The sequence below is a fragment of the Callorhinchus milii genome, unplaced genomic scaffold (genome assembly GCF_018977255.1).
Source record: "Callorhinchus milii isolate IMCB2004 unplaced genomic scaffold, IMCB_Cmil_1.0 Scaffold3, whole genome shotgun sequence".
Taxonomy (NCBI): domain Eukaryota; kingdom Metazoa; phylum Chordata; class Chondrichthyes; order Chimaeriformes; family Callorhinchidae; genus Callorhinchus; species Callorhinchus milii.
The window spans coordinates 58,881,559-58,942,506 of record NW_024704744.1 but is presented as its reverse complement, the minus strand read 5'-3'; the positions used below and the strand labels follow the sequence as shown (position 1 = coordinate 58,942,506).

The following is a 60,948-nucleotide window of genomic DNA, read 5'->3' as shown; positions in this document are numbered from 1 at the left end:
ATTTGGTTGCAATTGAAGTGATATATTGAAGTCACAAATCCTGAACTAGATTTACATTTGTGCAGGTGGTCGACCAAGAGAAAGCAAGAAATTCTCTGGTGGATGTAACGTGACAGCAATCGGTGAATACCAATAAATGAGATCTGAGGATTGAGCGGGTGCACTAACAATGCTTATAATTCTCCAAACACATCTCATACCTACATCTCAAAAGCCCCCAGTGGTGGGTAAAGGCACCTCTCAGTCCAGCGTTAAGTTTGAATCCGGTCTATCCTGAGTTAGCTCATCTCAGCAGATGAGTAAAAGAAATAAAAATCAGGCTAGTCCACTGTACTTGATCAGTAGCCAGTAGACCCTGCATTTATATTTGTGAGGGTGTCAGGTGTGGATACAATTAGGTTTGGCTGTCAATGCCCCCATTGGTGGAATAACCTGTTGACACAACATCAAGGCTCACACATGAATAATTGCAACTTGCATGAGCTACTCTCAATAGTGGACTTGCTCCATGAAAGGACCCAGGATTGTCATGTAAAATGGGGGTGCCAATTTGTGGGAGGAGGGGACAGCAAGAAAAAAATGAGAAAAAAGTATTCCATGCCCCATCCCCTCTTTGTCACCTGCCTTTTGGGAATCGAGAGGATCGTTCACGGCTTCAACTTCTCAGCTGCAAACAATGACTGTAACTGGCTCCACCACAGCAGCTGATCACCCTGCCATTCCTGACGAGTGGGCAGTGGCACCGCTGCCTTTTCAGGAGGTCAAGATTCCCAGCGAGGGAGGAAATTTCCCGATTTCCCGTATATCCAGTCCACCTCTGATTACATGTCTTAACTACAGTTCGATGGATATATTCCATAATGTTTCTGGCCAACAGTCCCCCAGATAAAATTGGTAATTTATGGCTGTTTTGTGGGACATTGCTGTGCGCAAATTAGCTGCTGCATTTGCCCTACAAATTAGTCACAGAACTTTACATTTATATCCCACTTTGAGATGTCCTCCTGATGTGAAAGGAACTAATCAAATGTAAGGATTATCAAATAATGTAGGTTCTCCAGTTGTCAGTGGTTGCTTTTTGGTTGCTGTGTTGATACTAGAAGTAGGGGGAAATTGATTAAACCCCTGTCTATACCTGCGCACCAATATAGAGTCGGTGATTTCCATGTGGCTGTAGGAAATGAGTGGTGCCATCAACAAAGTAGCAAATCTGTGTGAGGTGCAGAAAGAGCAGTAGAGGGCGACAGAAAACACCTTTCTTAACCTTTCATACAAGCAAGGCCTGGGGATGGTGAGAGTGGCCATAACTCCAATGGTATAAATATAAATTGTGAAGACTGGAAAGCATTGTATGTTTCACCCACCAGAGCAGTGAAGCTGCAAATGTCAGTAAGATGTATTTTGTATGACATGGAAGGGGTCTAATATTACAGTGTTAATTTATCTTCAGTTATTTAGCAATCTGCTGCAGCATCATGCACCCAGCCGGGGAGACTTGGTTTATGAATGGATTCCTTTCCAAAGAAGTCACTGCAAGATAGCAGAATACTGAAGTGACTGAATGATCATCACTCATTGAAATCACACATAAACATGACTGATAATAGCCGATAATTACAGCAGTTTATTTTGTTCGATAAAGAGTTTATCTGCAAAAGAATAGTAACATAAAGTGGCTAATTGCTGACAGATTTTGTTGAAATCCAGCTTTTACTGTGAGTTTTCCCAGTTTGACATCATTTGTGCATCTTTTTGAGTTGTAATTTCTCTGTTCTTCCTACCATTCCTTCCCCAATGTTGTGCAGCACGATTATCCAGCCCTGCACCCTCTGCTTCACTTGTGCCAACATTTGTGCCAACTATTACTTCTTTACTATCCTCTCCCGAGAAGCTGGTGCATACAGGTTGAGAGAGGCTGGTGAATATTGAGCTGCAGTTTGTGCAGCAGCATAACTTGCCCCCTCTGGCACAAGATGAGTTGTGGATGCTACATCAACTGCAAACAGGGGAATATATTTACCAATAATAGGAGCCCGGCCTCTGCTGTAATAGATGGTTGGCATTTCCCTGATCATACAAGCCAATGATATTAAATGCAATATTCATTACTGTTTCCTCGTAACAGAGAAGTTATGAAGCCCGACAGGGCACAACCAATCAATTTTCTGCACATAAGAAAGAGATAGCCCTTCTGATTTGATTAGATTAAGAAATGACAGGCTTTATGCATATGTAAAGATGAAGGACTGGCAATCTAAATTGAGCGAACACCATGTACACGTTTGCATTTGGTATAGCACCTTTCACATCGGCAGGATGTCTCAAAGTGCTCTACAGTATTTACTGTGGTGTAATCACTGTTTGTGTATAAATGTTCTCCCTCTCTTCAAAATATTTTGCACAAAGAATTAAGTAGCAATGGTTGGAATGGGATGAAAGAATTGCTAAGTGGATGGGGCGGGGGTAGTGGGGCGAGGTCGGTGAAGGATGTACTCAAGGCCTCAAGAAGGAAACGACAAGTCAGCAATAATATGTGGAATATTCTCATAGCCAGTGATGCAGGAAGTATTCCAAATACACCAAGGTTTAACATCTCTAGAACAATCTCTTTATTGGAGTTTGAAGACGCATTGAAATAAACACAAAATGCATAAATAGAAAAACAACGAACATGAATATGTAGAAATAAAGCAGGATCAAGGTGCAATGCTTTGCATGGTGGCTAAGTTTGGTGCACTTGGGCAATGCAGTTCATTTGGCTACAGTTCATTAGCAGATCAAACATTTGGGATTTCCCACTCTTTGCATTTTGATTACAAAGGACAGATGTCAGAGAAACTTACATCATGCAAGCCAGCAGTGGACAGTGAATTACAAGCTACAAGTTAAGATGCATGCCTGGCTTCAAAGAAGTTATCATTGAGAATGGTATTGAGGGACGGGGTGGGGGGCTAGGGAGGGTCCACATTTGAGTCCATTTGCTGCTTTCCATATCAAATATCATTATATTGACTCCATTGTACATTTACAATAGAATGTCCCATTATTTGAGCTGCCAAGCAAAGTACCACTCCCCTGACTGTTGACATATATCTGACAAACATATGTCATAAGCCAATGCAAGCTCTCGTAACATAATAATAATCATTGTTTAATGTAAAAAAAGAGTCTGGTCATTAATGATAATTGTATTCCCCCATTAACTTTACAGTCTTATTCTCATAATATCATATTTTAGTAAAGTGAGGTTTGTTTTGGAATTTTTAAAAATATTTTACAAAGTGAAGAAAGAATATCAGAATGCAGCAGCTGATATACTTAATTCGACAAAACATTAAGTTCATTAGATATTAGCCGTTGTTCCCAGGATACTCTTGAAGAATTTTCTCTCAGGTTCCTATTCTCCTGAATAATACTTTGCAGTTTGTTTTGTTCCCTCCACCATTGCATTACACAATTATATCTAGAATTGACAACATTCTTCACGAGTAAATAAACAGCAGCACTAAGGTGTTAGCATAATGAATACTGCAGGAATTGCTTTCAAAGGCTGAAGCACTAACATGGGAGAAATCAATGGAATAAAGGATGCAGAGTACGGTGAAATAATCGATCAAAACACTAAGGAAAGTCTGCTCAGGGGTCAAGGTTTAAAAAGGGAGCTCACAGATAGGAACTAAAAGAATGATTTTGTGCACTGAATGTCCATGGTGTTGGTGACCACTCTGCTACCGCCTGGGGCTGAGATGGCTCCAGCTATTTAAAACACATGTCAATGTATTCAATGTAAGAATCAAGGCAGTCAGAAAATCCATGAAAGGAAGATGACAAATTTGCATGAAGTTGGTACAATAGAAGAGTAAAATGCATTGCACCTTTACAACTACATTCCTTCAAGCTAACATAACCTTTGCATTTAATATAGTTAATCATATATAATATATGTAGTTAATATATTTAATCATTAAGTTATCAAGACATCGCAAAGCGATATTTTACAGGATATGCTTTAAAGTGCAGTGACTGTGTCTTATTTCGCGGGCAAACGCTGCAGCCAATTTGCCCACAGCAATGCCCCACAAATAGCCAAGGTGTGAATGACCAATCCTATTTAGGGGATTGTTGGCCAGGACACCAGGATACATTCGCTTTTTAATAAGGATCCATTGACAACGGATGGTGGCCATGGAGAAGCCCACAGCTTGGACCACTCTGCACAGAAAAGGAAGCACAGCAGCGAGTAGAGTTTTATCTACTAACGTTTTTTAAAAAAACAAATGAGAAAGGATTAAATTAAAATGTCAGCAACAGTGCACACAAAAATAAGGTGTAAATTACACCCAACATTATGCCAGATGCTGCAATTTACAGCCTATTTTGGGAACAATACTGAAAATGGAAAACGATTGTGGCTTGATTTACAAGCATTGGAACTGATAAGTGTTGCCAATCAGCACCAGCACATTTTTTTGAGAGCTCCTGCGAAGTTTTGGCTAAATCTTTCGCCCAAGTTCAGTGTATTGATCATTTAATTAACAAAGCAGTGAAACCCTAGGAAACATTGTCCAGAATTCCCTGTAAAACTGAAAAGGCTTCTTCATTCAAAATAAAAGATCAGAATTGTTCTAAATATACCAACATCCCATTCAGTATAATACAGAAACACAATGTTCTACCAGCCAGAGAATGGTCATGTCACATCAGAGCTTGCATCAGTAACTTTGTTCAAATTTGCAATTGAATTTGTTGGGGCTTGTAATCTTTTTCCTCTCTGTCCAACTCATACATTCTAATGAAAAAGATCTGATGGATGTAACCCAATACTGAAGCCGCAATATTATTTTCCAGCAAAAATGCTCCATACTAGTGCAGCACTGTATTCTAATGATTTGGCCAGACACAAAAATATTTTGAAAAAACTATAAACATCAGTATATTTTTTGTAATCTTTGGGGAAAAATGGGAGAATAAGAGGCATCAAGATTAGCCTGCTGTTGACATAGCTTAACTGAAGGATGGACACAATCCATCGAGTTGTCATGTTAATGAAATAACTAATATTTACTGTACTTTCTAAATGCTCAATGGTTGTCATTCTTGTTAAAGGAAGGGGCGGGGTGAGTGGATGTGAGTGATGGGATTTGGGTTCTGAACAGTCTTGCCTTTAGGAACTTCTCATCTTTGGAAAAAAACTGTTGTACATTTATAAATACTTTTTTTTTGCAAAATGAAATAAAAACCATTTCACAGATGCTTTGCATTGTTCCTGCTACTTTTTCCCCATGAGGTGAAATTACTTTCACATGGCGAACGACAAGAATCTTAAACTTGATAACAACTCAAGTACTGTATTTTAAATTGTGCATGGCATGGGGGGGTGTGGGAAAGAAATGTGACTTGTGATGTGATAATTATCTCCAATGCTAGTTATCACATGGACGGAAAATGCTGTCAAAAGTGGACTTTAAAACCTGGCCTTAATGGCAGGTTTGGAAGATCACACCATCCTTCCCCACAACATCAGAAGAGCTTGCCCAGAGGCTGCTGAAGATTCAATACAGGCCCTACTTCGTTTTAGCAAGTGAGCAGCGCGGATAGCATTATTCACTGCTGCTTCACCAGATACGGTCTTAAAATAAAATAAACCGTGACAATTATCACATCACAAGTCACACACATACACCCTTCCCCAATATATTATATTACACTTTTAAACCCAGAAGCTAAATTTTAATTTCAAGTACATAAATTATTATTTTAAATAAGAAACACGTTTTAATATACAGCTAACGTCAGCCACAGTTTCCTTTATTTACACAAACTACAGTACATTTCACCTTATTCTAACCTGCTGTGCTTTGTCTTTTTTTTGTAAATTGGCTTCACTTTCTACCTAAAACCTAATGTCATGCATATTTTCTGCCATGATGATCAGTATGAACCATCAGACAAGGATCTGCTTACAGTTGAATTCATACGCGCACGTGATCATCTGTTTATTGTGCCATCTGTAGCCTGATAGACGGACGGAACGGTCATAAATGGTTCGTTCAGTTTCTGCTCCTCCTTCGGAGTGGGCACACTGTCCACCACTGAAGAAAATGAAAATTGTTCATGGTCCACAATGTTCAGCTGATCTTCCTCTTTTTCCTTCTTCACATAGAAGATTCTCTTGAACTGCTTGAGTTCGCGAAGCTCGCAGAAGGTCTCGAGGACAACCAGCACAGCGGTGAGGCCAATCATGAGGTAGACTGGAGAAAGAAGAAACATTGTAACTGGATGATCCCGTTCAACATTCAACAACAGTCTACAGTTCTACCTCTTCCGCACCCCCCAGCCCACCGTGGCGCCTACCCCCAGCTGGGTGCTAAGCCAGTTTTATTAAGTGATCCTCCTGATGTGAAAGGTGCTATATAAATGTACATTTGTATTGTATTGTAGGCAACTACAAATACAAGGATTTCCTTGTATGTCAAATTTGGTATGAGCACTTCATAGATTAATACTGTGAAGTATTAATCGACTTCATGATCCTCACACTTGTGTTCAAATCCATTCACTCCTTGGCACCTCCCTACCTCTCCGAACTCACTTCCCAATCCGGCGCCTCCGCTCAACTGGCACCGGCCTCCTGCTCGTCCCTCGCACCCTCCACTCCACCATCAGAGGTCAGGCTTTCATCCACTATGACCCCAAACTCTCGAACATTCTCCCGCAATCCCTCTGCCTTGCCCCCTCTCTCCCCTCTTTCAAGTCCCGCCTGAAAACTTTCCTCTTCGACCGTGCTTACGGCCACTCCCCCGCCTCCCCCCAGCTCGGAGTCAGGCTCCGCCACTGTTAAGCACTCTAAGATGCTACCCTGCGTGGATGGCGCTATATAAGTTGATGTTGTTGTAGTAAAGTGTAGTGACTGTGTATTTGTAGGCGAACGCAGCAGCCAATTTGCGCATAGCAATGTGCTACTAACAGCCATTATGGGAATGACTGATTTTACATGGGAGATTGTTGTTAAAGATATCAGGAGAAACTCCCTTCTCTTTTTTAATAGTGCTTTGGTATCCACCTGAACAGGCAGATGAGACTTCGCCTAACATCTCAGTCGAAGGACGGTACCTCTAACAATGCAGTGTTCTTAAGAGTGTCATCTTTGCTTGTGAATTCAAGTCCTGATGTGGGGCTTCAACCTATTGCCTTCTGACTCAGAAGCGAGCGTGCTACCAACTGAACCAGAATATTTATTGAGATTAGCACAATGGGGTTTCCTGTCCCTCAGTATAAAGTTATTTATGATAAATTGGCACAATCAGTCTAATTTTTATTTTTGGGAGTTGGTCACTAAATATTACACTTCTTGGTTATGTGTGATCATATCGCACGGCAAATTAGTTCAGATGCGGGAAAACACGACTTTTGAAGTTACTTAAGCATTTTCTTAATTACTTTTGCCCTCGGCCACCACATCAACACAACAAAATTACATTCATGGAGCGTCTTTCATATCGGGAGGACGTCCCAAGGCGCTGTGGTGTAGTCGAGTAGATGTACCAAATGTATTTGTGGTCTCGCCAAATTGTTTCCTCTTACTAAGGGGTTTCAAATCCAGCTTTTATCCATGTCTAAATGTCATTGTTTAGTGTTTTAGAGGGTGGGGTGGGGGGAGAGGAAATAATTTTTTTTTGATCAGTCGGGTCAGGCTTGAGGGCTCCAAGAGTATGTGTTGAGGACTGCTGGAGTTTAATCAGCTAAAACCACATAGCTTACCACTGAAAATATTGTCTACCATGCTTCCTGCTACTTGTCCAGCTAGGCCACTCTACGTGTTAGTGCTTCGGCTTGCAGAGGTAACAGGAGATGGACAGAGGAACTAGATAGCAATCATGAATGGGAACACTGGCCGATTTTCCCCTTCTTATCCTTGGTCCTTAGGAACCAGTTATGGCGCCCTTAGTACCAACCCAACTAAGATCCGCTAACTCAGCATAGACCTGGGACTTTCCTGGCTTGTATGGGCCAGATGCGGACTGATCAACAGATTGTTAGTAAACACTGGTAAGTTGGCTGATTGGCCATTATTTAATGCTCTTTATTTGAACGTTTCCCAATTTAACAGAAGAGACTAAAATTGTGGATGAGAATTTTGTTGTCCAGGAAGAAATCACAAAAGGCCAACCCTAACCTTCGTGGGAATTGGTTGAAGTCTCACTTTCCCAGATACCCTTTTCTCAGCACTCCAATAGGCTATCCTGTGTGAAGGGGGTTAGATAAATTGTTGTTTCTCAGTCTAGTTTCATCCTAAATTGTGCAAAGGAAACTATGGCATTGCTTACCAGTTATTCCAAGTTTATAAAGCTCTCTAAACTTCTGGTGGTAAACTTCCCCGGGGACATAGTCTCCCAGGCCTATGGTGCTCAGTGAGATGAAGCAAAAGTATATCGACTCCAGAAAGTTCCAGTCTTCTTCCATGATAGAAAAAATAACTGCTGGGATAAACAAAAATAGGGAGACCACAATGATTCCCAAAATCACGGCGTGGACTATAGCGACAGTCTGTTTGGTGTAGCCCCAGCGAGTGTGGATATACTGCACTGGCCGTCTGCTGACTGGGACCATGATGCGTTGAACAATTGAGGTGAGGAACAGCAGAGTGAATGGGATTCCAATAACGCAATAGATGATGCAAAAAGCCTTGCCACCATCAGAGAGAGGGACTGTGTGACCATAGCCTGGAAGACAAAAGCAGATCATAATGTTACAACCAGCAGGGGAGGCACCGCAACCAGCAGGGAGGTGACAATGAGGGTCTACAAGTACCAACACAGTCATAGCCATAAATAGATCATAGCTAAATAACTGAGATGCCTATATTCTACCATCTGAAGGGGGTGGGAGGAAAATGAAAAGTAGAGTAGATCACACATTACTCAGAAACCAATGGTACACCATTACTATCATGACTTACCAGAATAAAAGCAAAGCACTCAATCTGGTTTATAATTAGTGAGCTTTATAGAATGACTAGCAAAATCTATTAGAGCAATAAAAATGTGGTAATAATCCTTGCAGTTGATATGGGGCCTTTTATGTTGAGAAGATGTCTGAAAGCGATTCACAGGATAGACTGTAAAATGTGGTGACTGTTTTGAAGATGAATGAGTAGGACACACAAAACATGACAGGGCAACACAACAGTGTCTTGTATTGGCCCAACTTACTAACCTATACCTTATCAGAATATATGCTAGTTCCTGTGGAGTCCTGTAGCTCAGTGGTTAGAGCACTTGCCTCGCAAGTGAGAGACGTGGGTTCTATTCCCAGCAGGGCGAAATATTGGGCAAGTTTTCTTACTCCACACACCTCTGTTTACCTAGCAATAAGTAGGAATCCAGTTGTTAGTCGATTGGTGGATCGCTTTTCCGGGAATAAGAATGCTTAAAAAAAATTTGTCACTCAATCCACTGTTTGTGGGACACTGCTGTGTGCAATTGGCTGCTGTGTTTCGCCCACAAATATACAGTCAATTCACTTTACAGTATATTCCATGAAGCACTTTGAGACGTCTAGAAGACGTGAAAAGCGCTATATCAAATGGAAGGATTATTATTATATTATTACTATATTAACATTTGGGTTCAATTTAATGCATATTAATACATTAATGCCTCAACTAGGAACGGAAGGGGAGCAGTAATGGAACAATTCATTTTCTTGCCTACACAATATCTGAAAATGGGGTAAACCCAATGGTAATAATAATGATGATCCTTGCATTTGATATAGTGCCTTATCACGTCATTGAGGCATCTCAAAGCACTTCACAGAATATACTGTAGAGTGAATTGACTGTATATTTTATGGGCAAATTGTGTAGTGGATAAAGCACCAGCTTACAGACTAGAGGTTCACTGGTTCCAAACTGAGGCTGAATTTGCTGGTCTCTGCCAGGGCTGCATGGGGAGGTTACATTGCCCCTGGCCTTCCCAGGATTACAGAGAGGAAAAACAGTTACGTTTCCTTGTCCTAAGCTGTGTTCACCACCCAGTGCACATGTATGGCAGCCAGGTGAAGGTGAAAGGAAGCCCTCTAAACTGCCAAGACTCATACAATAGCCACAAGGTACCAGCACCAACAACGACAAATCATATTTATATAGTGTATGATGAGGCCCTCAGTGCGTGTGTGTGTGTGTGTGTGCCAGTGAGGCCATCAGTGTGTGTGTGTGCCAGTGAGGCCCTCAGTGTGTGTGTGCCAGTGAGGCCCTCAGTGTGTGTGTGTGTGCGCGTGTGCCAGTGAGGCCCTCTGTGTGTGTGTGTGTGTGCCTGTGAGCTCCTCTGTGTATGTGTGTGTGGGTGTGTGTGCGCCGGTGAGGCCCTCAGTGTGTGTGTGTGTGTGCCAGTGAGGCCCTCAGTGTGTGTGTGTGTGTGTGTGTGCCAGTGAGGCCCTCAGTGCGTGTGTGTGTGCCAGTGAGGCCCTCAGTATGTGTGTGTGTGTGCCAGTGGCCCTCAGTGTGTGTGGTGAATTAAAAAATGTTCAACAAATCTGCATGATGTTAAATTTTAAGATGGCTGAGATTTGATGGAATTTTGGGTCCAGTGTATGTATCCTCAGTACCAGTAATCTACAAAATTGCTGGTATTAAATGGACATTGTGAGACTGAAAAGCCACATTTAGTTGTGATGAGAGAAATTCCAGGAGTAGCAGTAAAATCTGCAGTAAAGACCTCGGTGTGTTGTCTCATCCAACAAATGTCACCCCTGACAGTGCAGCGCTCCTACAGCACTGTATTGCTTCACTGACAGTCTAGATACACTATAAGCTCAATTTATGATATTTGACATTTCAGCAGTTTTAGGAAGCAGCTGCCAGTCAGACAGGACCGTCCAGGGAGAGGATGCTGAAGGCAAATATAGACCAGGGGGCTCAGTTCAGTCAGTCACAATAACACAGCATGGGCTATAAGAGTATGAAGTGGCCACACCGGGGCAGGAAGAGATGGGCAGGAGAACCTAGAGCCTGATATGACTGGCTTTCTAGTTGTATTTATTTGTGGGGGCCATCAATATCAGAATAACATCAACATAAAATACCAAATAAAAAATCTGTAACATTGGAAATTGAATGACCAAATTAAACATGCACATTCAAAGCATTAACACAGATTCTTGGTTTCTCCTGTGGAGAAAAAGTGTGATGGAGTTTAAGAACCCAATGGCAGAAAAAGTGAGGAAAGTTTTTTTAAATAAACTGAACTGAGGAAAATGTGCATTTGGTGTGGCATATAACTAGTGGACAGAATTTACACTTTATTATTCCCGTTTGTGAAAATCATCAAAATATCACAAACACACGTATTTCCTAATAAAGCTATCAATGGGAAAACAGTACAGTAAAACTTGAATTAGTCTGATCTGTATAAATTGTATAATCACCATAAGTCGTCCATCTGGCCCAAAACCTCTTGAATTTCCTATTAAATCCTCTTAAATTTATCTGCATAGTCGTATTAATAATCACACATCTCATACCGCTGTTACCGCACTTGTTGGCTTCCCACTCCTCAAATGAAACACCATACACCCACACCACGATGCTCTCTGAATCCCAGGGAGTGCAACATCAATGTCATCACGCATGGAAGCGCACGGATGGCGGGGTGTGTGAGGCGATAGATGAAAGAGTGGCACCTGATCATGTGGTGAGCAAGGGGGCAAGGAATGCCTGATCACATGGAGAGCGAAGAGGATCCTTCACCACATACCCACTTACTGACCTTGAAGTAGCTTACGCTGTGCCCCATGTGAGACAATCGAGGGAACCTCTGTCCCAACTCGTCATGTGCACTTACTGGCTGCAATGCCGAAAGTCTGCATGCACAGTACAGAATAGTGAACAAGTAAGCAAGGCAAGATGTTGACCAGCCATTATTGTATCAGGCAATGCAAATAGCGCATCCAACTGTAAATTAGTAACAAGGAGCTATCAGGAGACGTACCAAATTTTGCGAGGCAAATCCTGAAATGAAAAACAAGGACATTGCTTCCAAGTATGATTTGGAGCCATAGACTTTGAATGATTATCTCAGAACAAGAAGAAAATGTATGATGCCAGAACTGTGCAATACAGTATATGGAAAGAATCGGCTACTATATCTTTAATATGCTTGGTAACAGAAACTTATTAAACGTGGTACAGAAACCTTGCCTTAATGTCACCAGCCAGTTCCGTACTTGTGTATTTGTGTAAGTCATATAAAATCTGACTTATACATAACTTTATATAAGTCATGTATGATATGACTTATGCAAAATTCACATCACTCATACTTTGCAAAAGTCATATTAAATGTACAGTCCCAAATGAAACGACTTATATGAGGTTTACTGTAAAATCATTTGGCATGTGAGTCATTCCAGATACAGCAGAAGAGTGATTATGGATTGCACAGCGATTGGGAAGTATTGTTGCGGTGATTTGTGAGGATGTGGATTCCTTTCCCCTACCCCCCCAAAGACATGTAATGAATCTCGGTGGGATGAGGAGAATCAGACCTCGCTGGAGAGAGAATTTGTAGGGGCATGGAGAAAAAGTAGGCAAGTACGACCGAATGCATTGCTCTTTCAGGAAGCCAGCACAGACACGATAGGCTGAAGGATCCCTTTCTATCCTGTATGGTTCTTAATAATAATAATAATCCTTGCATTTGATATAGTGCTTTTCACATCTTCTAGATGTCTCAAAGCGCTTCACAGAATAGGCTAAAGTGAATTGACTGTATATTTGTGGGCGAAATGCAGCAGTCAATTGTGCACAGCAGTGTCCCACAAACAGTCGTGGATTGAAGTGACCAATTTATTATTGTTTTTTTTTCTTGAGGGATTATTATCAGGCATGTGGAGCAAGGAAACTTGCCCAAGGTTTAACCCTACTGGGAATTGAACCCAGGTCTCTCATTTGCAAAGGGATGCTCTAACCACTGAGCTACAGGACTCCATTGTGGTTTGAACCACATTAAGTTTCATTCCCTTTCTCCCCACATAAAAGGAATTTCAGCAGCTTTCCTGCAAAACAAAAACAGTGCCCTCGTCCATCTCGCAAGGTTGTTACTTTTGGAAGAAATAACCTTGTACCATGATGAGTTATTCACAAGGCAGCCTGGTACAATGCTGCCTGTCCGTCGGTTAAACTGAAAATCAGAAATACTAATAAAAATACAATAATAATAATAATAATAATCCTTGCATTTGATATAGCGCTTTTCACGTCGGGAGGACGTCCCAAAGCGCTTCACACACACTGTAAAGTGAATTGACTGTACATTTGTGGGCGAACGCGGCAGCCAATTGTGCACAGCAATGTCCCACTAACAGTCATAGATTGAAAATGACCAATTTATTATTGTTTTTGGTTTTGGAGGGATTATTATTAATAATAATAATAATAATTATCAATAATCCTTTCATCTAGCAATAACGTTGAAGAGTCTAACAACAGTTTACAGTAATTATTGTTCAATGTAGTGACTATGTTTTACAGGTGAACACAGCAGCTAATTTGCACACAGCAATGTTTCAGACTCAAAGACTCAGCCACATCACAGAGGTTTGCATTATCCTGAAAAAGATCATCTGATCTAATATAACTCCAATTGATATTTGGAAAAATTAAAACTTTTTTGACATGTGATGCATCAAAAAGGTCAATAGTGGAATGTTGAACGGCAGGACCAGCATATAGATGAATATCACAAGAAGTGGAAGTTAAATATTTCAACAAAAATATAGTACACTGAAAAACACGCCCAGTGACTACGTACATTTGCAACTTACTTTATTTGATCAGATTTGCATGTTGTTAAAAGTATAACTTCAACAAATCAGTGGCATAAAATTTCCCCTGATCTTAACCTTGAGATCATAACATTTAAGCTTGTGCAGAATTTTGGAAAATTCTTAAACTGAAATCTTAAATTTGAAAATTGCTCTACTGCAATTCTTAGTCTACAATCAGCAATCAGTCTACGTAACATATGTTTTTTGTTCCTTATTGAGCGAAAGTCACTATCCTCAATGTAAACAATATGATTTAAATGGTAATTCCGCACAATACGATTACAAGAGTGATTTTATTGTACCTTTGTTTCCTGTTGCCAGTGCTACTTCTGTTTTTCTTGTGGGTAGGTTGTTTGAGAATACATGTATTACACAGATGCCTCCTCTACGCAGAACCAAGCTATTACAATTCTCTCATTGCTTACACAGCACAAACATGTAAATACGGCATGCAATCTTGACTCTTGCGTGCACTTACACAACAAAATAAATATTTTCAATATCACTATGGAAGATACCCATGTATGAACACAGGGATACTGCAGTTTACTATATCAAACATCCCCTGACTAATGCACAGTATTGCAATATTTAACATACTTGTGCATTTTGAATGTTAAACATTGTAAGTATTCCATCCCTATTCATTAAAATGAGAAAAAATGTAGTACTGCACAATTTAATCTTTAAGCAAACAGAGGTCGCATTCTATGTTCCTTGGCCCAATTGGTAATTTCTGTGTTTAGAACCTCTGCAGAGACATTCAAAATCCATAACTTCCCTCACTGGACAAAAGTCACATGGCTGCGTGGAGTCAAACTGCAGATCACTTGTCATTTTACACAAGCCTGGAAGATTTTTTGCTCTCTCCCTCTCCTCCACACAAGGTTCCACCAGCGCCTTGGGACGTCCTCCTGACGTAAGAGGCGTTATACAAATGTAATTTTGTTATTGTTGTTATTCTAAATTACTTGGAGGATGTGCACTTTTGTACAAAAACACTTTTCCCCACTTCCCAGCTAGTCAGGGAGACTACATATAATGGGTTATTAGAGCTTTTTTTATATAACTCCGCAGTGACATTGATTACCTCAAATGTAAACGTTTACTGCAAGAGGGAAGGTGTTGAGCTGGATGGGGTGTTATTACACAAACACAGCAGCAGGAGCCAGGATCCCAACTCCCAACAGTCAGACGTTAGTTGCTGCTACAACAGATTCACAACTCACGATCAGCAAAACATATCATTCTATTCATTATTTCTGATGATTATTATAGAATTGGTATTTTAGAACTAAACTCAGTGCCTCTTCTTTATCTCTTAGCTCTTACTAACAGAATGGTAACTGCAAACAATTAAACTATTCAAAACAAATGCATGGGAATGGAGGGAAAAGGCAAGCAAATGGAACTGAAAGTATTGCTCTTTAAAAGACATGACGGCCTTTGTCCGCGCTGTAAATTTCTATGCTTCTACATTTCTATGGATAATTGCCTGAATTTTATTACAAATATTAAACTTAGATTGTAAAGACATTTGTGTTTAATTCGTGATATTTGGAACGGGGAAGAGAAGAAGTGTTAATTTGAGTATCTTTTACAAGTTTATGGATGAGATGAGATTAGTAACAGGCTAAATGTGTGTGTGGGGAAGGAGTGGGTGGGGTCATGTGTTTTACCGAAGGAAGAAGATCAGAGATTCGGAAAAACGGACTAGCTATCCATAACCAACATCCTAAAAAAGATTTACAAGAAGAAAAATATCAAGACAACCATCAACCTACTGATCAACAATTGACACTTAAAATCTTGGTACCAGTCGTTGGTTCTTCCTCCATCTCTTCCAGAACACTGATCTGGCCAACTTTACTCGTGTGAATTGCATTAACTGTATGTAAGAATTATTTTTGATTGATTAACTGATTGTAACCTGCATAACTTTACTAATTTGTATTAATAAATATTAATTGATTGAAACATTTGTGTTGGTCCTTCACAGCAGGCGTACAAATTTAATTAACCCTTACAATTGGTCCTGAACAGGGTGCTTCAGTATATTTCCAGAGTCCTAGTTTCAACCAACCTTTCCATCTGTTATTTTCCCTCTATGGTAAGACTTGCTACAGGTGTACTGCACTGCCAGTAATGTTTATGTCCTCAAGCTACCCACTATAACAGACTTGTGGTGTAATGGGGCCAGACTGTACTAATATAGAAAAATGACCTGGATTCACAACTTCAACGCAAGCTAAATGAGATAGAGAAAGTAAAACCCAGAGAAATATTTTCAGATTCATCAGGCAATAGGGCAAGAGAGCAGAAATTCGGGTAGTGAAGGGGAATTTTAGAACAGGAAGTATTACTTTACCCCGTGTGTTATTAACAGAGATCTAGGGTGCATACTGGAGTCATTTCAAAAACTATTTGATGTTATGATAGGAGGGTTAGGTGGATGTTCTGGAAGAATGTGATCAAATGGACCGAAGGGGCTTCACTTGAAACTTCCTTTTGAGCTTGTGATGGACTCATTGGCCTAATGATGCTTGACAGCCTTTACAATGTTGACAGCAATGCATACGTTGCATCTAACCCTCTCGTATAGCAATTCCTGATGACATATTGAAAAAAAATGGACACGTTTACAACCACTCCTAAAATAGCCAGGAAAACAAGTATAAATATAAAAAATATGTTTACGAAAGCAATCATTCTATCAGCATAACACAGCATTTCCCAGAGAGGCAGTAACTGCAGGCACTTACTGATTTACCTGCAAAAACAAGCAGGATTGCTGTCGCAATGTTCCTGCTTCATCCATCCATTGCTAATAGCTGAGAGAAAATCAATTCATCAAAGCAATTGAAAGTCAACAATACCAAAATGAGATGTTCTCATTACCTAATGTAAACCTGCTTTCTATCGCCCAGAATACAGAAGCACCTTAAAAAATAGAAAGATCTGGACAATGCCATTTCGAACAAACTTGGAGGGCGGCGTTTTCTATTCATTTCCAGAACTCTTCTTCCTCAGTTGACCAGAGCGGTACAGCTGAATTATCTTGACAGTCAGGTCACTGCAGTGCAGCCATTCACATCCATACAAAGCCACAAAAAAGGTTCAGATGATGCTGGACACTCAACAATTTTAACCTCATGCTTACAGAATACCAGCCCTGCTATCGTCTCCCTCATTGCAGCATTAGGCTACGCCTTAAAGGAGTCCAGCCTTGCCTGCCTTTTCTCTTAACTAGTTCACACTGTTGATTATCCTCTGTGTAGAGAATAATTTCTAGTAACTCAGAAAAAAAATTCAGTTTGTAAAATCACTGCACAAGCATCAGACAAGAAGTATTTGTATTTGTTCAGCCAATGCCCACCAAGAATCCATTGCCATATCTTTACTGTTTCTCCCCATAGCAAGAATCCTCCATATGTGGATCCAGGAGCACAGTAACCTTCAGAGCATTAGTTCATCTGAACCTGTACAGCTAGCTAGGAAGTTCAATGTTGTTCAAATCATTAACAAAGCTGAAAGAGCACAGGCCTGCAGACCTAGCTACAGACTCTTTCTCACTGCAAGATGCTCAGGGTACATGGGGATCTATTTTCAGTAGATTAAATGCCACCTGCCAAGTTTTGCTGTTTTTAGATTTAGAAGGTGAAGGACTCGATATCAATGTGCAATTGTGTTTGCAGAGCTCTTGCCCTGCATTTGACCCAGCTCTGAGGGCATTAAAACAAAGGTCTTTCAAGGCATTTTCAATCACTTCACACTGTGGATTTTCAAAATCAAATCCTTTTGACTTTTGGAGGCAGAATAGAGACATCTCCAAGCGTGACCATCTTCAAAGGATGCTTAAAATGTTACTGTGTTCAATACGCGAGGATGCTGAATGAATATGCTTGTAACATTCACATCTTCAGAGCAGTAGTGAGCAATTTGAGGAGAGCAAGTCTCTGATCAATATTCAGAGTCCTACAATCATTGTTGAGGAGCACAATTATGCAGGGAAATGACATCCAGCAAATTAGATGAACTGATGAGTTTCCAGTAAGCTTATACTGTATTTGACAATAATTCAGATAATTCAGAAAATCAAAGGCACATTTTGAATTGTTATGGTTGTTGATCAATATTTCAGAGACATGAAAGAAGGAAATGTTTCTAAATCCACGAGATAAAAATGTAGTCATTTACTTCATGGCTGTTTGTGCGATTGCTGTGCTCAAATTAGCTGCCATGTTCGCCAACAAAATACAGTTACTACACTTTGCGGAAAATCCTCTGAAGCACTTTGAGATGACTTGATAATGGAATAAGGAACTATATCAAATGCAAGGATTATTATTTTATTAAAATATCAAGTGTTTATAATGGCATGAACAGGACTTTAAAAGTGTTGTTAGATTTCTGTGAAAACAGACATATTGAAGTAATACTGTATATGCAGCACCACAGCAAATGTTACCAACATTGCTTGAACTTGAATTACAATTTTAATGTTTAGGTCAAAAAGGAGAAGTGTTTTGTGGAGACATGTTTCCCGAAGATGCCACCACAATATTTTACAAAAGAACAAGAGGAAAATATGTGTCAGTCTGGCACAGTGGTAGCAATCTCGCCTCCGAGTCAAAAGATTGTAGGTCTAACCCCCATGTCTGGACTTGGGATCACAACTGACACTCTAATGCAGTGCTGAGTGTGTGTTGCATTGTCGGAGGTGCCATCCGTTGGATGAGATGTTAAACAAAGGTGGAGGTTAAAGATCCAATGGCACTATTCCAAAAGAGAAGGGAATTTCTCCCAGTATCCTGGCCAACAATCCCCAAATAAAAATTGGTCTCTCACTCCATGGCTGTTTGTGGGACACTGCTGTGCGCAACTGGCTGCTGTGTTTCATCCATAAAATACACAGTTAATCCATGTTACAGTATATCCTGTGATGCATTTTGAGATGCCTCAATGACGTGATTTGTGGAGTCCTGTAGCTCAGTGGTTAGAGTACTCGCTTCACAAGTGAGAGAGCTTGATTCCCGGCAGGGCGAAACCTCGGGCAGGTTTCCTTACTCCACACGCCTGATAATAATCCCTCAAGAAAAAAAATAATAGATTGGTCACTTCAATCCACGACTGTTTGTGGGACACTACTGTGCCCAATTGGCTGCCATGTTTCACCCACAAAATACACAGTCAATTCACTTTATAGTATATTCTGTGAAGCGCTTTGAGACGTCTCAACGATGTGACAAGGCGCTATATCAAAATGCAAGGATTATTGTTATTAATATAAGGCGGTATATTAAATACAAGGATTATTATAATTATTAATATTTTTCAATGATTATGCAGAACTTAATTCATCCAGTAGGGAAACGTTATTGCATCATGGAGAGTTTTAAAATTGCAAGAGCAGCGGATATAGACATCGTAACATTTTGATTCATCAGCGAAATGTGGCAGACTGACTCCTCTGACATATTGAAGGGCAGGGATTCAAACAGATAAAGTTAAAACGTACTTCAAATAAATTATACACTACAGTGGCTAATCTGCTCAGTGCACTTCTTCATATTAATACTTTCATTTCAAACAATGTTGAGATATCTAACTGCACATGGTGAGTTTCTTTGAAGTGTAGCTAAAGAAACGCCATTGGAAGTATTTTTAATGCGGAAAGTTACTTGCTGTAGGCTGTCTCTGGAGGTCATATAAAACCACAGACTCTATGTCGTTCTCTATGACACCTCAACCACAAGATAATAAATGGAAGGATGCGGGCAGTGCAGATTTAGAGAGAAGTACAGGCATTTGGACCAACTGCAGGCACAGGTTTTTGAACAAGAAAACAAGAAAAAAATAATTTTAAACTAGAGAAGTTCCTGTCAACTAAAGGATTCAGGGTTATTCAATTTTAGGATAGATGCACCAAAGAAATCGCATGGGGAATTGGGTAGGTAGGATAGATGGTCTCCTCCTGCCTGAAATGCTATGGTAAGGTCTTCTTGCAGAGGCAAGTGTTGAAACTACCATTTGATTCCTTCTATTACAGGGGTGCAAAACTAAACGTTAACATAGTTATATTGCTAACACTGCAATAAAGTTACATGTAGAACGTCACTCAGAGGAGAAAACAATCAGACCTGTCACAACCCCTATTCAGTGGGGCCTGGTGGAAAGTGTATAGAAGACATGAGCGGGGACAGGATCTTGTTCAGCAGAGAATCACTTCACTCCCCACCACCTGTTCCCCCTCCCTTCCAATAAAAAAAACAACCTGCGAACATTCACTCTTTTAACTTACACATGAAGAAAGAATCCGTCTCTGACTATTGCCCATGGATCAGACAATATTAAAGTGTGTTTATTTTGGGGAAGCAAACTGACTGAGATAGAGTATGACACTCCAATGTGATGCTGGGGCTGTGCTGCATTGTCAGACATCCCATCATTCGGATGAGACGTTAAACCGAGGTCCCGTCTGCCTGCTCAGGTGGATATTAAAGATCTCATGGCATGATTCAAAAATCGTTCTGACCAATAATCCCCCAAATAAAAAGAAATTGGACACTCGCTCCATGACTGCTTGTGGGACATTGCTGTGCCCAACTGGCTGCCACAATTCTCCCACAAAATATACAGTCAATCCACTTTACAGTATATTCTGTGAAGCGCTTTGAGACGTCTCAACGATGTGACAATGCACTATATCAAATGCAAGAATTATTATTATTATTATTATTATTGCATCAGTGCCCCAGCATGAGTTAGAACCATCAGGAAAGGAGGAGAAAATCTATTTCTCACTCTCTTATCTGCTCCACATATCTCCCATGCCACCTACCTCATTAATTCAACTGAATGTAATCAACAAAACCCTCCATTGCCAGCAGAGCAGCTTTGTATAATGTTGCAGATCATTTACCTGACAGGTGGGAGTCGGTAAGGTCAAGCCTATCATTTCAAACCCTGTTGGCTGTTCTCATTTACTTTGCTGCCTGGATTTCAGAAGGACACAGTATTCTGAGAACGCCATGCACAAAACACAGCCACATTCCCAAGATCTTGTTTGTAAAATAAATAGAAAATGAGCAGGCAGATAAAAGCAGCCTTCAGTGTAACTCCACAGGGCTGACGGAGGTTTAAAGCTTGCCCAAAAAAGAAATCGGGCGCAGCTGTCTGTCAACATTAATTTTTGATGAAGGCTGACAGGAAATGTTTGAGGAAATAAATAGTAAAAACAAATAATTCTGTTTGCAGGCAGCCACACCTTGTATTGTTTGTATATTTCCCTCCAGGTTACTCTGAGGAATTGTTTGAAACAGGTTACACTGGAACCATTGGTTTCTGACAAACCACATTTTAAAATTGTTTCCAAACCACATTTTAAAACTTTCAAGTCCTCCCGCTCTAAAAATGTAATTTTGTTTGTTTGTTTGTTCCACTTTCAAAGTTTAACACGTCCAGCAAAAAGAATTTGCCATCCAAGAATGAAGATTCAATCTCTACGGTCCAAAAGGTTGAACACGAACAATTAATTGAACTCACCCAAATTTTATAATCTTGTAGATTATGAAAGCAAAACTGACTGACCTTTTGGTACTCACTATCTAAATGGTACAACCTTTCCTAAACATACAGTACCTGGTTGTTTGCAAAAAGTATTATGATGCATAAAACACTAGGACACTGGCTCTCCTCATGGCTCAGTGAATAAATAAATTGATCTCTGGTCAAATCGTGCCATGTAAATAAGGTATCTGATTATTTGTCCAAAGTCATCTGATTGAAGTATTTTAAATAATGAAAGGAATTGACAGATTAGATAGTTGACATCATTCCTCCTTCTGACAAAGGCATCCATCATAAGGGGACATAATAATAATAATAGATGTGGAATGTTCTGCCTCAGGAACCTGTAGAGGCAGAATCCAGTAGGAATATTTGAACATCAACATACCTGCACTTTAATCTGGGATCACCTCAAAACATCCAGGAATGGGCTGTTTTCCTTTCCAACCGCACTAACCCAGGATGCTGCAGCTAATTTTTAATACCTCAACGACTGTCTTTGCTGAACTTGTTCAGAGAAGTGGGGACCCACTCAATCTGCTAGAACTCAGCTACAATCACTGGATAAACTTGTTATGCATGGGGTGAGGGAGGGGAAACCAGACAAAACAGAGCCGCTGCATTCTGTGGATTTGAGTGCACCTGTTCTGTATTATATCACCTTCCAAGAACTGAAGCCACAGAAGAGACTCATGTTTTTAGCTGTGTTACAGTATACATGCATCAATTCAACAACATTTGAAAGAGACCTTCAATTTCTCAACACTAAATTATTGTTGGATTTCATAAGGGAACAGACAGGCCACGCATTTATATCCACTGCTGTATTATAAGGCTAATAATATTTTCATTCATTCCAATGCAGACATTTTGCACTATTGCAGTAGTTTAAATCAGGGTGGAAAAGGCAGATCAAATCTGCATCTGTTCTTTCTAACCTGAACCAGTCATTACAGAACATGACTCATAACAGCACAAGCTTTATAAATGCTGAATGCTGCGAACCACTTTTTAATCACTGTTTTTACATATTTTTATTTGTGCCCTGTAGGTTAAAAGAACCTGTGTATTCCTGTAGAACTCTGTTCTAAGTTTCTCTGTTAAAAGATGGTTTCATTTAAAGATGTGGGGGGGCGGGATCTCTCTTGTGATTGTTTGGAAAATCTGCATCAGTGCATTTCTGAATCAAGAATCTCAACATCAGCAACATCAGTATGTCAAACCCCAGCGTTTTCACCACGTTCCTGAAGACCTGACTGAATCTGTCCAAAACATTTCAGAAGAACCAGCACCCCCATCCCCACATGCAATGATAGGCATGATAGAGAGCCAACTGTATTCCACTGTATCTACCACATGCAGCAGGGTAGCAAAAGCTCCACTCACTCTGCCTTGAATTTGACTTGTTAAAATAAATCTTGGGTAGTAAGCCGATCAAGCTTTTTCTCAAATGCTTTCTCATTCTCTCCTGATACGTCTAACTGTTATCGGGGCACAGTTCTATGGGTCCTCACAGCTGGCTAACATCTTGCTCATTTTATTCATCAACACACCATCACTGTACACCTCATTTATTAAAACATATTTTTCTTTCCCTCTCCCCTCTAATATTCTCACCTGCAAGGGGTACAATTCCATGTGTAAACCTAGCCATTGGTGGGTTATTCAACAATCAAAGCAGGATAGGGGAATTACAGCAAGCATGGTCTTGTCCTCACCCAATTGTACAGTGAAGATCAATGGATATTGTTAAAAGCAGGAACACCAGATAAGTTGACCTCAGTGCTCAGACCACTGAGGTCAACTTATCCAAGATTCGAACCTACAACCTTCAGGTCTATATGCTTCTCTGCTACAATAGACAGTACCTTCACAATCAGGCCATCAACATAATTTTATAATTTCAGATTCATAGCAACTGAATCACAATACTATTACTACTGCCAGTGTAATGCTGCTTTAAATATCTGTGCAGAGACACATTGTACCACTCAAGGACAGAATAGTATCAAAACACAGAAAAATTTGTTCATTTCAAATTTGTGCATTGAATCTCAACAATCACCTTGCTGGGGAATCATATCATTGTGTCACACACCATATCCTTTGGTGTAATTAAAGTCTGCACAAGTCTTGTCGTTTCGGAACAAAGCTAACAATAACGATCAACAGTTTTCCTTTTCAGTAGCTTATGTTAGCACAACCTTTGGTGATGTCTGGATGACAGGGTCAGGCAATGACAACTGAAGCAAGGAGCTGAGCTCAGGAATTTCTTAAACTGCATAAGTCACTGGTAAAAATAAAATGAAAATGTTTTGGTGTCCTAGATTGCAGCATTGCATAGTACCACTTGATCTTCTCTATAGGAACACCAGGGTTGAACAAAAACACCCGGGGGGCTTTTCTTTCAACAACAACAACAATATGTGGAGTAGTGCTCTGGAGTGCTTAGCAGTAGTGAAACTTGATGCTGAACAGGGAGAGAGACGAGGTCTAGCGGAGGAGGCAAGGTGGAGGGATTGAGGCAGAGCATTCCAGAGTTGGTGCATGGTGGCTAAAAGCACCACTACCAGTGGGGGAACAGAAGGGACGAGGGTCCTACAGGAGGCCAGAGCCAGCTGAGCAAAGGAGCAGATTGAGAAGTGGGGTATAAGCAGGTCGGAGAGCTAGGGAATTAAGTAAATTATACATGAATGTGAGGATCTTGAAATCGATCCGTCCTTCAATAGGGAACCAGTCCAATGTCAAAACACTGCTCCCCTTCCTCTCTCTCTCTCTCTCTCTCTCTTTCATTGGAAAGGACATGTAGGTTAGTCTTTCCACTAGAATAGGGTCAAAAACACAACATGAAAGAGAATGTGGGGAAAGAAAAGAACCATAGAAATTTACAGCACAGAAGAAGGCCGTTCCACCCATCGTGTCTGTGCTGGCTCTTTAAAAGAGCAACCATTCAGTCCCATTTACCTGCCTTTTCCCATAAGCCTGTACTATACTCCTATTTAGATCTCTTAGCTTGTTCCCTCTTGAAATGTTTTTAATGTTGATCCTGCCTCGACCAGAATAACCGCTTGCCTTGGCAGAGTATTCCCTCTACATTAAGCATATGTAAAATATTTCTTCTGAACCTCCCACATTACTCCCTTGCTAATTATTTTAAATGGATGCCCTGTCCTCCTTACCTTCTCCTATAAGAAGTGAAGAGCAGGCCTTTACGGATACAGAAAAGGTTTCAGATTTTACAGAATAGACAATACTATCTACACAAGAAACCATAAGCTTTTGGGATATTTACATGATCTTACCCAAGTTTTCTTATATGACCTACAAGTTAACTTTTAGCCTACTAGAGGCAGAGATAAAATGGTGTGTCAGTTCAGGGTAAAAATTTGAAAATATAATAATCCTTACATTTGATACATGTCGTCAAGACGTCGCAAAGCGCTTCACAGGACAAACTGTAAAGAATCCTATAAAGTATACTGTAAAGACTGTGTATTGTGTGAGTTAAACAAGGCAGCCAGTTTGACAGCAATGTCCCACATGCAGCCGTGGAGTCAGTGAGCGATAACCATGAAGAAACTGTCCTGGATTATTATTTGCCTGATGCTCTCCCTCTGTGTGTGTGTGTGTACGTTACCTGTGTATATGTGTGTGTGTTACTTGTGTGTGTGTTACCTGTTTGGGTGTGTGTTACCTGTGTGATGTGTGTTACTTGTGTGGGTCTGTGTTACCTGTGTGGCTTATTATTTGCCTGTTGCTCTCCCTCTGTGTCTGTGTGTGTGTGTGTGTGTGTGTGTTAACCGTGTGTCACCTGTGTACCTCCCCTCAGGCCTCCTCAATCTTCATATCCAATGCTAAGTGCGAGGAGATCATAGACTTTTGCTCATCTAAAATTCACAAAATCCGCCAGGCAGCCTCATCCAACTGCCTCTTGTCACCCACCACCACGCCCTCTCTGTCCCCCTCACCATCATCTACTCCTACCACCACCCCCATCCTACATTCCTTCCTCCCCATCTCTCCCTCCTCCCTCTCACCCACCATCACCTCCATGAAACCCACCACCTGCTGCCTCAACCCCCTCCCCACCAACTTGCTGGTCACCCAGCTCCCCCTCCTCTGCCCACTACTGGCTGACGTCATCAACCAGTCCCTCTCCTCCGGATCAGTCCCTGCTCCCCTCAAACCTGCTGCCCCTTTCTCAAAAAACCTTCCCTAGATCCCTCAAACCCCAGCCACTACCGCCCTATTTCTAACCTGCCCTTCCTCGCAAAAGGCTTAGAACACGTTGTTGCCAATCAACTTTGCGCACACCTCTCCTCCGACTCCCTCTTCGAACCCCTCCAGTCCAGTTTCCGCCCACAGTACAGAGACTGCGCCTGTGAAAGTCACAGATGACATCCTCTCTATCTCTCTATCTGTGACCTCTGCCTCCCACCTCAGTGGGACCGCACTCGCCTGGTTTGAGTCCCACCTCACAAACCGTCAGCAGTACATCTGCATTAACGGCTTCTCCTCCCAAGGATCCACCCTTGGCCCCCTCCTCTTTCTGATCTACACGCTCCCTCTTGGGGATGTCATCCGCTGACATGGCGTATGTTTCCACATGTACGCGGACGACGCCCAACTCTATTTTTCCACAGCTCTCACCTCCTCCACCTACCCGACTTCCCCCTAAAACTCTTCGAACCCGTTCACAATTTTGGCGTCAGGTTCAACCCCCAATTGTCCTTCCTCCCCCACATCCGGTCCGTCACCAGCACCGCTTTCTTCCACCTCCGACGCATCGCCCGTCTCCGGAAATACCTTTCTCCGAAAGCCGCTGAAACCCTTGTCCATGCCTTTGTCACCTCTCGGCTGGACTACTCTAACGCCCTCCTCGCCGGTCTCCCATCCACTACCATCCATAAAATCCAAATCATTCAAAACTCTGCCGCCCGCATTCTCACCCGCACCAAACTCCGCTCCCCGATCACCCCAGTCCTTGCCAGACTGCACTGGCTGCCTGTCCCAGAGAGGATCGATTTCAAGATCCTCACCCTTGTATTCAAATCCCTCCACTCCTCTGCACCCCCCTACCTCTCTGACCTCCTCTATCCTCAAAACAGCACCCGTTGCCTTCGATCTTCCGGGTCCGGCCTCCTACTTGTCCCCCGAGTCCTCCGCTCCACCCTCGGCAGCCGTGCCTTCAACCACTATGCCCCGAGACTCTGGAATTCCCTTCCTCACTCCCTTCACCTCGCCCCCTCTCTTCCTACTTTCAGGGCCCTTCCGAAGACCTTTCTTTTCGACCGTGGCTTTGGTCACCTTCCTCCCCCTCCCCCTGGCTCGGTCCAGGATTCGTTATTGTGAAGCGCTCTGAGACGCCGTCCGGCATGGAGGGCGCGATATAAATCCAAGTTGTAGTTTTTGTTGTTGTTGTTGTGTGTGTGTTACTTGTGTGTGTGTTACCTGTGTGGGTGTATATTACCTGTGTGGGTGTGTATTACCTGTATGGGTGTGTGTGTTACCTGTGTGGGTGTGTGCCCTGTGTGTATGTGTGTGTGTTCCCTGTGTGTGTGTGTTCTCTATGTATGTTACCTGTGTGTGTGTTACCTGTGCGTGTGTTCCCTGTGTGTGTGTGTTATGTGTGTGTGGATTACCTGTGTGTGTGTTATCTGTGTGTGTGTTACCTGTGTGTGTGTGTGATCTGTGTGTGTGTGTTACCTGTGTGTGTGTGTGTTACCTATGTGTGTGTGTGTGTTACCTGTGTGTGTGTGTTTTACCTGTGTGTATATGTGTATGTGTTACCTGTGTGTGTGTGTGTTTTACCTGTGTGTATGTGTATGTGTTACCTGTGTGTGTGTGTATTACCTGTGTGTGTGTGTGTTATCTGTGTGTGTGTGTTACCTGTGTGTGTGTGTGTTACCTGTGTGTGTGTGTGTTACCTGTGTGTGTGTTACCTGTGTGTGTGTGTGTGTGTGTTACCTGTGTGTGTGTGTGTTACCTGTGTGTGTGTGTGTTACCTGTGTGTATATAATAATAATAATAATCCTTGCATTTGATATAGCGCTTTTCACGTCGGGAGGACGTCCCAAAGCGCTTCACAGAACACACTGTAAAGTGAATTGACTGTATATTTGTGGGCGAACGCGGCAGCCAATTGCGCACAGCAATGTCCCACAAACAGTCCCACAAACAGTCGTGGATTGAAAATGACCAATTTTTATTACTTTTTTTTTGGTTTTGGAGGGATTATTATTAGGCTCTGTGTGGAGTAAGGAAACTTGCCCAAGGTTTTGCCCTCTGCCTGGAATTGAACTCAGGTCTCTCACTTGCAAAGCGAGTGCTCTAACCATTGAGCTACAGGACTCCATATGTGTGTGTTACCTGTGTGTGTGTATTACCTGTGTGTGTGTGTGTTACCTGTGTGTGTGTGTGTTACCTGTGTGTGTGTGTTACCTGTGTGTGTGTGTTATCTGTGTGCGCGTGTTACCTGTGTGTGCATGTTACCTGTGTGTGTGTTACCTATGTTACCTATGTGTGTGTGTTACCTGTGTGTGTGTGTATGTGTTACCTGTGTATGTGTTATCTGTGTGTGTATGTGTTACCTGAGTGTATGTTACCTGTATGTGCGTGTGTGTTACCTGTGTGTGTGTGTTACCTGTGTGTGTGTTACCTGTGTGTGTGTGTGTGTGTTACCTGTGTGTATGTGTGTGTTACCTGTGTGTGTGTATGTGTGTGTGTGTGTTACCTGTGTGTGTGTATGTGTGTGTGTGTTACCTGTGTGTGTGTATGTGTGTTACCTGTGTGTGTGTGTTACCTGTGTGTGTGTGTGTGTGTGTATGTGTGTTACCTGTGTGTGTGTATGTGTGTGTTACCTATGTGTGTGTGTGTGTGTTACCTGTGTGTGTATGTGTGTGTGTGTTACCTGTGTGTATGTGTGTGTGTGTTACCTGTGTGTGTGTGTATGTGTGTTACCTGTGTGTGTGTGTGTGTGTGTGTGTGTGTTACCTGTGTGTGTGTATGTGTGTGTGTTACCTGTGTCTGTGTGTGTGTATGTGTGTGTGTTACCTGTGTGTGTGTATGTGTGTGTGTTACCTGTGTGTGTGTATGTGTGTGTGTGTTACCTGTGTGTGTGTGTGTTACCTGTGTGTATGTGTGTGTGTGTTACCTGTGTGTGTGTGTGTGTGTATGTGTGTGTGTTACCTGTGTGTGTGTGTGTGTGTGTGTTACCTGTGGTGGTGAGGACAGTGGTGGCGAAGAAGAGAGACGAGGTGAAGTCCCAGTTCCACTTGCCGGTGGCGTTGCTCAGCACCGAAACGCCGTAGTTGTTGGACTCCAGGACCTTGAAGAGGAAGTGCTCGAGGCTGCCCTCGGCCAGGCACGGGTTGTCCTGCAGGAACTGGCGCTTGAGCTTCCTCAGGTCCTGGCGCAGGTTGTCCTCGTAGGGCAGCTCCACGGAGGAGAAGACCACGGCGCCGAAGCTGAGGTACAGCAGGTAGGCGAGCGCCAGGAAGGAGAAGTACCAGGTGGACTTGTTCCTCTGCACCAGACGCGCGCAGGAGTTGGTGGTCGCCGACTGCAACATGGTGACTGGCGGAGGGCGGGAGGGGGTGAGGGGGAGCCAAGAAATGGGTAATTTTTTTCCCCCCCCCCTGCAATACTTTTCCCCCGCTTCAAGAGAGAGAAGGAAGGGGGTGGTGGGGGTCGGCTCGGGTCTGTCTGTCTGTCTGTCTGTCTGTCTGCAGCTGAACTGCGCCGCTCCGCTGGAGGTGGCGCCGCGTACCGTGTCCCCGACTCCACACCCGGGACTGACGTGAGTCTCCAGCAGGTACACAGACTGACAGACCCTCCCCCCCCCCCCACACACACACACACACACCCACACACACCCCTCCCTCAAATACCACGCACCAGTCCGCAGCCACAGCGAACACCTCACGCCGTGTCCGGCCTCTCAGTTGACGTGGCAACCGCTTCCCCCCCCACCCCCTCAGCTCTGATGCTGTGCACCAGACAGGAAGTCAGAGCACTGCAGAAATGCCCTCCACCCCCCCCCTCTCCCCCCTCTCCCCCCTCCCCCCCCACACACACACACACACACACCCGTTCCCATCGTACAGTACATTAGTTCACATTTGCAGTGCCCTCCGCTGTGAGTTACTGGGGCGGCTCTGCCCCCCCCCCCCGCCCCCCAGTGCAGCCTCGGGGTGTTCAGGCGGCCGAGAGGTGTCTCATCCACTCACCAAAGTGTCCGGGAGCTCAGTGTCAGTGTCTCTGCGTTCGTGTCGACACCGCGTCCCGACCGCGGAAGAAACCGAAATGGCTGTGGTTAAGGACGAGGATGAAGTGTCCCACATTGCAGGTGGACTGCGGGCGGCACTGCCCCTGCACCGCCCGGACTGGGGTCCCTCTGAACACTGAGCTGCTGTGTTGCGGGGTTTAGGGGGACGGTGGGGGAGTTGCTGTGTTGCGGGGTTTAGGGGGACGGTGGGGGAGTTGCTGTGTTGCGGGGTTTAGGGGGACGGTGGGGAGTTGCTGTGTTGCGGGGTTTAGGGGGACGGTGGGGAGTTGCTGTGTTGCGGGGTTTAGGGGGACGGTGGGGAGTTGCTGTGTTGCGGGGTTTAGGGGGACGGTGGGGAGTTGCTGTGTTGCGGGGTTCAGGGGGACGGTGGGGGAGTTGCTGTGTTGCGGGGTTTAGGGGGACGGTGGGGAGTTGCTGTGTTGCGGGGTTTAGGGGGACGGTGGGGAGTTGCTGTGTTGCGGGGTTTAGGGGGACGGTGGGGAGTTGCTGTGTTGCGGGGTTTAGGGGGACGGTGGGGAGTTGCTGTGTTGCGGGGTTTAGGGGGACGGTGGGGAGTTGCTGTGTTGCGGGGTTTAGGGGGACGGTGGGGAGTTGCTGTGTTGCGGGGTTTAGGGGGACGGTGGGGGAGTTGCTGTGTTGCGGGGTTTAGGGGGACGGTGGGGGAGTTGCTGTGTTGCGGGGTTTAGGGGGACGGTGGGGAGTTGCTGTGTTGCGGGGTTTAGGGGGACGGTGGGGAGTTGCTGTGTTGCGGGGTTTAGGGGGACGGTGGGGAGTTGCTGTGTTGCGGGGTTTAGGGGGACGGTGGGGGAGTTGCTGCGTTGCGGGGTTTAGGGGGACGGTGGGGAGTTGCTGCGTTGCGGGGTTTAGGGGGACGGTGGGGAGTTGCTGTGTACCATTCGAACGACGTTTGATGGTAACGATCCCCGCATTTGATATGGCGCCTTATCACGTCGTCAGGGAAGCCTCAAAGCTCAACATCGATTGACTCTGCATTTTGCTGCAGCCAATTTCTGTACAGCAATGTCCCACAAACAGCCATGGAGTGAGTGAACAATTTTATTTGGGGGATCTGTTGGCCAGAACACCGGGAAAAAACTCCCTTCTCTTGTTGAATAACGGCCGTGGGATCCTTAACGTCCGCCTGAACAGGCAGACAGGACCTCGGTTTGACATTTCATCTGAAGGATGACACCTCCTTTGTGATTTGTGATTCCAAGTCCCAACGTGGGGCTTGAACCCACAACCTTCTGACTCAGGCGAGAGCGCTACAGACTGTGCCAGGCTGATACAATAATGTGTATGTTCAGCTGGATATCAGCTCATGTTTTTGATTTGGGGGGCAATTTATTTGCTGCAAAACATTACCCCATGTGAAGGGCACTATATCAATGCAAGTTGTTGTTTCAAACAGAATTAGACAAACACATGAAGAGGGTGTTGGAAGGTCCAGGGAAAGAACAAGGAAGAACAAGGAATTGAGATTAGGATAGAGGCTCCTCTTGAAGTTCAACATTGACACAAAAACATGGGTTGAATGGCCTTCTACTGTGTGATATGGTGCTATAATTGTTTGCTCTTGTTCATGTTCAAAATAGTTAACGGCTTAATCTGGATACACAGTAATTACAATTTTATTCATTAAAAAAAGTTTTTTATTTTAAAAACAGACACATTTTTTTGTCTTCATTGCTGATGGTGCTAACGTGCTGAGGTATGGTTTCATGGACACTCACTCAAGTAACCGTTCATTTGGATTAGTCACCCTCAAGCAATGAGTGTCAGACATCTTACCAGAGCTCAGGACTGTCCACATCTCTGATATTTATGCACAAACATACACATACTTTGTAACAGGGTTCACTGATACTGAACAGTGTACCAATCAGAGCTATTTTTCTCAGTGCTCCCCACCCCCTCCTTGTATCCTTACTGGCACCAAACACCACAGATCAATTATTCCAATCTTTGCAAGGCTTAACTGGCTCCCCTGTCTTCAAGAAGATTGATTTCAAATGCAAATCCCACCAAACCCTAGCACCATCTGACCTCTTTTACTTGCTCGTACCCCACTCACTGCTTGTCCACTTTGCTCAGCTAACACATGCCTGCCTTGAGTTCCCTCATCCACTCTGTGCCATCATTGGTAGTTGAGCCTTCAGCCACTGTGCCCCTAATCTCTGGAACTCGCTGCCTTGATCCTTCAGTCTCGATCCCTCTTTATACTTACATCCTACCCTAAACGTATCTCTTCAACTGTGCCTCTGATCATTACCTCTGCCCCTTGCTCAGTATCCTACTGAACAGCACTCAAAAGATATTATCCTATGTGAAGTTGTTGTTGTTGCCCGTGTTACACACAGGTTGAATCAGGGATCTTGATTCATTCAAAGTGACAATGTGCTTGTTGATTGCAGTCAAATTGCCTAACGTCATTCTGCATAAAAGGGTAGAGCCCAAGATTTTCAGAAGAAAATAATAACTTATTTTGCTGGGAGAGTGAAGAGTCTTACATCATTTTAATCACACCATTGATAAACATATGCTGTCACATGTAACAAGGTTTACAAAACCAGCACATAATTTACCTGTTTTATAACTTAGTTTTAGGAGATTGTGATGACAGCTTAAAGAAAGTAAAACTCACAGAAATATCAGCAAGCAACAAATTGATGTTGGTTATAGATGTCTCATTTAAACACCCAGTGGAGCTGACAATAAAATGGATGAACAACATATGATTAGTATGTTATGTGCTATCAGGCCCAAGAATTGTTTATTTTGCTCTCCAGCTTTTTCTCCTCTCCTGAGGTCTGCAGTGACCAATGCAACCATCTTGTTCTCATCCCGATTTAACTGTGATGCTCTCAATCGTTACCCCGACTGAGATCAGCTAATTCAGCACAAAACATCCACTCTTGTCTGTGAGGCTCATATTCACATTAAACTGTAGCCTTACTGTTAGTTTCGCCATCCTGGATGCCTTAGATTCATTTGAATGTGATGTAATAGTGGGTATAGACGCAGTTGAAGAGGTATGGTTTCAGGTGGGACTTAAAGATAGGTAACCATGCTTGAGGATGTGTGGAGTGGGGGGTGGGGAAAGTAAAGGAATGCAACCCAGTAGCAAAGGGACAGAGAATCACAACTGACTCCAATTCAGGGAAAATTTACAAATATGTGTATTCTTAAAATCAAACAAAATATAGTTGTCTCTGAAAGGGAAGAAGTCCTGGAAGCTGAGAGACTTCACATTGGATGAATGAAGTTGAGTTATCTCTCTGTGGTGGATTCATTGATCTGAAACCTGAGTCAGGCAAGTGTGCAAGGCTTCAATACCTAGTACTTGACATTCTTAAGCATAGCAAGGGATTTCCATGCATGTCAGACTCCCCGGTTGTCACAATTAAAACCAGGGTGTTCTGGATCAGCCACTACGTAACACATGACCTCACTGCCTTACCTCACTGGTACATTGCTAGAGCAATGCGGGTGGGATGGTGAGCTCAAAGATGTGGGGGATTGAGCCCTTGGCTGCCCTATTTTTGGAGCGAGCCATGTTGCTGTTACACCACTCAACTCCTTTCCCAATTATTTGTTACTTTCTATAATATTACGAGAGAAGGTTTAAATCATCTGCTCACAACGTATAAAAATATATAAAATTGTCCTGAAAGTGTTCAAGGTTTTTGAAATTCTGAAAGTCCCTCAAGAAGTTGGAGGCAGCCAAGAAACCTAGCTAAGTATGTTATTGAAAAGCAAAGCGATATTTCTTGTTTTAACATCAGTGACAAAAAAATAATGGTATAGGAGACGAGATAAGAGCTGAAATTATTTTAACCTTTTTAGAGTTAAGCTCTAAATATATAATCTAACACTCCCTCCTCCTCTCTTCATTTTCAAGTAGTTAGAATTGCAAATCATCATGACAACTTCTATAGTGACTCAACCTTTCTCCACACTGTGGAACACCTCATCTCACTCAATTCCTCTCTTCAGCCAAGAATCTGATTGTGTCAGCCTGGCTCAGTTCTCGCCTCTTGAGTCAGAAGGCTGTGGGTTCAAGCCTCAAGTCGGGATTTGGAACTCATATAGTCTGAACTGACACTCCAATGTGGTGCTGGCGGTGGGGGGGTGGGGATGGGGGCGGAGGGGCTGCATTGTCTGAGGTGCCGCCCTTCGGGTGAGGCACCATCTGCCTGTTCAGGTGGATGTTAAAGATCCAATGGCACTACTCCAAAAGAGAAAGGAATTTCTCCCAGTGCCTTGACCAACAATCCCCCAAATCAGATAGGGAATTCACTTTATGGCTGTTTGTGGGACTTGGCTCTACTCAAATTGGCTGTTGGGTTCACCCAAAGAACAGTTACTGCACTTTACAGTATATCCTGTGAGGCAGTTAGTCATCCTGAATTGAAAGATGCTGTACCAAATGTAAGGATTTATTATTATTATTAATAACAATCTACAGATTTTCAAACCCAACCTTCCTCTCACCTAACCACTACTTCTTCATTGCCTCCTCCTTTCAACCTCAGTGCTACCCTGCACTAATGGGCATCTGTCTACACTCAATTTAAAAGATATGAAAAATGTGCTCAAACTGATATTTGACCTGGTCTCTTTCTCTCTATAAGATTCCCTTCCCATGCTTCTCTCCTTCACTCAAACATTATTGTGTCATGTAGAACATTTATTTTTTATGCTCTTGTGCATGACATTGTATTTGCTTCAGCAGATTATAGGTTCCTGCCAATGTAAATATTGTGTTACACAGGTATTCAACATAATAATGACCTAAGAGTTGAAGTTTCGTGTTAATTATTAAAAGGTATCAATTTACAATGCAAATCGAGGGAAACACCCTCTATTTCTCATATAATGCTTTCAGGCTTGTTGTAACTAAGCCATTGAAAAGCATTCTTTTCACTAAACATAGACGTCAATGAATTTTATTCTAAATAGTATTCACCCGGATCCATATTACACAATGTTGTTAGTTGAGTAAAGCAAACTTTGGGTGGTGTTGTAAAGTGTATTGTGAATGCTCTGAGTCAGTTCTTTGGTATCCACTGCTTAACTGTTGAACCTGTAGTGCACAATCCACTATGCAATACTACATTCTTTCCTTCTGATTATAGATGGGGCCCATTCCTCTGTCAAATCGTCATTAAACCTCCTTTTTACTACTACAACATTCATTTTTGTCAGAATCCTTTTTTGTTACATTTAAAAAGTCATGTTTGCCTAGCTTATAGACTGAAAGGGTTTTAATGTAAAATGGGTTTGGACGGCATCATTCCAGTTTCCATCGAGCGAGGCTTCGAGTACAAAAACACCCTTCATTTGGCACTGGGAGTCAACTTCATTAATTTTTAAATACAGCCTTCATTTCTATAAATTCTTTTAAGAAAACAAATTGCCAAACTGCAGTGATGCAGTTACTTCAAAGGCAACTTGGTAGTGCAATACTTTTACAAGAAGATGCAAGTCGGTCACTGCCTAACAGATCAGGTGACACCTTATGTATTGATTCTCAGTCCTATTCGTGTAACTCGATCTTTCACTGAAAACCCGATCCCTGGTTCTGCCTCTTTTGGTCCTCCCTATTTTCTGCAATCTGCGAGCTCACTCCCTCCCTCAATCTTTAAAAAACAAATAGATCCTGTCAAAGCCCATTTTTCATAATGACAGACTTGGTACTTCTCTTTCACAGTAACACAACTCCTCCAATCTACTACAGTTTATCCTCAGCCACCCAGCTCATAGCAGCGATTTTTTATCACTGTGCAATTGACGTCAGGTGAAGAATGCAGAATTCTATGTCAAGTCGTTCCTATTGCATAACAACAACAACAAGATTACATTTGTATAGTGCCTTTCACGTCAGGAGGACGTCCCAAGGTGCTGAAACAAGCATAATAGGTGGCATTTGGCTCGAGGCTGCTCTACAGCACTAATGTTTTGAGTGGGTTAAGTTTGGATACTGTAAAATAGCAGAAAATTTACCATCTGCCAAAATATGGAAGCTTCCTATTGGCTTTTTTCTGCGTGCTCACAATTTCTTTTGGTCAGCTGGATGTCTGATACGTTCAGAAACCCATCACCATGCTTAGGAATATGCAAACCAAACTGAGAATTTCATGCATCCCACCTATACATGGAAATTCCAGAGATGTTTATTTGAATGCACACTCTTTTCCTGGAGGGATGCATCCTGCTTACCCAATTCCAGAGAGTATTCGGTGCAGGTTGGCAAGAGCCAAGCGTTGGGGACCCTATAATGTGTATTGGGGTACTCCTGGAGTCTAACCAGTAAAAAACACATAGCTTGCCATTGATAGTACTGTCAAGCAAGTTTTCCCACTGCTTGTCCAGTTGGGGTTTTGGCTTGCAGGATTAACAGGAGCTGGATGGGAAGAGTACCTGCCCGTAATAACTGGTCTGCGATTCCAAGTCCTGCTGATGAGCCAGTCTGGCTCGGCTATGATCAGCAGTGCCCTGGAATACTGCGGATCCGCCTGGCTCAGGAACTGGACTACCAAGACCACCGCAGAGGATTGGCTCGATTCTGACATTGTGTTGCCAAACATGTTACCTTGGAGCCAGTTTAGCGCCTGGGAGACCACGCTTACATTCCCCCCCAAGGATCGAGGCTAGCCCTCAAGACCTACAGTTATTATAAACACAAAGTGCAGATTTGCCCTTAGAGAAATACCAAATCTGTCAGTGACAGGTAGAAACAGACATAAAAAAGAGATTCACTCTTGGCTCTTGAACTTTTTGCAATATTTTAAACATTATTTATTCAAATTTAAAGGCATCTGACCTTCATAAAATAAATGGTGGGCAAACTTTGTTCACGAGCATGACACAAAATTGATCATTTTCCATCCACAATCTACTTCTAGTGCTGCACAGTGAGGTTTCTGTAAGTTGGCCAAGATGTGCTGCCAGTTGTCAGCAGGTTTCCCTGTTAGCCAGTCTCTGTGAAGCAATTTGAGAAGTTTTCCTACATGAAAGGTGTTATATATGAGTGAAAGCTGTTGTTCTTGTTAGCAGTTTTGAGTCACGATAAGTGAATCTCGTTATGATTGGCTACTTTTCCAACCTCAATGTCCTTGTCACAGAATGCCGTGCTCTATAGATAGGGATGTTTTGATACATTGTTCAGCAGACTGCTTGACAGGAAGTAAATTCAATACAAGCAGGCTGCAGTGTTGGATTTTTCTTTCTAAATAGCTTATTGCATTCTTCATTCTTGATCTGCAATGATGTACTTTCAGTTTAACCTTGCATCTGCAAAGTGAGCATAATATTAAAAAAAAGCGCAGCCCCGCATTAAATAATTGGTAAAGTAACTGTGTGTTAAAAACGGAGCTATAGAGACCCAGAAGAACCCATCTTAATTTCCTGGTCTGTGCTGAATTTAGCTAATCTCAACTGTGGCTGGATTAGGAAAATTCGATTGGCAAGGAATAAAAAAATTGGTTTCCAATGCGGAACCGGGCTTTGGTTTCCACTGTAGATTGCTATTCCGAGATCCCCGTGGACATTGGAGGAAGAGAAGATTGGGCTCAATCGTGATGTTCCCCACTTTTGAAAAACCTGCCAACATGAATGTTAACCCCTCACATTTCTCTCTCACTTACGTGAAGACACTGACTCAGGCTGACTGACAGTTACTGACAGACAGCCATTATTGATAACTCACTCAATTGACCACTGACCGCTCCTTTTTTGTGTGAGGCAAGACTTAATGGTGCACGATATTGAAAAATTTTCCCATTTCAGGGCACCTCGTGTGCTGCTTCAAAACCTCGATTTGGTTCCCTAGATGAGTTGGGACTATTGCACCACAAAAAANTAATCATCTGCAGTTATATTCCAACCATTTGTGTTATGGTTACAACATGATTCGCCACTGCTTTCTTTTGTGGTGCAACGCCAAATGGAATTTGGATATGAAAATCCAATGCTGTATTATTTAGCATGGTCAATATCCTTTTTGAAAAAAAATATGTATTGTTCTCCCCATGAGCATTGGATTGCGTGTTCAAACTACAAAAAATGATAATTTAATTAAATCAGGTTGAATGATTTTTGTTTTGGTCAGCCAGGTCACATGAGGAAATCTATCACCAAGCTTAAGAATATCCAGACCAGACTGAATGTTCCACATATGTATGCACCTACACTTGGAAATTGCCCTGTGTCTGGAATGGAACGTGCACTCTTTCCCTGGAAAGATGTATCCTGCTTACCTAATTGAGAGTGTTTAGTTTGAGTCATGGTAAATGACATTTGAGAATATTGGAATGCAAACTGCAAGGTGTGATCTAATGGCTAAAACCAGAAATAATTTTTTATCATGTCCACACCTCACAATTTTCACTCTATAATGTGTTAATAATTTCAAGGAACGATGTTAATGCTGAAGAGGTAATAGATTTAGCGTCTTGAAAACAATATGCTTAGGCCTGGAAGGAAGAATTGGTATTAAAGTTATGCTTATTTTATACACAAGAAGGATGAACTCTTGAGGCCAGTGTTTAGCAAGTTAAGCATGGTGATGGGTTTCTGCATTTGTCAGACATCCAGCTGATCAAAAAATATTTAACAAATTCAATAGAACACAGATGAGCAATGTCATGCATCAAGTTTCATTTATCAGTTTAAATATAAATCTTTGATGCTTTTTATCAGTAGTTACTTTGTGGGAGTCAAAATAAACCCATTATCAGGATTATGTAAGCACTAATGTGATTTTGAATGCTTATACATTGCAGTTTTGCTTTTTGTTTCTCTAAGAGACTTTTGTGTGACCCAAATACAACTGCATTAAATCATACCTTATGGAACTCTGTAATTATCAATAATAGATAAATAATAATCTTTGCATTTGATCTCGTTCTTCACCACATCATCGAAAAGTTTCAAAGCAGTTCACTGTAAGTGAACGTGGCAGCCAGTTTGTGCACCAAAATTCTGTTTAGGGTATTGTTGTCCAGGACATTGGGCAAAACTCCCTTCTTTGTAATTGTGCTATGGGCAGGCAATATGACTGACTTTAATTAAACTCCCACAACATTGCATTGGAGTGTCAATATTGCAGAAATATTGCACGAGCGTTACTTCCCTGCACCTTTTGCAAGATTTACTAACATTCTGACCTCTTTGACATGTTCTTGTTGCCTTATTACGTGATTGACTGGCTGGCAGTAATCAGATCTGGAAAGAGATGAGAGCTCAATTTCTTCAAATAAATCTCTATAATCAACTGATGGCAAAGCTTTGAAGAAAAATGAGCTTCAAGTCACAATTAAACATTGAAATAACAAAGAAAACATTTTTAAGAATTCAACAATTCAAATGTTAGCCATGTTATGACTGCAGATAAGGTAGGATTAATAAAAGGACATTGAGCTCTCACTAAATCTTTTTTTAACAGGTTCAGTTTTTGCTCTGTGCCCCTCATTTCTTGAAGGCAGTGACTCAGGCTGGTGTTCAGTTCTTTGCACACTAGCAATCTTCCCATTCATCTGTGAGTGATCATTCTTTATCATGAACCTAGCTGTTGACCACTCTATTCTTCTCCAGGTTTGGATGAAGAAGGCCCTTTGGTTCAATTGATGTCATCTTTTAAAAATAGCCATGCTATTGCCCTCCCATCACAGCATCAAGCTGTCTAGTGCCTAACCTCAGATGGTAGCCTGTTTCAATCATTCATTACCCTCTGGGTAAAGAAATACTTACTGGTATCTATCCTGAAATTGCAATTTGCGGTTCTAAACCTTTTTCCTCATGTTCTGAAGCCTTGATTCATCCAACATTAAGGTGAAATCAAATGGCTCTTTCACCTTCTTCATGTGTTAACAGTAGACTTGGTGGAATTGTTAAAGGTAAGATAAGGTGGAATTTCAGACTTCAGCAGGTGACAGAATCAGGTTCAGCTATGTTGTCCCTCCCCACCCCCTCTCAAGAGGTTGCTAGCACTCACTGTCAACGCTCACACGTGAATGATGGCCACTTGAGTGAGGTAGTGGAGGGTGACTCCCGGATGCTACCCTGCGTGAAGGGCACTAAGTAAACGCAAGTTGTTGTTGTTGACTGCTGGCTGTGAAACTGTCTCCCAGGATAAAGTAACAAGAGCCAAACTGAATAACAAAATAAGGAGTGGGGAGAGGAGGGAAATTATCCAATTTGCTTTTAGGAATGCCTTTAACAGCTTAAATGAATTAAGGGACCGAGGCCTCATGAAAATGTCTGGCATGTTTTAAATTGTGAAAAAACGCAGAGAAGATATTTATGTTCAATGCAGGAATTTCCCACACAAGTGACACATTGTGTTCCAACATAATTTACACATTGCTTCATTTATTTGCACCCAAATGGGAAAAAAATTACCAAACGCTTATTCATGAACACAGTGTACCTTTAAATAGTTGAAGTGTTAAGATGAAGATGTCTGAGGCTGTTAAAGCATGAAATTCTTAATGTTGTAACATTGCACTGACTAAGTTGCTAAATGCGCAATTAATATTTATTAGTTCTAATCAGTTGCTTGGTTACTATGTTGTTTGGTCTGGTTTCTGTCTGTTGTCTAAACTCCTTTCCAAAGTATTGGTTCTTTTTAATCTTAAAATAATTTGAGATGTTCAACAATCACAAATGTAATAATAATCCTGCATTGGATGTGCCTAGTTACATCATCAAGATGTTTCAAAGTGCTTCACAGGATTTTACTGTAAAGTGTAGTGACCATATATTTGTAGGCACACAACAATGTCCATGAACAGCCAGGAGGTGAATGACCAAATTTATCTGGGGAATTGTTGGCCAGGACACGAGGAAAAATTTCCTTTTTTCAAGTTGTGCCATGGGATCTTTAACATCCATCTAAACAGGCAAACAGGGGCTCAGTTTAACGTCTCATCCAAAGAACGTACTTTTAAACCTCTGAGCCTCTCAGGTACATAGCAGTCCTGTGTTTCTGACCAATCAGTGCTTATGTTTGCCACTCACACCGTGAAACAAATATTGATCGAAAACATTAACCTTGCTATATTGCCTGCACTTCATACTAATTACCATTGTATTTGGCTGACTGTTGATTTTGGCCCAAAACCAGTATAGCTTTGTACACAGCAAAATCTCTGGAGGAAACTGTCTGCCATTGAATAGTGCCATGGGTTTTCAATATACATCTCAATAGATTGATGGAACCTCAGTTCAATGTCTCATCCATGTTACCTCTAACAAAGGAAATGCTATAATATTGCACCTTGTCATGTCATTGGAATATCTCAAATTGCTTCATAAGATTTACTATAAAGTGTAATGACTGTATATTTGTAGACCAATACAACAGATAATTTACGCACAACACTGCATTGAGATGTCATCTTAGACTATGCACAACGAGCTCAAGTCCCAGCGTCGGCTAAAAAACGAAATGGTTCTAATCCAGAGGCAAGAGTGCTACCAAATAAGGCGGGCTAACTCTTTTACACCTGTAATGTTATAGAAATAAAGGTGCACAGAATGTCAAAATAAAGCTACTGAAAAGCGGAAATACTGTACCACTATGGAGCTCAGTATAACTTGACTCCAGCTTTCTGAAAATTAATTATTTTCATGGTTTCCTTCCTGATGAACTTCAGCTATGTGATTGCAAACTTTCGCTCTGGTAAGACTGAGTTAACCTTTAAGTGATCTAATTTCTCAAGTACTGCATTTGCTGAATATCCGATTCCTACCTCTACAAAATGATGCTTCATTGCAACTGAACCTAAACAGTAGTACATATAGGTGAACATTCTCTCGTCATGAAAGGCACTATATAAGTGCAATTTGTTATTATTGTGACCATGCCTGTTAGCTTGTTGGTGTTTCTTTGCCAGACATTGTCTGACATTACCATGTAATATGGAATGGAGTCGTGGAGTCCTGTAGCTCAGTGGTTAGAGCACTCGCTTTGCAAGTGAGAGACCTGAGTTCAATTCCAGGCAGGGTGAAACCTTGGGCAAGTTTCCTTACTCCACACAGAGCCTAATAATAATCCCTCCAAAACCAAAAACAATAATAAATTAGTCATTTTCAATCTACGACTGTTTGTGGAACACTGCTGTGCGCAATTGGCTGCTGCGTTCGCCCACAAATATACAGTCAATTCACTTTACAGTGTGCTCTGTGAAGTGCTTTGGGACGTCCTCTCGACGTGAAAAGCGCTATATCAAATGCAAGGATTATTATTATTATTATAATATGATTCCTATATGAGAGCTGGGAGGTTGATGAGCGTGAAGGGAAGATGATTAAGGGAAAGCACTGCAATTCTCATCGGGAATTCTTTATTGATGTCTCTCTGAACTGAGTTTCAGAATACAAAAGCTGACTTAAGAGGGTTGAATCTAGAAACCCTTGAGAACCTTTGAATTGTACACCAAAGCTATCCCAACACCTTATTAGGATTTGTCATTGTGTAGAAGCACCAATAAATCTATCAGTATAAACTCATTGTTGTCTTTAGTGTCATTGCTTTTTACCTCTGATGATAGCTCTGGGACTTTACTGCACTGGTTTCCCTCTGTGACTGCGATCACGCAAAGGCTGATGATGTGGCCCTTACTCATGGAAGCATGTCTCTCCTTGTCTCTCCTGAGAGCAGGATTTGTACTTGGATCCTCCTTGGCTCAATCATTCACTGAGTAAATCTGCAGTTATTGAGGGAATCTAAAACAACTCCTTATGCACTTTTTAAAATTTCTGGGGTACCAAACTCTTTTAGAATTCGCATGAAGCTTACGTGTGTTTGATGTGATAGAATTAGAACATTATGGCATGGAAACCGATCATTCAGAATAACTGGTCCATGCTGATGTTTATATTTCACGTGAGCCACCAGCCCTCCTATAACCCTCTATTTACTTCTTCCTCATGTGCAAATCTTGGACTGTGGAAGGATGTCCTTTTGAGACGAAAAGCGCTATATAAATGACATTTGTTGTTTTATGCATCAAGTTTCCTCTTAAATGCATTGATACCATTTGCTTTAACCACAGCTTTCAGCGGTGAGTTCCACATTCTCACCACCCTCTATTAAAAAGGAGAATTAAAAAGGAACTTCTTCATGCATCCATAAAAAGGAACTCCCTACCAACCTGCTCGCTCCCTCCATTCACTGGGCTCCGGCCTGCTCCATGTCTCCCACCTGACCTGCCTTACCATCGGTGGCCGGGCTTTCAGCCTCTCTGCCCCCACACTCTGGAACTCCATCCCATGGTCCCTTCGCCTCGCTTCCTCCCTCGCATGCTTCAAGGCCGGTCTCAAGACCCTTCTCTTCGACCGTGCCTTTGGTCTCCCTCCCACCTCTGTGCCTTCCCTCACCCCTACACCACCCCTCCCCCATGCTCGTGCCCCGACACCTGACCGTTCAGCGCTTTGGGACATCCCCCGATGTGAAAGGCGCTCTATAAATGTAATTTTGTTGTTGTTGTTGTCTATTAGATCACCTGCTGGCTATATTATATTGATGCCCTCTCGATTTGAACGAAACAGCCAATTAACATCCACTTTATAGAACCCTTTCATAATTTTTAACATTGAACGTGTTATGAAATGCTATAAATTGCACTCCAGGCCGTTGAAGCAAGGATTTCTGTGCACTACAGTATTGGAAAGAACATCGCTTCCTGACCTCCAGTCTGCCCATTAATCAAATATTAATGATTCACACATCTAAAGCTTCAGGATATGATATCCTATTATCCAAGATGAAACAACAACAAGATTACATTTGTATAGTGCCTTTCACATCGGGAGGACGTCCCAAGGTGCTGAAAGAAGAGATCAATGAGCTTACACATATATATATATATAAACAGTTCAGAACAGTTCTGCTTTTTTTGTAAGTGTCTGGACAACTCTGTTTGAGCTATTAATAATATTCCGAATAAGTGCATGTTTCTAATCTTTTTAAGAATGTTTTCCCCTTTCCTCCCCCTGAAGGTATGGATTGATGCTGGGGCGTGGTTTACTGGTGCACCGCATTCTGCGGTGTTCTTTATATGTGACCTTGAGCAATGAGCATTCTACATGACCATAGGGCAGGGAAGTATCACAGCTGACCTGCAATGGCCAGCCAGTGAACTCAGCACAGGCTGGGGATTGAGCTCAGGGTCTTTCAGGTCTATATGGCCAGTCCATACCAGCAGAACATTTACCAAATGAAACAGATGAGAATAGTTGACTGTGTTTCTAGGACAGTCAAATTTCAAGTGATATTTCTCCACCTTGCTCCATGTTCTGAATTATGAAATCCATAAGGCATGAGACTTCCAGCTTGTGGACTGCTGGATAGTGGGCTCCTTAGTAAAAAAGAACAAAATGATTTGACAACTATCTCATGAACCACAATTTTCACCTCAAGAATTCTTGATGTTAGTTCACTGAACATCCAACCTCCTCACAATAATATTCAATAAAATAACGTAATATTAAACAAAAACAGGAGTCGCTGGGAACACTCAGCAGGTCAGGCAGCATCCATGGAGAAAGGAAAGTGAGTCAACATTTCGGGTCCACGACCCTTCGTCAGAACGGGTCGTGAACCCAAAGGGTCGTGGACCCGAAACATTGACTCACTTTCCTTTCTCCATAGATGTTGCCTGACCTGCTAAGTGTTCCCAGCGACTCCTGTTTTTGTTTCAGATTTCCAGCATCTGCAGTATTTTGCATTTTGTAATGTAATATTAAAGTTATGTTTTAAGATTGGAACAATTCATACCCAGGATGTCTGCTCTTTTATGTTTAGATGCTCTGGAAACTTGACACGCTGAGAGATTCAGCAAAGAGAAACCTAATCTGCTGACTGCATTCTGGTCCTAGTAACATTGTTCCCTCTCTGGATGCTTGACACAATTGCTCACGTCAGCTGTGACACTGCTGATAAAACAATAATAACAATCCCCTATATTAAATTGGTCATTCACTTTAGGGCTGTTTGTGGGACATTGCTGTGTGCAAATTGCCACGTACAGGCGGCAATTACAGGGCCACCATCCAGACCCCTTTGCTTCGGACTGTTTGGCTCAAGTGATTTCCAACCCCACATCTTTAAATGTAACTGATATTTTGTGGTTTTCCTGTTTCAACACCAGCAGCTCTCTAACTACCAATAAAATGTTGCTTGTTCACGCTTAACCACAAATATATGCTCCAAATTTCTGTGGATTATATATTTTGGGCCATATATGGACGGACACCTCAGTCAAAATCTGTTTCCACTAGGTTACCGAAAGGCTAGCCCAGTGCTTTATACCTGTTCTGACTGCATATATCTATAGTACTGTACATAAAGTTACTTTGTGACATTAAAAAGAATCACCAATTACCATGCGATCACCAATGACTCCTTTATCAGTAAATATAATATAATCCTTGCATTTGATAAAATGCCTATAACATTGAAACATTTCAAAGTTCTTCATGGGTACTATAATTACAGGAGAAATTATTTACACTGTTTGGTAAGCACTCTGGATGCTGCCCTGCATGAGGGGTACTATATAAATGCAAGTTATTTTTGGTATTTTGAGGGGGCTGATTTAAAAGAATTACCAATAGAGCAAAGGGGTGGTTAAGAGATTTTATTTTTTCATAGGCGGTGGTTAGGACATGGAGTGACCAATCCAGAATGGTGGTTGAGGTACAATCCACATTAGCTTTTAATATAATAAATATCTGAAAAGGAGATACATAAATGTAAAAAAGTGTGTTCGTCAGTGGGAGGGAATGAGACCAAACAGATAGCATTTTCTGGGGTTCCTTGCTTAATATTTACAGTTTTAAACGTCTTTGTTTTATGAGGAAAATAGCTGTGGTGGAACAGAATCCCTCTCTTTGCTATTCCAATTAGCAATTGGGGGTCAGGTATGAGCACTCATCAATGAAAGTCGAAGAGAAGCAAGTAATGAGTTGTGAAAAGACAAGCAAAAAACATACCTAGTTTATAATTTCTGGAATTTGACACCTTTACAGTCTGATTCTTTCATAACAGATAAACGCAAGTTTCCCGCACAAAATATACAGTCAGTTACTTTACGATATATTCTGTGAAGTGTTTTGAGACGTCTCTGAATATGTGATAAGGCGCTATATCAAATGCAAGGATTATTTATATATATATTGTACAAGTTAACATTGAAGGTGAAAAGAAAGATTAAACTTCACAGCAGCAGATTATCAATAAACACTGGCACATGTTTTACCATATACTTTAAATTTATCAAACCCTGTTGGAGAGAAATAAAACTGGGCCATGTTCTGCTGGGGTGAAGGACAGTCATATCAGGACTTGAACCCATACTGATGTTCCAATACATCAGAATGAAGGAGCTATCTGATCCTCAGTAAGTCAGTATAATGCTGTGATAAAGTACTATGCAGTACGGAGCATAATTGGATTCTTTATAAGCATTTAGTAACCTTCAATGTAGCTGATCAAGAACACAGTACAGTGCAGATTTTTAGAGAAACCTAAAAAGAAACAGAGTGAGGATGTGAACAGACGTTTCATAGAGAGGAAATAATTAACAAGCCTGATTAATTATTTTCCCGACTTTCAATTCGAGAGTTGTTCTTAGGGGAAACTAATTTTCTCCTCTGTTGGGTTTCAAATAGCACGTAGCCAGGTTACATTGGAGAATTAATCAGGTGCTTGCTGTGCATAGAGTGTAATCTTTTTTATAAAGCGTAGTTTGCCATGAATAAGCTCTTTTGGATCATAACAAACAAAGAATATAATGGATCTGTTGTTTTTGTAGCACCACTCTAAGTTTACAAAGTGTCCTGTTTCTGCAAGTAGCTCTGGAAAGGTTGGAGTCCCACCTCTGTGAAAGCTGCTTTCCCTGATGTTTTACAAAATTTGAGTAAAGGAAATAAACAGAGAGCTGGTGTGTTGGTTGTATAGGGGTAATGTTACTAGACTAGCAACCCAAAGGCTGGTATGCTGCCAGGGCAATTCGTAATTTGAGTTAGCATCAGAAAAACAGTAAAAAAATGCAACTGGTTCACTAATGTCCCTCATCGAAGGAAATCTGCAATTCATCCTGACCTACACGTCCTCCAGTGTCACACCATATAGTGTGTCTTTTAATGGCCTAACAGTTAAGAGAAGGCCCACCATCACTTTCTCGGGAAAATCAGCAGTGGTTAAAATTCTGAGAATGAAAAATATAATAATTTCCCTTAGTGATGAGCACAAGGAAGAACTGAAATGTTCAGCTATACCAAGCCCTGTATCTCAGTATAACTTCACAAAAGCCTGCTTCATCTTTAACAACTGTGGTTTAATATATTGATATATACAAATATCCACTTCAGCAAGTCACTGCTTTTCCTAATACCAGTCCTTGGGCATTCCATATACACAAGACCACCTGTGGTTTCATTTCATTTAAACCATGATCTTTGGTGATACAACATTTCTACAATCTTAGCATTTCTGTCCTATGTAGAGTGTTATAGGTATACAAATATACTGTCAATAGATTTTAATTAAAAAAATCAGCTAGCCCAAAGTTAAGGAGAGCGACCCTTCAGATTAGACCATGTGATGAAGGAACAACAGCATAGGAACTGGCGATTCATCCCATTGAGCCTGTTCCACCAGTTTATTAGAATTTGGTAAAACATTTAACCCCAATGATCAACTCTTTTGCCATCCTCTTTCTGCCTCTGCTACCGTTAAAAACCTCTAATATTTGTCTAACTCTATTTTAAACAACCGTAATTATTCCAACTCTACAGCTTTCTGGAGCATCCTCACACTGCTTCCTGACCTCATTGTAAGGCTGTGCAACAATAATTTATATAGCACTTTTCACACAGGTAAACATTTCAACGCACTTTACAGAGATAGAGTGGACCTATGTTGCCTCAATTCTTTCACCTCTTTATTGCAGTACCTCCAATGAAAGGTGTTCAACTAGTTGCATTGTTTAGCCCTAACATCCAACACAGAATTCTAGCTTTAACTAGCACAGAATTACCACAGGCATGTTGCCATAGAAAGCGAGCTTCCTTTGTTACTTTGCCTTCTGCTTTCTTTGTGTAACTCCTCAACTGTCAAAATCTTTAATGTTTTGGCTCCCAAGTGATTTCACTTCAGACACTGTTTTTTCTTTAAAAAAATTTCAGCTCCAGTTCAGAATATTTTTATTTCCATTTTTGAATCTGTGTTGCTTCATGATTCCCACAAAAGGGTCTAACAGAAATTCCTTATTAACAAATCTCATTAAGGAAGACCACAAATTGGACCCTAAAATGTGAATGTGATTCTCCCACAAGTTGTGTTTCTGTCATCAGTATTTTGTGCACTGTACTTCAGCTATACTTAACGAGGACTAAATTGGGAAGTAAACCTGAATAGAAAGAGTTAGCTTTGGTCGTATCTTGGAGGAGGGGAGGATCAATTTTCCTAATCTTTTAGATCCTAATACGCTTATGCGTATAAGGGGGGGGGGGGGGAAATTCAATCACATGTAATCCGTTACAATTAAAATTAGGACCGATGAAAGTGGGAGAGCAGATTAACCAGGGAGATGAGCAAAGGGTGTCAAACGGGGATAGGAAGCCCAGTGATAGGATACTGGTGAATAGGACTAATAGCCCAAAGTCAGAATTAAATGTGCTATATCTGAATGCGCGAAGCATTCGAAAAAAGATAGATGAGTTAAATGCAAAAATAGAAACAAACGGGTATGATCTGGTAGCCATCACCGAGACATTGTTACAGGGAGATCAAGGGTGGGAGCTAAATATTTCAGGGTACGTGGTGTATAGGAAAGATAGGCAATGTGGTAAACGAGGAGGGGGGGTGGCCCTGCTAATAAAGGATGGGATAAAAACAGTAGAGAGGAAAGATTTTAAATCAGAAAAGCAGGAAGTAGAGTCAGTATGGTTAGAGCTACGTAACAACAAGGGGCAGAAAACTCTAGTGGGAGTAGTTTATATAGTTAAACTATAAAGTTTATAAACTTTATAAAACTATAAAGTATAAAGTTAAAGGAAGAAGCCTATAAAACAGCTAAGATGACTAGTAAACCTGAGGATTGGGAGAACTTTAGGGATCAACAAAGGAGAACCAAAAAAGCGATTAAGAGGGAGAAAATGGAATATGAGGGCAAGCTAGCAAGGAACATAAAGACAGACTGCAAGAGTTTTTATAAATATATAAAGAGGAAGAGGCTGTCAAGGGTAAATGTGGATCCGCTACAGGCAGAGACGGGGGGAATTATAGTAGGGGACAAAGACATGGCAGAGTCATTAAACAAGTACTTTGCTACTGTCTTTACCTTAGAAGACAGTGAAAACCTACCAAGAATAGAGGGGAACCAAGAAGACAATGTTAGCGAGCAACTTGGAGGAATTAATATTAGTAAAGAAATGGTTTTAGGTAAATTATCAGGTCTTAAAACTGATAAATCTCCTGTTCCTGATGGTCTACATCCTAGGGTTTTAAAAGAGGTGGCTACTGAGATAGTGGATGGCTTGTCTTTGATCTTCCAAAATTCTCTGGTTTCTGGAACGGTTCCCATTGACTGAAAGATTGCAAACATGACACCACTATTTAAGAAGGGTGGGAGAGAAAAGATGGGGAACTATAGACCAGTTAGTCTGACTTCAGTGGTAGGGAAAATTCTTGAGTCCTTAATTAAGGATGTCGTTATGGGATTCCTGGAAGACCATATCAAGATTAGACAGAGTCAACATGGCTTTACAAAAGGGAAGTCATGCTTAACTAATCTTTTAGAGTTTTTTGAAGATGTATCTTGCAGGTTAGATAGGCGGGAACCAGTAGATGTAGTATATTTAGATATTAAAAAGGCATTTGACAAAGTGCCACACAAAAGGCTATTGCACAAGGTTAAGGCCCATGGGATTAATGGGAACATATTAGCATGGATTGAAGAGTGGCTAACGGGTAGAAAAGAGAGTAGGGATAAACGGGTCATTCTCGAATTGGCAGGATGTGACTAGTGGAGTGCCACAAGGATCAGTGCTTGGGCCTCAGCTATTTACAATTTACATTTGGGTGTCCTTGTATACCCGTCTCAAAAAGTTAGTTTGCAGGTGCAGCAAGCAACTAAGAAGGCAAACGGCATGTTAGCGTTCATTGCAAAAGGTTTAGAGTACAAGAGTAGGGAAGTCTTGGTGCAACTGTATAGGGCCTTGGTGAGACCGCACCTAGAGTATTGTGTGCAGTTTTGGTCTCCTTATTTAATAAAGGACATACTTGCCCTAGAGGGGGTGCAGCGTAGATTCACTCGGTTAGTTCCTGGGATGAGGGGACTGACCTATGAGGATAGGCTGAATAAACTAGGGCAGTATTCTCTAGAGTACAGAAGAATTAGGGGAGATCTTATTGAAACATATAAGATTCTTAAAGGGCTGGATAAAATAGACACTGAGGGTCTGTTTTCCCTGGTGGGAGAATCTATAACCAGGGGTCACAGTCCTAAAATTAAGAGTCAGCCTTTTAGAACAGAGTTGAGGAAACATTTCTTCACTCAGAGGGTAGTGAATTTATGGAATTCACTACCCCAGAAGGCTGTAGATGCTCAGTCCTTGAACATCTTCAAGGCTGAGACTGATAGATTTTTAAAAAACAGAGGGATTAGGGGATATGGGAATAGGGCAGGTAATTAGAGTTAGGTCTGAAGATCAGCCATGATCTTATCGAATGGCGGGGCAGGCTCGAGGGGCCGAATGGCCTACTCCTGCTCCTAATTCCTATGTTCTTATGTTCTTATGTTCTTAAACGCAGTGTTCATTTGATTTCACGTTCCAGGCCTATTTGCAGCCAATGGAATTGTACAAGATTACAGATGTGACCCTAGCAATTCAAATTTTGGTTTAAAACATGTATTCTTCGCTTGCGAATCCGGCTGAGAAATTGGTTTGGTCTGTATCCCCAGAATTATTCAGATTCACTGATTTGCAAGGCTGAATCTGGAGATCAATGATTACTTTATCCATTTCACATGGATTCTGTTTATCTGTGTGAAATTGATTTTTTTTTCTGGGGTGAAAGTGGCACATATCTATGTGGGCAGACCTTCAATTATAATCAATCAAATATTAGTCCTTGCTGATGATATAGGCGTCTTATCACGTCAAAACAATTCACAGACCTTAAGTGCAGTTGTAGGTGAACGTAGCAACCAATTTGTTCACAGAAAAAATGCATATGTGGCAAGTGAGATACTCAGTGAGATACTATTAAAATGCTATTACCTTAGTTTATAGTGAAGGGAATCAATCTTGTTCTTTTTCTATGGCTGATATGTATGTGAGCCAGAGGGAGCAGGGAGATCCACTAATTAGACTCCAGTGGATGGCAGTACCTCTCTATCATGGCTGGCAGACCATAAATCACTGTCTTGGTTCCTGTCACTGTAATGAATGCTCTCTGAAGTCAGCTTGCAGCAGTGACTGACTATCTATTTTGAATGTAAATTCTGACATCTCAGTCAATCATTTTCAGACTATGCTTTCAGGTGTGATTGCATTTCAGAGCAAATTAATGTAGAAACAAGTTTAGGCCAATCGGTATATCATTCCTTCTCCATTATGTTATTAGACTACTTTATATTTTTAATTCTGTTTCCCTATTCTTCCTCCATATCTGTAATAACCTTACTTTCCAAGTGACTTATCTATCTCCCTTTTAAACATATTAGTCAATTCTACATTTAAAGCTTGCTGGAGCAGTGCATTTCACATTCTCAAAACCATTTGTGTGAATAAATATCCCCTTGATCTGGATTTGTTTACCAGAGTGAAAAGTCGTTTCCCCATCTACCTGCTCTATTTAATACCCCAATCAGATTACACCTTAGCCTTATCCTTCTTACTTCTAACAAACATAACCCAAATTTAACCTAGTTCCTTCAACCCAGGTATTGTCCTAGTAAACTGTCACTGGACTTCCCCCAAGGCTGGTATAAAGCCAATCTACAATACACAAAACAAGGTCTAATCAGCACGTGTATAACTGCAGCTTTTATGTTCCAGATCTCTTGCAACCCATTAACACCTCTGTTTGCTATCTGTAGCCACAAACTAGCTTTTAATAATTCAGGAACCTCTCACATTCCTTTGTTCATCTCCTTCCCCATTTGGCAAGTATTCTTTTCTGTTCTTGGTATCTTCAAAATGTACAACCTCAATCTTGTTCTGCTATCCATACAAATCACTACACCTCCTAACTTAGTTCACATGCAAACTTGGATATGGTTCCTATATTCTGATCACTAATATGTAGAGTAAAAAGCTGGAGCTACAACACTAATATTGGGTGAAACCATTTGTTAGAACATACTCTTTTTATACAATACAAATACTGTAAAGTGAATTAACTGTATATTTTGTGAGCAAAATTGAGAAGATGTCCCAAGAGACTGCATGTTTCTTCATGTTTTGAATTCTATGCCCATAACTTTAGCTAAAAATATCTTACATGGAACTTTATCAAATGTTTTTCAAAAATCCTTGAAATTAACATCCATTGATCCTTTTTTATCTATCATCTCTGTAAAACAACTCTAGTGTTGTCACATGATCAATTTTTGACAAACACAATTTTTAACACTCCCTGATTCATATATACTTACCCAAGTGCTCCTGGCTGAATTCTAGTACTTTTCATGGGAACGTAGGAGGAGGTCATAGTTACTTGATTTGTCTAGCACTTGATAAGAATCCATTCTTCATAACTGACCCCAGAAAGTAAGTAATGTTGCTATTGGGACAGTTTCAAGTAGGCACCACTGGCTCCACGATTCACAAAATCCAATTGATTTAAAACTCCATCGCCCATATCATCACCCATACCAAACTCTATATCCCCATAACCCACGTCCTAGCCTTGTTCCACTGGCTCCCTGACGCCGAACAGATCGATTTTAAGATCCTCACACTTACATACATCAATCCCTGGATCCTCCCAGCATCTCAAACCTGCTCACCCCACTACCCACCCACTTTGCTTAGCTGGTTCCAGCCTTCTGCACATTCCTTGTCCCCTCTACTCCATCATCAATGGTTATGTTTTCAGCCCCAAAACTCTGGAACTTCCTGCCTCAATCTCTTCTGCTCTGTCCTCTTCAACCATACCTTTGATCACTTCCCTTTTCTTCTAGGCTCAAGCTCCGTCATTGTTAAGTACTTTGAGACTCTACCTTGGATGAAGGCACCCTAAATTAGAAGTTAAATAGACATGGATGGTGAACAACATGGGAACATTGAATGGCTCCCTCCTCCTTGAAGCCAATTGTAGCTCTCCTGCGCAATTACAGTTGCCATCTGCCTTTCAAGTCATTTCTCTTGGCAGAAGATAAAACAGACACAGAGACAGAGAGTAACAGGCAAATAATAATCCAGGACAGTTTCTTAATTTCTAATTCTTACCCTGAATTGATATGCTACTTTATCTTTGCCTTGTGATATATGCAGACTGGTGGATTTTCAGTAGGCATACTGAATCCACACAGCACAGTCACGTCACAGTAGGTTAACACCCTGGAAAGGTTGTAGGAAGGAAATGGGATTAAAATAACAATCTTGTGTGGTTTAGGATCAATGAAATACATTACAACAAAATCTCAGCCTGACATTCAGCAATATGCCTCTGAAATACAGGGTAACTACATGAGTGGAAATAACAACCAGAGTGTAACCAGTGAAAAGTAACTTGAGGTGCATTATGCTGATAATCATTACATAAAACAAGTTGATTCTAAATGTGAGAAAATGTCATCTTGTAGAATAGCTCCTCACATAGCAGTATTTTGATACATTGTCTTTATCAGAAGAGAGAGAGGGAGAGGGTGAATTATTTTTCCACTTCATTACTTTAGTAATGTACAAGATGTAACACTGGGGGTCTGTGTCGTATTTCCTCCCATTGGACACAAGCTAATTTACTTCACCTGATTTATGGTCCCTGCGGAACTCCAATACTTCCTCACACAGAATCCAGAGAAATAGGACTGAACCACACAGCCTTTGTACAAGAATCAAGAATATCACGGTGCAGCAACATTTAATAACCTATCTGTTTCCAATGGTGTTTAGATGCAGTCTTGTCTAGGAAACTGAAAAAGGTAAACAATATTACAGTTCTTTGAAGTAAAGCAGTGGGTTATTAAAACCCCAGGAATTGTTCTGTTTCCAATTGAGTCTTGTTCCACTGATAACCCAGGTTTTCTCCGAAAAACATAGCTGACTTTGCATCTTAAGTGCTCCGAGATGCTGTCCAGCATGAAGGGTGTTATATAAGTGCAAGTTGTTGTTGTATGAGCAGATCCAAGATCAAAGTAAAACTTTTTTAAATCCCTTTTCAAATTGTAAAAGACAAGATTGACGCCCAACCCCCAGCCCTCCCCACCTCCCCCACGCACCCCCCCCCCCCACCCCTCCACAAAAAATCCAAGCCCCCACAGGACACAAATCTACAATCACGCTGAATGAATGAAATTGCTCCAAGTGCTTCACAGTATTTTAGTGTAAAGTGTGGTGACTGTGCATTTGTAACCAAATGATAATTTCAGCTACAGCAAGGCAGTAGGACAAGAGGACACAAGTTCAAGGTTGCAAAGCTTGTAGGCCAATTTCAGAACAGACACAGAAAGTATTAATTTATACAGAGGGTAATTAAATGCCTGGATTGGGTTTCCAGTAAGTGTGGTTGAGGCCATGACACTGGACTCAATTAAGGAACAGCTTGGGGCTATGATGGGGGGACAATAGGGTGCGTATTCTCGAGAGATTAGATGGGCAGAAGGAACTTTTTTATCTTGTGAACCTGCAGACTGTTTCTTACAAGGTCCTTTTCACATCTCACAAGTAAAACTGGAGTCAATCAGTCTTTGAACCTTGCTTTTTAGGAACCGACTGTAAGCCTGCGGTGGTAATGTAAAGGAAATGAACCCAGCAATTGTTCTGTTTTCAACTGAGTTCTTCACCTCTTTACCTTTACTTTCATTTAAAACAAAATGAGACTAGAACAGGCTTTCAATTTTTTCGCACTTAATACCATTCATTTATTATTTGCTCTACCCTTGTATGGGGAGAAATTGCACTTGGGTTTAGATTTATTCTATTAATGTAACATTTTAGAATATCCAGAATCTGGCAAATTCTTAAATACACTTTCATTTTGAAGCAGGTTTTCTGAAAGTTCTTTTTAAGAGCTACAAGAAATCAATAAGGCCCAGTTGGTACACATAGATGAATTTTATTTCAAGGTCTTTACCCCAGGATGTAATTACAGTAGGCATTATATTCACTGTATCTCACCCCTATTTTTATCTTTCACGTTGCCCTTCCCATTTTTGAATATACTGCATTCTGCAAACAAACCACTATATTACAGGAGTACAACATCTACCATGGGATATGCTGTCCTGTCAAATATATGTTTTGCAAAAAAAATGCACACAGATCTTGACATAGTGCACTAGTGAAGCAAATTGACGGCAAATGAAGTAGTCAGTATGAAATATTGCAATGGTAATTGCACCTGGACAGGCACTACATTATCTTATTTATGTTTTACTATCAAAGTGGCAAACCATACAAGCACTTGAGTGAGCCCCTGCGTAACAATAGTTGGGTAGAGCTCTAGCCCCTTCTGGTGGCAGTGAGCAATTGATCTGTCTGTTCCTCACAGTTCTGATACAAGGCTGTTTTCAAGCTCCTTGGGATTCTGCCCATTCCTCATAGATCCTAAGATGTTCCATATAAACCTCCTATTATTCCATTTGGGGGACCTGGCTAGCACTTAAGGAGAAAGTCAGTCAGCTGCGCGCATGCACAGGGAACCAGCTATAGTTATATATCCTAAACACAAGGCTTCACTATATTTTTAACAAGGCTCCACTGTGTTTATATCTTATATTTGCTACTGTCTACTATTATCTTGTAAACAGCGACTGTATCTCAGTTGTGGTATTTCTTAGCAGATTCCTCAATAAAAAGTTAGTATTTACTGAATTTATTGACATTGAAGAATGTGTATTTCAGCACACTCATTCTTTTAGAAATGTGATAATTGCACATTTCTTCCTAAGAAATCTTTTTAAAAATACCACAAATTAGACCACACACTACTGCAGGATTATTTCATTTCCCTACCTGAGAAGTACTGACCTCTGGCATTGGCTGCTTAGTCATTTACTGGGATTTTAACAGCTGTCAGCTTGTTATCCCAAACCTTGTTTGGTGTTTATCTCAGATACGTTTCTGTGGAACAGATTGTCATCCAGCATCTCTTGTTCAGCGGTGAATCTTTTTGTCCTAACGTCTCTTTTTTTATCTTCTGTCAAGAGATCCTCTTCTTGGCCTGCCATGTTTCCTTCATGCTTGTCAACTCTTGTTTCAGAACTGAATGGAAACTCTAACGTGCTGTTTTATCTTCAGATAAATCATTTCTTATTGCCCAATACCAGCTTTATTAATATAATTAGCCTGTGTTACTGTTGCAACCCTTCTTTTTTAAACATAAATTTAATGTGTGTGTATTTATTTGTCTAATATTCTCCCCACTGGTATGCCTGTCTTTTCATGATCTCTTGGTAAGTTGCATTCACATGGTCAGTGGTTACCCTATGGTATACTTAGTATCCAAGTGACCATTGGTCATGTGTGAGCCTCAGGAGTGAGTGACCCCATCAGCAGCCACATAAGCATATGTGCTAAAGAGGGATGAGGAGCAAAAACCCTGACTGGTATTCCTCCCCCTAACCCTGGGGTACTTTAGTGTCCCCCCCACTCATAGAAATAGAAAAGGTGAATCATTAACCTTGGATGTCTGCAATTATGCACACAGAGATTGTTTCCTGACATCTTCAAACATTACAAATCTCACACTTGGAATTTTATCTAATCTTCAAAAAATACATAGAAATCATATCAACTAAACAGTCTTCATCCATTAATTTCAATTACCTCCCCAGGGGATTCCAGGAGATTTGTGAGACGCATGATATATTGCAGTATTCATTAACATTGATACCAAGACTGTGAATTCAAAACTCTGAGGGGCTCAGAGTTGACACAGAGAAGAGTTCAAACAACTGAGCCAGGCTGGCACCTATTATTAATCATCCAAATAACAACCAGCTTTATGTTACTTACATAGTTTAGAGCACTTATAATTCCCTTTGCATGCTCGCTTAGACCGAGCACATATTACACTTGTATTTACATGTGTTGGAGTCCTGTGGCTTCGTGGTTAGAGCACTCGCTTCGCAAGCAAGAGGACATGGGTTCAATTCCCAGACAGGGCAAAACATTGGGCAAGTTTCCTTACTCCACATGCCTCTGTTTACCTAGCAGTAAGTAGGAACCCAGTTGTTAGTCGATTGGCGGATCACTTTTCCTATGGTAATAATCGCTTCAAAAATAAATAAATAATGATAATAATAATTTGGTCACAAATAGTTACTCACGACTATTTGTGGGACACTGCTGGGCACAATTTTCTGCCGCATTTACATGCCACAAAAAACACAGTCAATTCACTTTAAAATATATTCTGTGAAGCACTTTGAGATGTCTCAAAGACGTGATAAGGTGCTATATCAAATGCAAGAATTATTATACACTGTAGAGCACGCTCCAATTTACACTGAGCTCTATGCATTTTTTGTAGTTTATTCTCAGTTATGGATCAGTTCAAGGTTCCAATAATAATCTCTCCAAAACAAAAACAATAATAAATTGGTCATTTTCAAACCACTACTGTTTGTGGGACACTGCTGTGCACAATTGGCTGCCGCATTTCGCCCACAAATATAAAGTCAATTCACTTTACAGCATATTCTTTGAAGCGCTTTGAGATGTCTAGAAAATGTGAAAAGCGCTATATCAAATGCAAGGATTATTATTATTATTTTTCTTGTACCAACAATAGTATAATGAACTCATGTGGTTGACAATCTGTTTGTAGTTATCTCTCTTGTAATAGTTGGCATTTAATAATAAATAATAATAATAATTGTTGCATTTGATATAGCACCTTTCACATTGGTTTGATATCCCAAACTGCTTTACAGGATTTAATGTAAAGTGTAGTTACTGTATATTTTTTAGACAAATACAGTAGCCAAATTGTGCACAGTAATGTCCTACAAACAGCCATGGATGATCGGGTTTATTCAGGGATTGTTGGCCAGGATACCGGGAGAAACTCCATTCTTTTTTCTCTTTCAGATGGATCTTTAATGTCCACTTGAACAGATCTAATTTAATATAAATTCAAAACGATTTTAATGCAGTTTTTTGAAACATTTGATTTTTTGTAACCTGATTACATCAAAGCAAACTCATACTAGCTGTAACAGTAGGAATTTATCTTCACTATCTTCAAATATTTTTCCGTTAATTGTATTCTGAAAAATTCTACCTGGAAGCCAGTAATTCTCCTGATTAATCTGAAATACTGTTGTAATATAAACTCTGTGTTAAAATAAAAACTCTGTGGATTGTCTCCTATTGTAGTTTATTCTTTTTCAGGAACAGAAGACTGTGGAACTCATTACCTTCCTCACTCTTTACTTTTTCATACAATCTATACCTTTTCAAAACCTAAACTTAGTACCACCTTCAGATGAGATATTTAACTGAGCTGCGTTTTGGCCATAAAGTATTGTTGAACCGTGAGAGTCGATCCCAAATAAATGAATAAAAAATTGTTTCTCGATGGTGACAACGATGGAAAAACCTTCTACCGAGCGTGTCTTTATTCATTATTATATGCTATTATATCATTGTTGTAACATTGTTGAATGAAACAATACGTTTCCATGCCTCATTATTTTAAAGACAATGTCAGAACAGATAGTTCAACCTTTGCAGCACGTCACACTGCAGCATTGTCTGTTGCTTGCTGCCAGAATGCAGCCAATGATGCATAGGTTAAGAAAGGTCAATTAAATGTGAGCCGGGCTATTGAAGGTGAAAGATTATTGATCTAAAGCTGCATTTTGAAAAATCTCCTTAAATTAAAGACAACCGTTTGATGCTAAGTCTCATCTTGCATCAAACACACATTCCAGGAGATGCCAGAGACATCAAGGGTTGCATTAATTCAGAGTTAATGATAATTGTTGCATTTGATATAGCACCTTTCACGTTGGGAGGACTTCCCAAAGTACTGAGTGACTGGGCTGAAAATTGATAAGTCACCAGGACCAGATGGGTTTCACCCAAGGTTGCTGTGGGAGATACGGGTTCAAATAGCGGAGGCTTTGGCCATTATATTTCAATCTTCATTGGACACAGGAGTGGTGCCAAGAGACTGGAGAGTGGCTAATGTTACCCCCCTCTACAAAAAGGGGCAGAAAGACAAACCCGGAAATTACAGGCCGTCAGCCTAACTTCGGTAATAGGAAAACTACTGGAGACCATAATCCGGGACAGAATAAATCTCTATTTAGAGGAACATGAGGTAATTAGAGACAGCCAACATGGATTTGTTAAAGGCAAATCTTGCCTAACAAATCTAATAGAATATTTTGAAGAGGTGACTGCGAGGGTTGATGAGAGAAATGCGGTGGACGTTATTTACATGGATTTCAAAAAGGCTTTTGACACAGTACCGCGTCAGAGATTAATAAAATAAATTGAGGCCCACGGTATTAAGGGGACAGTGGCAGTTTGGATTAAGAACTGGCTGAGTGACAGAAAGCAGAGGGTGGTGGTTAATGGGTGTTTCTCGAAATGGAAGGAGGTGTGCAGTGGTGTCCCCCAGGGATCGGTATTGGGACCACTGCTCTTTCTAATATATATTAATGATCTGGACTTGGGCATAGAGAGCACTATTTCCAAGTTTGCAGATGATACAAAGTTAGGTAGGGTAGTAAATAGTGAGGAGGACTGTAACCAACTGCAAGCAGACATACACAGAATGGTGGAATGGGCTGACATGTGGCAGATGGATTTCAATGTGGATAAGTGTGAGGTGATACACTTAGGTAGGAAAAATGATAGGAGGCAATATAGACTTGGTAGCTCAATCTTAAGGGGGGTGAACCTACAGAGAGATTAGGGTATTCAAGTAAGTGAATCATTAAAGGTAGCGGGGCAGGTAGATAAGGCAGTAAAAAAGGCATTTGGTGTACTGAGCTTTATTAGTAGGGGCATAGAGTATAAGAGTTGGGAGGTTATGGTTAATCTATACAAAACACTGGTTAGGCCTCAGCTCGAGTACTGCGTCCAGTTCTGGGCACCTTACTTCAAGAAGGACATTAAGGCACTGCAGTAGAGATTCACGAGAATGATACCAGGAATGGGGAACCTTAGCTATGAGGAGGCTGGAGAAGTTAGGACTTTTCCCATTAGAGCAGGGAAGGTTACATGGGGACCTGATAGAGGTCTTCAAGATCATGAAAGGTTTCGACAGGCTAGATAAGGAAAAGCTGTTTCCGCTGGTAGGTGTGTCTGTGACCCGTGGTCACGGTCGTAAGATATCTACCAAAAGAAGCAGAGGGGAAATTAGAAGAAATTTTTTCACTCAGCGAGTTGTTCGAATTTGGAATGATCTGCCTGAAAGGGTAGTGAAGAACGATTCGATAACAGCTTTTAAGAGACAACTGGATAGGTATCTTGGGAAGACGGGTTTGCAGGGTTATGGGGAGAAAGCTGGTGATTGGGGTTAGTGAAAGTGACTTGCTCTGTCAGAGCCGGCACAGACTCGATGGGCCGAATGGCCTCCTTCTGTGCCGTAACATTCTATGAATCTATGAATCTACTTCACAGGATTTATTACATACAAGTAACACCATAATAAGTGTGTGTGGAGAGCGTGCTTACTGTTCTCTGTGGAAAAATGAAAACTTTATTCTAGAGTCACACAGGAAGGGAGAAAAATCAAACTGTGTGAATTGAAATCAGGTAGTTCTCCTAAATACATTTATTTTCTCCTTTTTTTTAAGTGATCCACTATTCTCTTTCTGCCCACTTCCTCACCCGCAGCTTACAGAAAATATCTGGTTTGTCATATTCAGGGAATTGTTACATTCAGTTTTAACCTTGAAGATGGTTTTCCGTGGTTCTTAAAAGAAACTTATAGAAAACTGGCTTCAAAATTAAGACTGTATTTATGAATTCACTTTACATTATGATCTGTGAAGTGCTTTGAGACGTCTCGAATACATGAAAAGGCGCTATATCAAAGGATTATTATTATTATTTTTATC

The 60,948-nt window shown here is 41.3% G+C and overlaps 1 protein-coding gene across 1 annotated transcript; it reads right to left on the bottom strand.

The window, feature by feature from the left end:
- Positions 1-5,728: 5,728 nt before the first annotated feature.
- On the bottom strand, positions 5,729-28,966 carry LOC103181722 (potassium channel subfamily K member 1). The gene is made up of 3 exons (XM_042333578.1): positions 28,612-28,966; positions 8,328-8,723; positions 5,729-6,251 (listed from the first exon to the last, which is right to left on the bottom strand). The coding sequence occupies exons 1-3, from the start codon at positions 28,964-28,966 to the stop codon at positions 5,989-5,991; spliced, it is 1,014 nt and encodes a 337-aa protein (XP_042189512.1). The 3' UTR covers positions 5,729-5,988.
- Positions 28,967-60,948: the final 31,982 nt, after the last annotated feature.

What these genes read in the sequence shown, in the direction of transcription:
- LOC103181722 (XM_042333578.1), bottom strand. Translation starts at nt 28,966, where the DNA reads ATGTTGCAGTCGGCGACCACCAACTCCTGCGCGCGTCTGGTGCAGAGG. An exon ending in CACTGTCCTCACCACCACAG is followed by an intron (nt 8,724 to 28,611) that starts GTAACACACACA and finishes TTTGTCTTCCAG; the next exon opens with GCTATGGTCACACAGTCCCT. An exon ending in TTATAAACTTGGAATAACTG is followed by an intron (nt 6,252 to 8,327) that starts GTAAGCAATGCC and finishes TTCTTTCTCCAG; the next exon opens with TCTACCTCATGATTGGCCTC.